The 72,089-nt window shown below is 31.8% G+C and overlaps 2 protein-coding genes across 3 annotated transcripts; both read left to right on the top strand.

The window, feature by feature from the left end:
* The first annotated feature begins 36,098 nt into the window (after positions 1-36,098).
* Positions 36,099-38,206, top strand: LOC108337594 (BAG family molecular chaperone regulator 4). 2 transcript variants are annotated; one of them, XM_052880317.1, is made up of 4 exons: positions 36,099-36,218; positions 37,149-37,405; positions 37,485-37,631; positions 37,838-38,206. In XM_052880317.1, exons 1-4 carry the CDS (start codon positions 36,143-36,145, stop codon positions 38,033-38,035), a joined length of 678 nt encoding a protein of 225 aa, XP_052736277.1. In that variant the 5' UTR covers positions 36,099-36,142; the 3' UTR covers positions 38,036-38,206. The 2 variants fall into 2 exon arrangements, with proteins under 2 accessions (XP_052736277.1, XP_017429641.2); XM_017574152.2 differs by having other exon boundaries at positions 36,137-36,691.
* Positions 38,207-56,371: 18,165 nt separating this feature from the next.
* On the top strand, positions 56,372-57,722 carry LOC108336685 (basic leucine zipper 34). Its single transcript, XM_017573151.1, has 4 exons — positions 56,372-56,616; positions 56,838-56,928; positions 57,352-57,478; positions 57,601-57,722. Exons 1-4 carry the CDS (start codon positions 56,372-56,374, stop codon positions 57,720-57,722), a joined length of 585 nt encoding a protein of 194 aa, XP_017428640.1.
* Positions 57,723-72,089: the final 14,367 nt, after the last annotated feature.

The raw sequence follows: 72,089 nt of genomic DNA, 5'->3' as shown, positions 1-72,089 counted from the left end.
CATCGCAGATCATGTCCTCTAATTTGTCTTATTTTGGTTGATCTTCCATGGTGCAATCAATAACATTTTCTGTTTGGGAGACAATCGGAAAGTGTATTTCTTCGCTGGCCATATCTATGTTGTATAACATCGTAGGAAACCATCACAGATAAAATGTTCCCTAATTTGGGTTGCGTTCAACTTTCTCTCATTCAAACAGTTGACACAAGAACATATAAACTTCACTTCGTCATCACTTCTACCCACATTATGTTGTGCAAATTATATAAATTTTTCTACATCTTTCTCGTACTCAGCAATAATGCGTGGTAAATTAATCTAATTTCAACCCATATGTAAATATTCTGAAATATTCTACAAAATTAAAATAAAAAAATAATTTTTTTATTGGTCATTTAACGAGATATTAAGATTAATTCAATTCAATCATACAATTAATAAGCATTGAAATAATCACATATTCAACATAAAATTTTTTAAAAATAACATTGCAAAATTAAAAAAGTAAATTTTAAAATCATAAATCATACAAAATTATACAATCATACAAAATTATACATATATTATATGATCATCCAATCACATATTCAATCATACAATCATATAAAATTATATGATCATCCAATCACATATTCAATCATACAATCATATAAAATTATATGATCATATTAAAAAGTAAACTTTAAACATTAATATAAGAACTTCATAGTGTGAAAAGCCAATAACAATGGACAACCCACAATCAAAATGGTACAAAATTCAACTATGAAAAATTCAAACATACACAAATATACAAACAAAATATTAGTTTTAGAAACAAAAACAAACACCAAAATGCAAAAAAAAAAACATAAAAAATTTACCTCTAAGGTGGAGAGTCGCAAAAACCAAACCAAGAAGAGGTTTGGAACGATTTTGATCAGTGATAATGCTTCCTAAACGTTAACGATGGCCACGACAACAACAAAAATCAACTTTGAACAGTGAAAAATGCAAAAGAAAGGCTGTAGAGAATCGCAAAACCCAAACCAAGAAAAGGTTTGGAACGATTTTTATCGGTGATTATGCTTCCTAAACGTTGACGATGGTCACGACAACAACAAAAACCAACTTTGAACGGTGAAAAATGAAAAAGAAAAGCTTATCGGAGGTGCGACAGAGAAATTGCAGAGGAAACAGTTTCTTTCTCGCGAAGAAGACGAAATTGTTCATCTCGTATTTTATTTTTTAACCTACCAAACGTTATTACCTCAATTCTTTATAAAATCGAAGAAATATAGGGGCTCTGGCCTCGGTTCTCCACCCAACTGAGGCCTAAAGTCGTCCAAAAAAATTCAAAATTAATTTAAAATGGCAATTTTGCAATTTTGAACAACTCTTTTGTCTCGCTTCCCCGCCAAACTTATGCATAAAAATCGTATTACCTCGGTTATCATACAATTGAGGCCAACAGTATTGGGCAGATGTCTGAAAAATTGACTTTTTAACTGACATGCTTTTTGATCAAAAGTCTATGGTCTCGGTTCTACAGGGAACCGAGACCATAGACCCTTTTCCAAAAAGTTTGTTAGTTGAACAATCAAAGTGCAGAGGGTATCTTAGTAGACGCAGGGGAACAACCGAGGCCATATGCCCTACATAGAGATTTGGTCAGATATAACATACTAGAATGTCAGTGGGCGTAAGGGGTATATGGCTTTGGTTCTGAAAACAACCAAGGTCATATCCCCTGCATAGATATTTTGGACAAATTGTAGAGGGGAATGTTAGTGGACGCAGAAGTCTATGGCAGCGGTTGTGCTAGGAACCGAGGTCATATACCATCTACGACTTCGGTTGGATGAGAACCGAGGCATATACTTTAGCGATAATTTCAAAGATGCCACCACGCCATTTTATGCTTTGATTTTTTGTAAACCAAGACATAAAAGGTGCAGTAGTATCCTCTTTTTTTACTAGTGCAATGACAAGGTCAACCCCACTAGCTTCCTAAGTATGATCCTTTTCGTATCATATTGTTTGTCATGTGAAGCCTCCTTCGACTCACACAATATGAGTATCATATCATACTCTATGTAAGTGTGATATTAATATAGTCAGGATAATCTCACTCACCCCTCAAAGTCCTCTTCAATTAACTTTCCCCTAAAAGTAGGTATTAGAATTACTTCAAACAAAGTTTTAAAATTAATCATTTACAAAAAGTTTAAATAAGAAAATGTCATCTAACGTAACATTCCCAAACAACAATAAAACACTTATACAAACTTTAATTATTATTTATTCTACAATGTTACATTCACTCTCATCAATCAACTCCAAATCATATTCACAACTACATCAATTCAAGACTTTCCTTTACTCTATATTTCCACAACAATTTTCTCATAAGAATTTAATTTCTATAAGACGGTATCAATTTCAAACCTTTCTTTACCAAAATTTCATCTCAAAACCCCACCCTCTCAATACCATATCTAATTTACGTTGATCGGTTACTCATGGTTCATAAAACACAATCTCTTATTTAAATTATTCACCAAAATCATGCAGAGTAATAAATTTAAACTTGTATTTACCATTCAACACAATCAACAAATAAAAACTTTGCTACATTTAAAATTTTAACAATGCATGAAACTCAAATATACATTTTTCATGCTTTTCCCCTAAATTTTCCATTTTCTTCAAGCAACATTAATACTAAAAAAAACTTAAACGGTTAGCTTTCGTTACCTTTTAGGAATTTGTCTAGCATCGTTCTCTTCCTCTAAACAACTTTACACTCAAAATCACCCTCTCTACAAAGCAAAAGATTTTAATCATCATTTCAAGACACAACTTTAGCATCTCCTTTAAAGGAGATTTCAACGAGTTAGAAGGAAGACCACATGCAATGAAAAGATAATTGTATGCAGAGAGAAATGAACTAGATTGTCTCTTAACAAAAAGGACAAAAATCAAAATTAATTAAAAGAGATTGATCGAGGATTTTCGTAGAATTCTTCATGCAAATCACCATTCTAGTATTGATTCTTCAAAATGGCAAGAGTTGCATTATGATTTAGGTTTTATAGAGAAGAAAAATGAGATTTCTAGGAAAAGGGTTAATTGGATTCTCATATCCTCTCCCATTAGAAAAAATTTTATCTCCAAAAATCGACTTACGATGAGAAAGATCAAGATAAAGTTCTCATACTTTATTAGTTATAAATTAAAAATTATTAATACTAAAATAATCTCTATTTTTAATAAAAAAAATTAAAAAATCTATATTTTAAATCAGTTATACAGAGGATTGAGATATATGGAAATTATGTTAGATGAAATGCAAAAACATCTTTAAAACAATAGTGTGATAAACACAACTCTCTTTTTTTCATTAATTGAAGACGTTTTTATATAAAATATTTTAAAAAATACAATTTTTGCATTTATTTCACCTGTCTAAAATTATAAAAATAAAAATAAAATATCTTCTCAACAAATGATTTTAGATATCCCTTGTAAGATTCATGAAAAAAAAAAAAAAGATATATATATATATATAGTAGTAAATTTTAGTATTTTATTATTAATAATAATTTTAATGGATAGAAAATTGTAAATTTTGGATATAAAATTATAGTAATTTTAGAAGGAGAGGTTCAAATTTTTGGTAACTTATTTAGTAAATTTTTTTAAATTGAATAGTAAAAAGTAAATAGTAAATAGTAAAAAGTAAATAGTAAAAATAAATTTTCAGCATTAAGATTTCTTAGCATGGAAGAAAGTAGTAGGTAGAAATTAGGATCAGATTTGGTGAGAAAATGATTGAAATATTATTTTTAAATAATATTAAAATAATAAATAATATTAAAATATTAATGAATAGTAAATTTTTTTTACTATAAATAGCCATGGGAGGGAAGGGTATTCTGCACCAAGAGAAGAGAAATCAAGTGAGAGAAAGTTAGAGAGAAATTTTTAGTTGCAAGAAGGGTAGAGGTTCTGAAAGGTTTCGGAGAAATAAATTCAGAGCAAGAGACGCCTGGAATAGAGGTAGGGGAGCTAACCTTTCTATGTTTTTTTTTATGATTTAATAGTTCTATGCTTTTATATTATGATTTAGTATTATTTTATTACTATTCATATATTGAAATTCTGTGTGAATATTGTTAATGTTTACTGTATGTTTATCTATGTTGAAATTCGGTATAAATATTATATGCTGTTGTTTTGAATCTGTAAATAAGAAATTTGTTAAAAACTAGTTGAGGAACACTTTGGCTAAGGAAAGACTTGGTACTTAAGTTGTCCATTGTGACGCACCTCTCTTTCCTGGAAGTCTACTCGACAAGTTTTTAACTTAAATCCTATTGAACAGATTGAGTACTGTTAAATTATTATGCAATATATTGAGTTTGTGTGATTATGTGATGATTGTATTTTATTATATTGCATTTGAATTTATGCATCTGAACATGTTATGAGTATTATGGGGAGATTTTGTAGGGGTATAATGTGAGTTGAGGAATATGAGTATGGCATGAGTCTCGTGGAGAGATTCAGTAATATTATGGTATTTGTGTATATGTTGATGTTGAGGGTCCCGTAGTTGGAGGTTATCCTGATACTCTAATAATCATCTAGTCTCAAGTAGAGAGGGATGAATTATGTGGTGAGAGGAGCAGGAGGTCCTGGTCTATGTGCCGGTTTTGGACATAGTGAGGGGACTAACCTTGTGAATGGTATGAAGTATTTTGGAAGTGTATTTGTAAGAAGAAGTAGAAGTCATTCCAAGTGCATAACCTCCCGTGACCGCTCATCAACGTATCATCCGGATGAGTGTCTATTGGGTATTGTGGCGTCTATTGGGTATTGTGAGACGAGTGTCTAATAGGAATTGTGGTATGAGGGTGTCGAACATAATTATTATATGATGTTTATATCAAGGTAATTATACATGTTTTAAATGATTTGTTGCATGTTAACTCACCCTACTTGTTTGTGTTTGTTTTGTGTTTGGGTATGTGCGATGATCGTATAATTCGTTATACGGGAGCAGATGAAGGATTGTCGTCTGATCCAATGCCAATGAAGAGAGAGACAGAAGAATAAGTTAGAAGAATTCGAATTATATTTATGAGTTTATAGTTGAAATCTGAGTTTAAAACATGTGTAGATATATATTAACTATGAATTTATAAGTGTGAGATTACGGGATATTACCGTAAATGTAATGTTACAATATATAAATTATGAATTATCCAACGTGAGATATTGGGATGTTACATTAATGGTATCAGAGCGGTTCGTCCTTAAGACGACCTAAGAGTTGTGGATTAATCCTACAAACTCATATTATAAATTATGATAACAATAATTCTCTGTATGAACAGAGAGAAATGGCTCGTAGACAACCCAATCGTGAAACCCCTGAGGTACCTAGCCTTGCAAGGGCTTTAGAATCTATCGCATCCGCTCTTCAACAACAGGGAGCTGCTTTAATGCAACAGCACACAACGGCCCTACAACAGTTAGAAGCGGCCAGACTAAATTCTGAAGCGAGCCAAAGACAACATGCGGAAACCTTAAGACAACTAGCCGAGAATGGCACCCATGTGGTAGCTCAACCTCAGAGAGTTCAGGAATGGACCTTAGAAAATTTTCTGCAACATCGTCCAGCTATTTTTAATGGGAAAACGAGTCCGGATGAAGCTGATCTCTGGATAAGGAACTTGGAAAAGATTTTTGAAGCAAAGAGGTGTCCACCCGAAACTAGGTTGGCATACTCTGAGTATCAGCTATCTGGGGAAGCAGCACACTGGTGGAACAACACAAAGCTGGTATTAGAGGAAAGTGGTGAGATTATAACTTGGGAAATTTTTAAGAGTAAATTTTATGCTGAGTACTTTCCGGACAGTGTGAGACATTTGAAAGAGGTGGAGTTCTTGCAGCTGGTGCAAGGCAACAAATCCGTAGCTGAATATGCAGACAGGTTCAAACACTTGGTTCGTTTCTACACCCAACCGTCAAATGAAGAATGGAGGTGCAGGAAATTCAAAAATGGATTGAGAGCAAACATTCAACTAGCTGTGAATCCTTTAGCTATTAAGGAGTTTGCTGCTTTAGTAGAACATGCCAAAGCTGTAGAAAGGTTAATAAGTGAGATTGAAGTTCAGAAGTTAACAAGGGTAGGAGGACCATCTGGATCACGAGTTGAACGACATGTAAAGAATCGACCTTATGACAGACCACAACCTCAGAGGAATCCTCATCAGCAACAACACCAACAGAGAATAATCCAATGTTTCGTCTGCGGAGGACCTCATCTGAAAAGCGTCTGTCCACAAGTTAATCTGCGCAACAAGTGTTTTCTTTGCGGAGCTGAAGGACATTTTGCTAGAGATTATCTCTCTAACAGAAGAGGAACAACTCAACCTCAACAACCGCCTCAACAGGGAAGGACTGACAATAAACCACAAGCGACTGGGAGAGTCTATGCCTTAACGGGAGCAGAAGCTGCCAAATCAGGTACTCTCATCATTGGATGTTGTAATATAGCTGGTAGAGACTTGAATGTATTGTTTGATTCTGGAGCGACACACTCCTTTTTGTCTGAAACTCTTATTCAAGAGTTGAACCTACCTGTAAAAGAGCTGCAGTATGATCTTATAGTATCTACACCGGCCTCTAAATTGATAAAAACATCAAGGATGTGTCCTCAATGTCCAATCATTGTAGAAGGACGTAGGTTCAAAGTACATCTTATATCTTTACCTCTACAAGGTTTAGATGTAATCCTAGGAATGGATTGGTTATCTACCAATCGTATCCTTATAGACTGTAACAAGAAGGAGTTAATTTTCCCTGATCCTGAAGAAGCGGAGTTGTTGTCATTACAACAAGTGTTGAAGGAAGTAAAAGATGGATCTCTGTGTTTCATTATCTTGACTCATGTGGAAATTGAGAAAGATAAACAAAATCTTGATATTCCCATAGTTAATGAGTTTAGTGATGTATTCCCAGAAGAAATACCAGGATTACCACCTCAACGAGAAGTAGAATTTTCTATCGATTTAATACCTGGAGCTGCACCCGTATCGATATCTCCATATCGAATGGCCCCCGCAGAGTTGGCAGAGCTGAAGAAGCAAATTGAAGAGTTATTGGAAAAACAATTCATCCGACCAAGCGTATCACCATGGGGAGCACCGGTACTGCTAGTGAAGAAGAAAGATGGTAGCTCTAGATTGTGTGTTGACTACAGGCAGTTGAACAAGCTAACCATTAAGAACAAGTATCATTTGCCTAGGATTGACGATTTGATGGATCAGTTGCATGGAGCTCAAGTATTTTCAAAGATAGATCTAAGGTCTGGATATCATCAACTTTTGGTTAAAGCTGAAGATGTACAGAAGACTGCTTTTAGATCAAGATACGGGCATTACGAGTATGTAGTTATGCCATTCGGGGTAACTAATGCTCCAGCTTTGTTCATGGATTACACGAACAGAATCTTTCAACCCTTTTTAGATAAGTTTGTCGTAGTCTTTATAGATGACATACTTATTTATTCCAAAAGTCGAGAAGAACATGAGAGGCACCTAAGAATTGTGCTTGAGATCTTGAGAGAAAAGAAACTATATGCAAAGTTGTCAAAGTGTGAATTCTGGATACACGAGGTACAATTCTTGGGACATGTTATATCAGCTCAAGGCATAGCAGTGGATCCAACCAAGGTGGAAGCAGTGCTACGGTGGGAGAAACCAAAGACTACGACGGAAATACGAAGCTTTGTGGGTTTAGCTGGATACTATAGAAAATTTATAGAAGGTTTTTCTAAAATAGTAGCGCCTTTAACCCAGCTAACTCGCAAAGATCAACCGTTTGTTTGGACGGATAAGTGTGAGAAAAGCTTCCTGGAATTAAAGCATAGGTTGACAAGTGCACCAATATTGATTATCCCGAATCCAAGTAAATCTTTTGAGATTTATTGTGATGCTTCACACCAGGGGTTAGGATGTGTGCTTATGCAAGAAAGGAAGGTGGTGGCTTATGCTTCAAGACAATTAAAGGTTCATGAGAAGAATTATCCTACTCATGATCTAGAATTGGCAGCAGTAGTATTTTCTCTGAAGATTTGGCGACACTATCTTTATGGTGTCCAATTTCAAGTATTCAGCGATCACAAAAGTTTGAAGTACCTATTTGACCAAAAAGAGCTAAATATGAGGCAAAGGCGGTGGATGGAGTTTTTAAAGGATTATGACTTCGAACTTTTGTACCATCCGGGAAAGGCGAATGTAGTAGCTGATGCTTTGAGTAGGAAGATGGTACATGTTTCTCATATGATGATCAAAGAATTGGAATTGGTGGAGAAATTCAGAGATCTCAAGCTACATATGGAATATGAAGTAGATTTCATTAGATGTAGTAATTTGACTATATCTAGCGACTTTCTAACTTTAATCAAAGAGAAACAATTGGTGGATCCTAACCTGAAAGAGATAGCAGAAATGATCAAAACAGAATCAATTAAAGAGTTTAGGTTAGGACCTGATGGAGTATTAAAATTTAGAAGTAGAATATGTGTACCAGACAATGCAGAAATAAAAAGATTAATCCTTGAAGAAGGACACAAGAGTCGTTTTAGCATGCATCCCGGCATGACTAAAATGTATCAAGATCTTAAGGAGTCCTTTTGGTGGCCAGGAATGAAGAAGGAAGTAGCACAGTTTGTAGCAGCTTGTTTGACTTGCCAAAAGGCAAAAGTGGAACACCAAAGGCCTGGAGGAATGCTACAACAATTAGACATACCAGAGTGGAAATGGGATAGCATTGCTATGGATTTTGTTACCCATTTACCACGAACAATAAAGGGTAATGATGCCATCTGGGTCATCATTGATCGATTGAAAAAAAGTGCTCACTTCTTGGCAATAAATCTGAGAATGTCAATGACTAAGCTGGCACAATTGTACATAAAGGAAATAGTGAGATTGCACGGTATACCTTCTAGCATTGTGTCAGACAGAGACCCAAGATTTACTTCTAGATTCTGGCAAACCTTACAGGAAGCTATGGGCAGTAAATTACGAATGAGTTCCGCATATCATCCCCAAACTGATGGACAATCTGAAAGGACTATCCAGTCATTAGAAGATCTGTTGAGAACTTGTGTATTAGATCATCTTGGTAGTTGGGATGAAATACTTCCTCTTGTGGAATTTACCTATAACAACAGTTTCCAAGCAAGTATAGGTATGGCACCTTATGAGGCTCTGTATGGCAGACGATGTCAAACTCCGTTATGCTGGTATCAAGATGGTGAATCAGTTTTAATAGGACCTGAGCTACTACAACAAACCACCAACAAAGTAAAATTGATACGGGAAAGAATGAAGGCTTCTCAGAGTAGACAAAAATCGTATGCAGATCAAAGGAGGAGACCATTAGAGTTTGCGGCTGGGGACCATGTTTTTCTGCGAGTAACTTCAACCACGGGTGTTGGAAGAGCACTTCGCTCCAGGAAACTTTCTCCTAAGTTCATTGGTCCATACCAAATTTTGAGACGAATTGGGCTAGTCGCTTACGAGATTGCGCTACCCCCTCAATTGGCCAATCTTCATTCAGTTTTTCATGTCTCCCAGCTAAGAAAGTATGTACCTGACCCTTCTCACATTATAGAAATAGAGGAGATTCAAATCCGAGAGGACCTCTCAGTAGAAGTACAACCTGTTTGCATAGAAGATACTAAAACAAAGGAACTTAGAGGAAAAACTATTAATTTAGTCAGGGTAGTTTGGGATAAGAGGACAGGTGACTCTACATGGGAACTAGAAGAAGAGATGAAGCAATTATATCCTCAACTATTTTCTTGAAGTATAGAATTTTCGGGGACGAAAATTTTTGTTGTTGGGGAGAATGTAAGATTCATGAAAAAAAAAAAAAAAGATATATATATATAGTAGTAAATTTTAGTATTTTATTATTAATAATAATTTTAATGGATAGAAAATTGTAAATTTTGGATATAAAATTATAGTAATTTTAGAAGGAGAGGTTCAAATTTTTGGTAACTTATTTAGTAAATTTTTTTAAATTGAATAGTAAAAAGTAAATAGTAAATAGTAAAAAGTAAATAGTAAAAATAAATTTTCAGCATTAAGATTTCTTAGCATGGAAGAAAGTAGTAGGTAGAAATTAGGATCAGATTTGGTGAGAAAATGATTGAAATATTATTTTTAAATAATATTAAAATAATAAATAATATTAAAATATTAATGAATAGTAAATTTTTTTTACTATAAATAGCCATGGGAGGGAAGGGTATTCTGCACCAAGAGAAGAGAAATCAAGTGAGAGAAAGTTAGAGAGAAATTTTTAGTTGCAAGAAGGGTAGAGGTTCTGAAAGGTTTCGGAGAAATAAATTCAGAGCAAGAGACGCCTGGAATAGAGGTAGGGGAGCTAACCTTTCTATGTTTTTTTTTATGATTTAATAGTTCTATGCTTTTATATTATGATTTAGTATTATTTTATTACTATTCATATATTGAAATTCTGTGTGAATATTGTTAATGTTTACTGTATGTTTATCTATGTTGAAATTCGGTATAAATATTATATGCTGTTGTTTTGAATCTGTAAATAAGAAATTTGTTAAAAACTAGTTGAGGAACACTTTGGCTAAGGAAAGACTTGGTACTTAAGTTGTCCATTGTGACGCACCTCTCTTTCCTGGAAGTCTACTCGACAAGTTTTTAACTTAAATCCTATTGAACAGATTGAGTACTGTTAAATTATTATGCAATATATTGAGTTTGTGTGATTATGTGATGATTGTATTTTATTATATTGCATTTGAATTTATGCATCTGAACATGTTATGAGTATTATGGGGAGATTTTGTAGGGGTATAATGTGAGTTGAGGAATATGAGTATGGCATGAGTCTCGTGGAGAGATTCAGTAATATTATGGTATTTGTGTATATGTTGATGTTGAGGGTCCCGTAGTTGGAGGTTATCCTGATACTCTAATAATCATCTAGTCTCAAGTAGAGAGGGATGAATTATGTGGTGAGAGGAGCAGGAGGTCCTGGTCTATGTGCCGGTTTTGGACATAGTGAGGGGACTAACCTTGTGAATGGTATGAAGTATTTTGGAAGTGTATTTGTAAGAAGAAGTAGAAGTCATTCCAAGTGCATAACCTCCCGTGACCGCTCATCAACGTATCATCCGGATGAGTGTCTATTGGGTATTGTGGCGTCTATTGGGTATTGTGAGACGAGTGTCTAATAGGAATTGTGGTATGAGGGTGTCGAACATAATTATTATATGATGTTTATATCAAGGTAATTATACATGTTTTAAATGATTTGTTGCATGTTAACTCACCCTACTTGTTTGTGTTTGTTTTGTGTTTGGGTATGTGCGATGATCGTATAATTCGTTATACGGGAGCAGATGAAGGATTGTCGTCTGATCCAATGCCAATGAAGAGAGAGACAGAAGAATAAGTTAGAAGAATTCGAATTATATTTATGAGTTTATAGTTGAAATCTGAGTTTAAAACATGTGTAGATATATATTAACTATGAATTTATAAGTGTGAGATTACAGGATATTACCGTAAATATAATGTTACAATATATAAATTATGAATTATCCAGCGTGAGATATTGGGATGTTACATCCCTTATAGAGAAAACTTAATCATGGACTAAAAACAGTGTAGTCAATTGTAAAAAATTAGTCAATCAAACTTGTAACGGATTAAATTTATATATAAAACTTGCTATCATTCATGGAAAAGTTGATAAAAAAAAACTGGCTACTAATCAATGCCAATGGATTATTTTTTCCTGCAGAAAAAAAATAATGAATTATTTAATGGGTGGGTTGATTTATGAGTCACAGTCCATTTGATGATTCTACAAGATGTTAAATCTATGTAATTATTTTATTTAAGATAAATTAACTAATTTAGAAAAGTGCCAAACTTCTCTCATTTTATAAATTAATCTTGTTAGATTCATGTTCCAAGTTCCACCACCTTTTATAGAGCAGTTAATTAGAGCATTATAAAATTAGAGCAGTTAATTAATCTTGTTAGATTCGTGTTCCAAGTTCCACCACCTTTTATTATCACTAAATTATGATAATCCTCATTATTGTTGAAAAGACATCCACCGCCAATAGTTACAAATGGAAAATGCACACGCGTGCTTAAAAGAAAAAAAGCATTGTAGTGGGTTTTCTCTTATACATTATAAATTTCTACTAATCAAACAATTAATATGTCTTTCTTTAGCATTATTCGTTATGTTGTTCTACTATGCATAGTAGCCTTTCAGATGGATACTTGTTACTTCCTTTGTTTATTTTGTTTCATACATAATATATCTTTTGTTATATAGTACACAAAAGTGGTATGTTAATTAATATATATTCTTTTTTCTATTAACACAAATATTTAAATTGAGTATGATTATTATAAGTAGTACAATAATGATGCTCTAAACTACTTTCTTCATTATTTTTTACTTATTCATTGTTTGTATCAAATTTAATTTAAAATTCACATTGTAACTTTCACTACTATTTCTCATAAGAATATGAAATATTTAAAAATTAAATAAGTATATGAGTATAATTAAAATTTCAGTGATTAGTCATATTGTAAAACTTCTCGAAAATTTTAATTCAAAAATAAATAAAAAAAGATTAACTAATAAAAAAGTTAGTAAGAAATTGGTTGTTTTGCTTTATACATAAAAGTGATTTTGAATGAATAAATAGAATCAGAATTTTTTAATTATCGATGGATTACTACAGTTATAAATTTGTTGTAAACTTATATTTGTCAATAATGAACTTTTTAATGGATTTCAAAGGAATATTTGATAACAAAATTGTTGTAACAATATGAGACAAGGTTCATTAATAATGTATAATTTGTATTATCAACAAGTATTATTTTTTATAACTTATTATTACAATTACTTTTGTTAATAAATCCGTCAAAAATTTGGACAATAAATTTTTCACCTAATTTGATAAATTTTCTTGTATATTATGGGGAGATAAGTGAGAAGAAGAACAAAAGAAGAAGAAAAGAAGGAGGAGGACGAGGAAATGGAAGAGGAGGATGAGGTGGTGGTTCTACAATGGGTTACCAGGGCCTCAATGATGACGTGACGATGGGCTGAGGGTGATGCGTTGGTGGCTCGACAATGACGCGGAGACACAATGGTAGTTGCCAGAGTTAGAGAAATAGAAAGAGGAGGTGGTGGGGTTGAAAGAGGAAGGGGAAGATAAATAAGAAAGGAGGAGAATGAGGAAGAAGATTAGTACGAGCTAGAGGTGGCAGTGGCAACGACATTGTGAGGAGGAGAGGAAAAGAAGATAAAGAAAAAAAGAAAAAAGAAGAACAAAAGGAGGAGGAGGAAGGAAACTTAATCGTATATTTTACCAATGAATGTTATTGACGATCAAAATTTATTGGTAATTACCAACATATATTTAATGACGAACACTTATTGACGAATTTATGGTTATCAATAATTACTAATAGATTTTGTCATTCGTTAATAAAGTTTATTGATTGATTTTTAATCGTCAATGGACCCTCGATTTACTGATAGATTATTTTTACTATCAATAGACTTAACTCGTAATAATATATGATTTTATTATACTAAATCAGTAAATATAAAAAATTAATTAATTTGTAATTCATAAATAAATTATATTTATGATAACGACTAAGAAACTGATCATTAATATTTTTCAATGTTCCTTGAATTGAACACACAAATAAAAAAGATAAAAAATTATTCAAATTTTGATAATAATATATAGTTAACACTAACTATAATTTAAAAGAATATAAAAACTCAATAGAATAAAAGAATATAAATTTATAAGTTAAACATAAACCTAAATATAAAAATCAAATTACTAATTAAATATGTTTTCTCAAATTCATACCATATAATATAAATATAATAATTAGATTGAAATTAAATTCAAATTCATTCTCTTATAAAAAATCATTTTAAATTTTGATATGTTAAAAATAAAAATAAATATTTTAAATTTCAAATTTAAATCCATGTTTTCTAAGATAAGATAGTTTGAATATTTATAAATCAATTTAATGCTAATTTTAAAATCAATTCTGAATCCAAAATCATTTAAAATTAATATCCATTCCATAAAAATACATTTTAGAATGAAATTTAGTTTGAGTTGTTCATATTTTATAAATATACAGTTAATTAATAATTTAAAAAATAAACTAGTTTTCATATTTGATAATATTATATATAGAATTATGTATGTATTTAGGGTGCGAGTGAATCTAACTCATTAAGAATTGACTTATCATAAGTTGAGTTAAAAATAAATCACTTTAATCATACTTACTATTTTGTAAAACATAATTTTTTTAATCCAACTCAACTCATCATAGGTTGATAGGTAAGTTAATGGGTTAACTCACTTAAGGATATTTTGTTATTCTGATTTATTTTACACATTTATTGCAATACAATCAAAGTAAATTAATTATTTTTTTTTTGGCTTAAATACTACTTTTGTTCATATAATTTTCGTCAATTTGGTCATTTTTTTTAAATGTTTTCAAATAGTTAACGCACGTGAATAATGTAAGTTAGGTGTCATTTTAATGATTTTATTTATTAATTTATTTTTTATTTTTATTTTTTATTTTAAAAAATTGTCCATGTGTTACATTAGAACCATGCCACGTGTCACTACCAGTGATACATTAGTTCATGTTTGTTGCATTGTTTCTTTTCAATTCAATTCTTATATTTGTTGTTTTAATTTAATTCAGTCTTAAATTATTTTAAATGAAAATGGAACAATTTTGTCATTCTCTATATTGAGATCAAATTTAATTTTTATATAAATATTATATTGATATTTTTATTAAATTAACATTTTTATTAAATATTTTTGGATTTTAATTATAAATTATTAGATTTAATTATAAATTGAATATAATTCTTAGATTCAATTATTATAGAGAATATCAATATAATTATTAAATATTTTATATTTAAATGTTAATTAGAATGAAAATATTAGGTTTATGGTTGATTTTTATTATATGTAAAAAATAGCATTGATTTAAAAATAATTCCAGAAATATTTATAATTAAATCTAATAATTTATAATTAAATTTAAAAAATATTTAATAAAAATGTCAACTTTAAGAAATATATTGGTATAAAATTGATATAAAAATTAACTTTGGAGAAGCACAAAATTGTTCCATTTAAAAAAATGTGACTGAATCAAAGGAAAATAACAAATATATGGACTGAATTGAACAAAAGACAATGAGACAACCATGAACTAACACATGGCACTAATATTGACATGTGGCATGATGCTTGTTATATATGCTGGAGCTTGAGGGGAATATTAGATTTAATTTATTTTCCTTTGATATATGTGCATTTATGTTCATATATTTATATTTTGTTTTTATATTTATATTCCGTTTTTATATTGTTTTAAACAGCTATATATATATATATATATATATATATATATATATCAATTGTACTCTCTCCTTATTATGGAATAAGATACACAATTTCCATCCTTTCTTTTCTTCTAACATGGTATTAGAGCAAATTAATTCTTGATCATGTTCTTCCGCAACCAATTCTGTTACTGTCAAGATCTTCATCTTCTACCTTTCGTTTTTGGCTTTCCTACAATTTCTTCTCCTTCTATGACTACTCCCTCTAGTACTTTCGCATCGTTATGTTTTATGTTTTGACTTTGCTTTCTAGGGTTTTCAATGAGAAACAATTGGGTGCTTTCATCACTCGTAACCCTGGATTGATTTTTGAGGCATCTGAAGGAGTTTTCGGAGATTCGGGTTCTGCCATTTTTGTCCAATTTGAGGTTGTAAAATTCAATGGCTTCTACAATTGTTCCTTCTTCTAATAATTCTCAGGCGCAATCACATTCCTCAACTCTAGGACTTTCTCAAGAGCAAATTCATGGTCTATTGGCACTTCTTCCTCAATCTAATCCCACAGTCACGCATTCTATTGGTCTAGTGAGTTCTCATAATGTTTCCAGTTCTTCTCAGGATCAAGGTAATATCTATTCCCAATGGATTCTAGACAGAGGTGCTACTGATCATATATCCAATTCTTTGTCTCATTTTATTTCTTATCATAGAATCTCACCAATTACAGTATCTCTACCCAATAAGAAGTCTTCATTTGCTCATTTTTCTGGCATAGTTTCTCTTGGCCCACACCTTACTTTACATAATGTCTTGTTTGTTCCTAGTTTTTCAGTCAATCTTATTTCGGTCACAAAGTTAACTAAATCTCTCTCTTGTAAAATTACCATTTCTGAATTTTCATGTGATATACAGGACAAGTCAACCTTGCAGATGATTGGGAAAGCTAAAGAAAGAGATGGCTTGTATGTCATGATAGTTCCTGCATCTGCACCCCTTGGTTCACCAACTACTATAACTCCTGAGAATTCTATTGCTTGTTCTACAATAAGACCTAACTCTATAGATATTTGGCACTCTAGACTAGGGCATCCTTCTTCTTCTTGTTATATCAAACTACATACCATGTATGCCACTTTACCTGATACAAAATACACTCATTATGATACTTGTCACTATTCTAAGCAAAGAAAATTGCCTTTTCAATTAAGTATTACTGTTTCAAAAGCTCTTTTTGATTCAATTCATGTTGATATTTGGGGGCCCTATTGTACTTCTTCTGTTGATGGTTTCAAATATTTTTTAACTATAGTGGATGATAGGTCTAGATTCACATGGATTAAATTGATGGCAAGTAAGTCAGATACAAGATCACAACTTATTGGCTTTGTTTCTTATATAAAAACACAATTTGGCATTGATGTAAAAGCTATTAGATCAGATAATGGTAATGAGTTTGCAATGACAAATTTTTATAGAAAAAAAAGGATACAACATCAATTATCTTGTGTTGAAACACCTCAACAAAATGGAGTTATTGAGAGAAAACAACAACACATGCTCAATGTTTCTAGATCTTTAATGTTTTAATCCCATTTGCCCATAATTTTCTGGTTTTTTGCTGTTCGTTATACTGTGCAACTCATTAATCATTTACCTTCCAAAGTTTTGGCATATTTTTCTCCATCTCAATTGTTACACAATGTTAAACCTGACATTACTTACTTACGAGTTTTTGGCTCACTTTGCTATGCTTCAACTCTTCAAGGTCATAGAACAAAATTTCAATCTCGTGCAAGAAAATGTGTTTTACTTGGTTTTAAAACCGGAGTGAAAGGCTACCTTTTGTTAGATTTCAACTCAAGGGAAATTTTTTACAAGGACTGTAGTATTTTATGAAAACATATTTCCTTTTCTTACTAGTGACAAACACTCACCTATTGATACACAAAAATCCTTGGATTTTGTCACCAAAATCATTTCCTCTCCATCACCTCTTTTCTCAGAAGTTACTAATCAACCCTCTTTACCACCTACATCTCCTCCTTCTCAACCTGTTTCTGTTGAACCTGCCACTGATACTCCACAAAGGAAATCAACCAGGCCAAAACATAAACCATCTTATCTGCAGGACTATCATTGCAACATGTTATCTACTTCTTCTGCCACTCAGTCATCCACAGGTACCTTATATCCTATCTCTCGTATGATGCATTATCATCTCTTCATAAATCATATGTCCTTAATCTTTTCCAAGTTAGTGAACCTAAAACCTATAACCAAGCCATCAAACATGATTGTTGCAGAAATGCCATGCATCAAAAAATTGTAGCTTTAGAAAATACCAAAACTTGGGTTCTAACTGATCTACCTTATGGAAAGCAACCTATCGGATGTAAATGGGTATACAAAATAAAGAGGCGTGCTGATGGAAGTATTGAACGATACAAGGCAAGGTTAGTAGCCAAAGGCTACACACATCAACAAGGTTTAGATTACTTTGAGACTTTTTCACCTGTTGTCAAACTCACAACAATAAGATTGGTTCTGGCTTTAGCAGCTTCTAAACATTGGTATTTACATCAACTAGATGTAAATAATGCTTTTTTACATGGGGATCTAGATAAAGAAGTATACATGTCTCTTCCTCTTGGCTACAAAACAGAAAAACCAGGACAAGTTTGCAAGTTGTTGAAGTCTTTATATGGACTCAAGCAGGCCTCTAGACAATGGAATTACAAGTTGACAACCACTACAAGAATAATTGATATTATTGACGGTCCTAATTCATCGGTAATGTATCAAATCCCTCGGTAATTGTCGTTTACCGACGGCTTACCGACGGTCAAATACCGTCGGCAAAAACGTTGTCGGTAACCTTTACCTACGGATATTTCAACCGTCAATAATTACCAAAGGCTTTTAACCTTCGGTAAAGCCGTCGGTAATTATCGAAGGTTTTTGGCCTTCGGTAAATCCGTCGGTAATTACCGCGATCTGGTTCATCTTCTTCTTCTTCTTCCTTCCTCCCTCTGTGTCATTTTTTTTTTCGTTTTTATGAACTCCGCCACCAAAAAAGCATCACGCCAGTAACAAACTAATTTCCAAAGAATCAAACAACCAATTTATTTTCAATAGTTAAAATCATAGGGAATCATAGAGTTTCTCTGCAATTCTCAATGGAGAGCAGCGGTGGATTGCAACAGAGCAGCGGTGGTGGAGAGCAGCGGTGATGGAGAGCAGCGGTGGTGGAGAGCAGCGGTGGTGGAGAGCAGCGGTGGTGGAGAGCAGCGGTGGTGGAGAGCAGCGGTGGTGGAGAGCAGCGGTGGTATAGAGCAGCGGCGGTGGAGAGCAGCGGCGGTGGAGAGCAGCGGCGGTGGAGAGCAACGATAGGAAGAAGTATTACATTGAGATGGAGAGAAATGAGAAGGAGAAATGAGTGTTTGCCACATATATTGGCACTGGATGCGAAACTGGGGCCGCAAATTTCTGTTTTTTTACCGACGGTCAGAAGTCTTTGGTAAATTTGTCGGTAATGTCGTCAAGCGAAATAATGGGCGGGAAAATTCCCGCTTTTTTTACCGACGGCCAAAAGCCTTCGGTAAATCCGTCGGTAATGTGCATGTCACTTACCGACGGCCTTATCGAAGGCTTTTGACCATCGGTAAAAAAGATAAAAAAATCGTCGGTAATTCCGTCGGAAATTAAAATATATCGATGGATATTTATCTGTCGGTAAAAATTCGTCGGTAATATTAATATTTTTTGTAGTGAACTACTTTACTTTCTTTGGGCAACATACAATCAAAAGTGATTCTGCTCATATCACCATCTTACTTGTTTATGTAGATGATATAGTCTTGGTAGGTGATGACATCCAGGAAATCCAAACTGTGAAGGCTCTATTGAATGCAAAGTTCAAGATTAAAGACCTAGGCCAACTCAAGTATTTTCTGGGCTTAGAAATTGCAAGATCTCAACACGGCATTAATTTGTCACAAAGGAAGTATGCTCTAGAGTTACTAGAAGATGCAGGATTGTTGGGATGTTAACCTGTTTCTACTCCCATACAGTCAGGCTCAAAATTCTCCAAGACAGAAGGGAAACCCTATTCAGATGTGCATGCCTATAGAAGACTTCTTGGCAGGTTATTATATCTAACCAACACGAGACCAAATTTATGTTTTGCTGTTAGTACTCTTAGTCAATTTCTTTCCAATCCTTTGGAAGAACACTATGCAGCAGCAATAAGGATCCTGAGATATATCAAGAACAATCCAGGACAAGGGTTATTCTTTCACTCCAACACAGAACATGCTCTCAAGGCTTTTAGTGATTCTGATTGGGTTGCTTGCCTTGACACTGGAAGGTCTGTGACTGGTTTTAATGTGTTTTATGGTGCATCCTTAATCAGTTGGAAATCCAAGAAGCAAGGTACTATATCTAGATCATCAACGGAAGCAAAATATAGAGCCTTAGCTTCCACAACATGTGAAATTCAATGGCTTCTGTATTTGCTCCATGATTTGAAACAACCTCTACCACAACCAGTTCCTCTGTTTTGTGACAATCAATCTGTTATACAAATTGCACAGAATCCAACCATGCATGAAAGGACAAAGCATAATGAAATTGATTGTCATCTCATAAGGGATAAAGTTCAAGCTGGTGTAATTAAGCTCCTGCCCATTTCTACTTCAGCCCAACTTGCAGACATTCATACTAAAGCTTTGCATCCAGCACAATTTCAATCTTTGTTGTCCAAGCTGAGCATTAAGGATATATATGCTGCAGGTTGAGGGAGATATTGGATTTAATTTATTTTCCTTTCATAGATGTGCATTTATGTTCATATATTTATATTCTGTTTTTATATTTATATTCCGTTTTTATATTGTTTTAAACAGCTATATATATATATATATTTTAATTGGAATAAGATACACAATTTTCATCCTTTCTTTTCTTCTAACAATGCTAACTTGATACGTGAACAATTTTTTAAAATTAAAAAATAAATAAATAAGATTTTAAAGATTTTAAAAAATGTCAAAGAATTGACACGTGACATACATTGTTCACATGTTATTAACTATTTATTACAAAAAAAAGGATTAAATTAATCAAAATTGACTGGAACTGGAACCTTATTGAACACGAAAAGAAAAGAGAACTACATTGAACAAATGTCACGAAAATAGGGACCAAAATAATATTTAAGTCCTTTTTTTCACATCACTAATCAAATTATTCACCCATTTCACCAAACATTATTATAAAAAGTAGTTAAAAATTAAAATATCAACTTACTTGACAAAGAAAATTGAACATTCAAACTATTCAAATATTATTGAACAATATTCTAGTATTTAAAAAGATCAAATTGTAGAAATAATAAATATTTAAACACTTATGAAAAAATTGTAAAAAATCTAGTAAATAATTGTTATTGGTGGGTTAGGGTCAATTGATCATCAACCTAACTCAACCCATTTAACCTGTAAGTTAAATAAGTTGAGTTCAGTTTAATCCACATTAAAAAAAAACTTTTTTCTTTTTCTACCTAAAAGTCACTTCGTAAAAGCAAATAATATATTATTTAAAAGTTTGTGTTGGAAATGTGAGAATTAGGAGATACAAATTACTATTTTAGTAAAATAAGTAATAAAAAAATATAAATAACATCTATGTTTATTAAACAAGATAATTTAGTTAGGTTTGTGTAATAACTTTTGCGTGTGTTTTTCTTTTAAGAAAAGAAAAATGTTATACATTTATTATGAGTTGAAAAACGAAAACATAATATTAGAATAATTTTTTATTTATTTTATTCTTTTTCATATTCTCCCACCAAATCAAAGAAATTTAACACATAACAATACTATTTAAAAAGTGCCTACACTACTCGAGTGATATACATATACCTTTGTTGGTATATATTGTTAATTTTCATATTATTAATAATTATGAAATTGAATTAGATGAAATACACGTGAAAATATATTCTATCAAAATAATATTTTTTATATTTTAATCAAATTTTACCTACACAAATATAATATTGTTAATCTATACATATAAGTTTTATATAAAGATACTTCACGCTACATATAACTACTTTTTAAATATTTTTTATCATATCATAATAGTACATATTATTACATTTAATAAAGTTAACTAAACATAGTTGTTACTCTTGAGTTAGATGATTCTAGATGTATAATAATTTATTTTTTTAAATATAATTTTAAAATCGACCCAAACCATTTTATAAACATACAACACACTTTTTATAAGAAAAAAATATATGAATTTAAATTATAAAAATTCAAACTAATGTCATATTTACTATGAACTTAATATAATATTTTTACAAAACATTCAGTAATTTAAAATAAAATGAAAATATTACCAAATATATCAATATACATTTTTCTAAAAAGATAATATAAATTATTCTTTTAGTATATACTCTTTCAGTATTTGCACTACATTTATTTATATACATAATACCTTTATAATATTTTATATGTATATAAAAAAATTATGATAGTAAAACAATTGAACCTGCTTTTATTTATATACATAATACCTTTATAATATTTTATATGTATATATAAAAAATTATGATAGTAAAACAATTGAAGATCATGAATAGTTTTTATTTAGACCGACAACTAAAGATTTAAATTTTGATGGAAGAAATATAAAAATTATTTACTAAAAAACCTTCGGTAATCATATACTAGTGTGATAGAGGTCACCTTAAAATTTCATCAATGGTTAAAAAGTGTTACAATGTCGTCGTCTCAAATGATGGTCTAAATCGTCGTTTATATTTTTTAATAAACAATAGTTGTTGGAAAGAACGGTTGATATTGTAGGAAGGAACAACACACATACATATATACATAAATCTCCACACTGATAAGACATTGTCCGCTTTGGGTCAAGTCCTCACAGATCTCCAAAAGGCCTCTTACCAATGGAGGTATCTTATGTGTATATAAACTCATGTTCATCTCTTATTTTATCCGATGTGGGACTTTGTTTGTACTCAACAGATATATGTACTCACATAATAATTCTCATTCTCATTGTCGCCTATGTGTATTATGTTAAACTACGGTTTTGTGTGAAACTATCGTCTATGATTATATATAATTTGTACTTAAACATCGTCTATTTTGTTATTTTTTTAATATTTATTTATTTATTTTTAGTTTTCTCCTCTACTTAAGTAATTTATATATCTCATCTCATTATTATAGTCAAAATCAAAAAATAATATAATTGAAATGGTCAAAGATTCAAATATTTAAAGTCATTGGGCTTAAAATAAAATAAAAAAAAGAACAACTTTACAATGTTGTAGAACTCTATAAAATAAGTAGTCCAAGTATTTCTAATCTAATTAATTGATTCAAAATAGAATGATTGAGTATTGGTGAAATATTGCAAATATTAATAACTTCAATTACTACATAAAATACATAAATATTCTTAAATCATTAATTAGTTATACCCAAACTTTAGTCAATATCAGCTTGAATAATTATTGTCATCTATTGCATTACATAATATCCACATTTATAGCATTCGGTTTGTTTATTACACTACAATTTAGTACCAACACAATTAACATTTTTAATTGGTTGAACAAGTGTGAGTATGATGATGTTAGGTTTTTTGGTGGATGTTGTATGTTATTGTATTCATGTTTGCCAATGTATATGTGACTATGTATGTGAGGTATGGTTATGTGAATGATGTGTTTTGTGTGGACTTTGATGAAGAGTTATGAGTATGATACTCTTTGGCATTTTTATGAGTGTTGTTTATGCTTAGTTCATAATGGACTCTTCGAGTAGTTATCCTTGAGAGAATTCCTCTTGATAGATAACTCGACTAAGTAGAGGGATTTTAGAGTGTCGAAGTCAAAGGATGATTGAATCTCTTTGTGCAGAAAACTCTTTGAATTCTATGTTTAGGTGTGTTTGAGTGTGAATGTTAGGTTCTTAGAGTGGTTAGTTTGGAGTAGGGTTGAATCCCTCTAGATAGGTAGCTTTTTGAACTGGTGTTGATGTATGAAGGCTTAGGCTCTAAAGTAGTTAGTTTAGATGATGACTAAATCTCTTTGGGAAGGTAAATCTATGAGCCAATGTATTATTACGGTGTGTTTTGTGGTTTGAAAATTTCTTGGAATGCAATTGATTTTAAACACAATATGAGTTATTTTAGAAATTGAGATTTTGCTTGTTTTATGTTAGTTCATCATTATGTTATGTGGTTATGGTTTTACCTATTATGATCATGACTTATCACGAAAATAAATAATCGTATGGATGTTGAGGAAGATGCATAACACTAGGGAGAATGATCAATATTGGAAGATGTTTAAGTCAAAAAAGTTTATAGTTGTAAAACAATGATTATTTAATTGAGATTTCCAATAAAACAAAAATAAAGTTGTATTTTGATTATGTAATTTGTGTTAATTAAATTTTAGGATGAAAAATTTAGGATGTTATACCTTTGGGAAAGTAATATTTGTATTATTCTTTTGAAAAATTTTGAAATACTTTTTAGAGGTAGGTAAATTTATTATACACATGTGTATTTCATGATGCTACTTACGGTTAATGATGATCAAATTGGTAGTATGATATTTGTTAATTTGAATTGTTATAATAAAAGTTACACACATAAAATTATCATTAGTTAATACATTTAATTATATACTTTATATATATATATATATATATATATATATATATATATATATATATATATATATATATATATATATATATATATATATATATATATATTTATATAAAACTATCATTTTTTTAAAATATAGAGTTCTGTATGTTTATAAGATAATTTATAATTTAGTGATAGTATGATATAATATTTAAACAATTCAATTTTTTTTTTAAAAAAAAACTTTTTTATTTTATATATTTTAAAACTTTAATCTTTAATTTTATGATTTCATATTTAAAATTTATGCTATATGGTAGTTTTAGATAATAAAAAAAAAAGTATCGCTTATCATTTTATTAAACTCATTAGAAAAGTGTGTATTTTAAAAAGTGGGTTTGCCATTGAATAAAAATTGTACGGGAATTAAGAAAAAATTTCCCTTTATTTTTATAAACAAGTTAAAATAATAAAGTTTAGTATACCTTTAGAATAATTTAGTGTGGAAATTTTAATTCAATGTAAAACAAAACTAATTTTTTTTTATCTAAAATTACATATACCAATATTTCAACATGAATAGGTTTGAGCAACATTAAATCAAACACGCCCACTTTAGCCAAATATGCACTTTTACCTAAACTTGTACGGACAGATTACCAGATTAACCTTCTATTCTGTCAAAATAACTTTGCATCTTTTTATTAAGTTTTAATTTCATGAATGAGCAATTATGGGATGGAGTTGGTGTCATTTTCATATAAAAGCAACCTTCCTCTCAGAAAATATTCATCTTTCTTCTTAGTCAACCTTTTTGTCATATAGTGGTCTTTAGTTGATGATAGCTAGTTGTTCAAATAATCATATCACATGGGATATTTACAAACCATATACAATGAAATTGAAGATTGAAGATAAGAATAAAAATACTAAAAGATTGTTGGTAGGCTAATATCTCCAAAAACTAGATTTATTTTTGCTAGATTCACATACTAAATGTGTTTAGACTTATATAGTTTAATTACTCTTAGATTAGATTGTTATATAAAATTATTACGGTAAAATCAAATAAGTGACTAAATATATATTAAATACATAGTAATAATATTTATCATATAGAAGAAGAACATATTGATAAAGTTAAGTGATCTAATCTAAATAATTTTATCTTAACCATATGACGAGACAACTTAGTTTTATAGATAAAAATAGTCTAGATAACATAATTTCGATCATAACAAAGTCTAATTTTAATGAAGTAATGTTTTAGGTGTGTTCATAAGAAAAAATTACAAGACCTTTGAGTAATAAGAAACTTAGACTATGTCAAATCATCAAATTATTTTTCCATACAACTCCTATGTTATTTAAAAATTAATAAAGTAAAAAACATGACTCAAGATGGAGTTTTATACATAGTTTGAATCATATCATTTTAACAAGTCAAAAAACATGTTGATTCACTAATACTAATAAAAACTATAATACAACAAACTAACTTTCTACAATTGTATGTTAAATATCATGTTATTAGTATAAGAAAAAAAATATTCAAAAATAAAGGTACTATTAAAAATTAACAAATTAAGTGTTGTATCCTTGTAAGTTAAAAGCCTATCAATTCTTGATAACTTTGACATTCGGCTGAAGATCAGTACACAAGTAAGAACAATTTTACTAAAAACATACAAATAAAATTTGTCATGTAAAACAAACTAACAATCTTACATAAAATACCAACATGATTTACTAGTATTATATTTTTCAAACCTTCGCTTTGAGAAACCATTTCTCAACAAGGAACATTTCTTTATATATTATTTTTTTTAAGAGTTATCCTTATATCTTAAACAATGTTTTTTTTAATAAAAATAACAAATAAAAAATATTTAGAAAATTTAAAACTGACTTAATGAAAAAATATATATGCTTAATTCTTTTATGTTAAGGAAGATAATTGAGATAATCATTGATGACTTTGTATATTTGTTGTAAATAAAAAATGACATAGAAAATACTTATAATCATAACGAAACCATTTCCAATTTGTGAAATAGAATTAGACGTAAAGAAATATTGAAGTAAACTAATATAAAATTAAAGTATTCCTTAATTATTTCTATTACACCTAGTTTTAATTATCCTTTTCAAGTTATTAGGAAAAATCTTTTTATAGGCATTTTTTAACTAGTAGACACTCACTCCCAAATGTTTGTTGTTAATCATCATAAAAAAATATTAAAAAATTAATATTTATTTAAATATTTTCTTCTTTAGTTAACTTGTTTATTGTCAAATGAAAATAATTTTTATTACTGCCCAGTTTTTTTGTTTTTAAATTATAACATTTTAAACAAAAAACATTAAATAAAGTTTAAGAATAAAAAAAATATAATTTTCAATAAATTTTAACTAATAATAAATTATAAGTTTAATGTTATGTTTAACATAAATAGATGAAAAAATTAGTTAATAATTAAAATCTCTTAGTTAATAGTTGAAACTATTAGGGTGGCGTATTAATATATAATGCATTATATATTGGAATAATTAATACATATAAAATGATGAAATATAAATTTAATAGGATGGTTTCTTCTAAATTTTAGTTCTATTGATAAAAATATATTTTTGAAATATTTATGATTTAGTTTTTAAGAACTTTAAATTTATATCTATAAACGAATCGTTTTACTTGTATATTTCACTTTAAATTATTATATTTTCCTTTTATATTGGGTAATGTATTATTATTTATCTGATATTATATCTTTAAATATTTAAAAACACAAAACATATCATACTTTTAAGAAAACATTATACTTTGATTATATAAATCAATTCATATAGTGATTAAAAGAAATTTGTAGCATAAAAATATCATAAAACTAATAAAAAACTGTTCATACATAATTATCAATATCTTATCCAATAAAAGTTATACAATAAGACTATTTTATTTTATGTAAAACTATAATCATATTCTACCATAGGGATAGAAGAAGAGAAGCACAAAAGATATAAATGATTTTGTAAAGCTTTGTGACAATTGCCTAATTCACTTTGTTTGGGGACCGTGCTAGAATTTGATAGCGAAGTGTTAACAAAACAAGGACATTCGTCATTCCCATCTTGGAATCTTTCCTAACATTGAGAAAGCAGAATTGCAAATGATTTTGTAAAGCTTTGGTTTGTTGTCAATTATTCTTAGCGTGCCTTAACTTTTTTTTTTCTTTTCATGTAAAGATTTTGCCACCTTTATTCATTATTGGAAAACATCTCTTTGATTAAACATCTTTGATTAAACACCTGTTATTTTGTTCATCAACAACATCTTTAAGAAATCTAGAATATAAGCATGTGTTTATGATGTTTAAATTTACTAAGAATGTGTGCTTGTTTGTGAAAGTATTATTTTTACTATTGTTTATACATTGAATTATCATATGACTTATTATGGATGGAGTTGTTTTTAATTAAGGAGAAATTATAAAAGTAGGATTTCAATTTAGTTTGTATAAAGAATTAATTTCACTTTTAATAAAAAAAATTTGAACATTAGATGTATAGAAGTTTTTTTCTTATATGATGTTTAACTTTATTATTTGTTAATTATATAGTAATTTTACTTTTTTTTATTGTTGTTTCTAATAGAAATGAAGAATCTCTTATGAAAACAAAGAACACGTCAAAGCTTCTTTTAGATTGATTATATAGGTGCTTTCAAGGAAGTCTCACCTATCAAGGAAGTCTGATTAAGAAAGTTTGTTCCTACAAGAAGCATTACCATCCCTAGTTCAGTAGGCATAGATTTAAAGTCTATCTCTATTTACTTATATATAATTTTTAATTTGAAAGAAATATTTATTATATTAAATCATAATTAATTATTTTATTTTATACAAAAAAAAATTCTATATAATTGATTATTTTGTTTGTGTAAATAATTAGTAGAATTTACTAGGGAAGAGCTTGTAAATTGGATGTTATTTGATAAACTTAGGTAATTTTATTTGTTCGTGGTTTCTTTTATTATATTCACATTAAAAGTAATATATTTCTTTTCTTTTATTTATTAAAATATGTAGAATTTTGTAGCTATAGAGTATATTTTTATATATGTATTTTATTTTTGAATTAATTCTATTTTTAGTCCTAAACTTTTAAGTGAAATTAGATTTGGTTCCTATAAAAAATTTTTTACCAATTTTATTTCAGATTTTATAAATATTTTATAAATAAATGTATGATATATTTGACAGCAATTACATTAAACAAGATATGACGTGACTAATTATGAACTAAAATGGAACAATGTTTGTTTTAGAAATAGAAAAACTGAATAGTAAATAATATACATATAGTTCGTCACATAATAATTTTTTTAACATTCACGATAGTCATATATTCATTCATAAAATAATGAGATAAAATTAGTACAAAATTTATGATAAAAATAAAAATCAATTTTACTTAAAAAATTTAAAGATTAAAAAAATAAGAAATAGTTTTTTTTTTCTAGATTTTCAAGCCGTGTACATTTCTTTTATGTATTGTATAATGCATTTGAAATGTATATCTGAAATTAAGATAATCTATTACATTGTATTTAAGTTCAATAATAACAATAAAATCCATTAACTACTACAAAACTCTCCACAAATCAACTTAAAAAACATTAATATTTTTAGCTATAACTTGATATTAAACTGAGGGAAACAATATTTTAAATGAGAAAATATTTAATTTATCTTTTGTTATTTGATCTATTTTAGAATTTTTAAGGATGGTTGATTTTTATTCATTTAAATCTATGTATAATAACATATATAATTTTAAGGTGTTAAAATTTGTTGGTATTCCGTTTCGATCTTATATCCTTTCTTAATTTCATTGATTTGAGAATTGTCAAAAATATATTGGATCAAAGTGAATAATAATGATCTTACAAAATGTTCTTCAAGTTTGGTTGCTTGTGGTGGTAGGGATAGTAAAGAAGAATATTTTGATAGTTTTTATGTTTGTTGGGCCTGCAAAATTATCTTTATATGAAACTTATTAGAACTATTTATGCATAGTTTTTTAGACTCTTAAAAGAAGATGGAAGAAATGTTTAATTCTTTGTAAAGATATTGAATTTAAAGTTTTGCATATTTTTAAGGGAAAAAATTATTATTGATAAGTTAACTAATATGAGTTTGATAAATAAAGAAAATTTGAAATAGAATTCTGTTTAACCTTTTAGTATTAATTTGAATTTTTTGATAAATAATAGATTTGTTTTGAAATATCAATGTAGGAGGATGTGAAATAACATAATGATATCTAACATTAGGTTTTGGTAAAAAAAGGAAAGTATGAAAAAATATGATCTTAAAGCATTTGATATTGAATAATTGATCTAAAAGATAATATCTTACCAACTAAGAAAAGTTGTGACTGTACATCCTTAGCCTCGTGTCGTATTCATTCTCCACCACCACATATGTGGTTGACACAACCCACCCTCACAACAAATGTGTCCATGGATAAATATGTAAAAATGGGAATTTATCTTAAAAACTAAATAAAAATAAAATAGCTGATGGAACTCATCTCAGCCCTTGAATAATCTTAAATCTACTTCTTCCAATCGGAAAAGGAATGTGATTTTCATAACCAAACGAGAGTTGCTCCTTCCACCATCCCAATAACTCCCTACACCTTTCCAAAAAAAAATTAATTAGAAAACTATCCATTTTACTTTAATCTTTTACTTTTTTACCTTTTTATCAAAACCCTAAATGTTTACCTTATTTTCACTCAAAGTGGCGCAGCCCCACCTCCCCAAACTCTCACTTTCAAACTTTTCTCCTTCTCTAGACCCGTTCCAAACCCCTTTTCTTCTCCAGATCCATTTCTTCCCAACCATTTTTCTCCATAGCAGTTTCCATTTCATTCGTTCTTTCTTTTCCATTTTGGTCTCCTAGTTATGCGATGATGGTGTTTCATGTGTGCGTCTACTGTGTACATTTTTTTTGGTCCACGAGAGAGGTTGGTCATGATAGATATTTCATTTTAATTTTAATGTATTGGAATCTGTTGTGTGATGTATGTTTGGTAGTTGCCTGTGCATTTTCTATGTTTGGTCGCTGTGTGTTTTCTGTGTATGTAGAGGAAGAAGATAATCGATCAGGCCTCAACGGATGTAGCATATCCATTTGGCCTTGAACGGATGTCGATATCCGTCTATGGATGTTGATATCCGTCTATGGATGTTGATATCCGTCTACGGATGTTGACATCTGTTTAAGACTCTAGCGAATACCCACATCTGTTATGGTGATAGGCTTATATATTCAAAAAACTTGTGAAGAACGCGGACCGCCTTCAACAACCAGACGAAGCTCTCCCACCCCTGCACCTTCTTTTTCTTGCACCACTCCAAAGCTTTTTTGCTACTGTATCTAATCACTGGAGAACCTTCTTGCACTGCAACGAATCAATGCTATCTCCAACCTAACACACCACAATATCCCCATGCTACACCACCACAGTTTCAGCAAACAAAAATTAGAGGGAGAAAAAGATCCAAAGAAATTTCATTCAACGAAATCAGTGAACTGTTGTGGAGGTGCATTGATACAGTGGTGGAACCATTAACGAAAGGGATTGGTTGTTGGGTAGAAAAAAAAATAGAAATTAAATATTATTGAGGACAAAAAAGGAATGGAGAGGTGGAGGAAGTGATGCGTGGTGATGGAGGGAGCAACTCTCTAACCAAATCCATGTCTATGATTTTCTTTCTACACCCTTTGACTTCCAGAATTTATTTTTTGGAACGTAATAAACAATTTAGGAAATTTTTTTCCAGAAATCAATCACCCCTCTTTTCACGGAAAGCATTTTGCGAAAGATTTTATATGGGGGTGCAGGAAGCATTTGCCCAAATCCATTCCGTGATCGCCTATTGGGTATTTGGGCCCACATTTCAACATATGGAAAATTTGGGATTAGCCCAATTCATTCCTGTGTGAAAAGTAAAGTTCAAGTAATAATTGGTTCTATTTACTAAAGTTAAAATTACTAGATGGATAATTAAAATGTAGATAAACTTTCATATTATCATCATCTCCTTGTGTAGAAACATTATTTACTTTTAACGGCAACCAAATGAGACACAGGTATTTGTTATAAAACTAATACGTTGTTTAACACTGCAATAAAATACTGAGACAAAATGTTAAAACAATACATTCTTTACTGTTAAAAGTTATTAAGGTTATGAATCAATGATTATCCATCTATGCTATAATTATTTATATAATTGATTGATTTGATAATAATTATTACTTATGATAGTGAATTCAGTTTCAACTGTTAATGTCAATTGAAATTATAGAGTTAAAAGTATTTTCTAAAATTTTCTTTCACTTTATAAACTACTTAGTACTTTATAAGAGATTATAGTTAAAGTTGGATTTTTGCAAAAGTAAAGTCAAAACATGATTAAAATAATATTTATAGAGGTATTTTGTTGACCATGAACCTTCACTTGGATGGGTCTCAATTATGGATTCATTAGTACCTAGTCTTCGGTTTGGGGAGCATAGTACTCGGTATTCGATCATAGGTGTTCACTATGTAACATTGAGCTTACTCCTTTGAGAATACAGTCCTTGGTATCTGGTAGATAGCTTATCCTTTAAAGAGTATGTAGTATTAGATATGTGAACTCTACTAACCACAAGGCACCTGGTATTAAACCCTTGATAACGTGTTGGTGTTTGGTTAGACAATCATCTTAGGGTTGTAGTTTATTTAGCCAAAGGGTTTTTTTACCACATATAATACAATATGGATTTTCATCTTAATAATAACAAAAAAAATTATTGTTGTATCGCTAAACAAGAGTCTGAGAAACGTTCTAAGTGAACTTCTAGTACTTACCGATTAGCGAGGAACTTTTTTCATGAACTATCGTATCGCCAAGTCAGAGTTTAGGAAACGTTCTAAGTGAACTCTCAATGCCTACCGATTGGCTAGGAACACTCTTTGTGAACTCTCGTTGTATCCCCAAGTATGAGTTTGGGGAACATTTTAAGTGAACCCACATTACTAACTGATCGACAGGGAACGTTTTCCGTGAACTCTCATCGTATCGTCAAGTAAGAGTCTAAGGAACATTCTAAGTGAACTCCCAGTGCCCACCAATCGACGAGGAACGTTCTCCATGAACTCTCGTTGTATCGCCAAGCTGGAGTCTGGGGAATGTTCTAAGTAAACTCCTAGTACCCACCGATTACCTTAGATAAAAGGAAGAATAGGACTTAGGTTATAGAAGGAATGTAGATGACAATGGTGAAAATGACATTGACCTCATCCCTTATTTATAGCCAAAATGGGCGCTTAGATAAACGAAACGCGACCGTTGAAATAAACAAGATCTGACAATCCACACAGTTCACGACCTTTTGATTCAACATACTCACGAATTCTGAAAAGTCATGTGTTCTACTCCCATCAGTTATAACTTCCATCAACTGGCACGATTAGGAAGAAACTCCTAACATAATTAAGTTTAGTAGACTGATAAGTTACACAAAAATCCCTCTTTCTCTCCAAAACACGCGAAACCTTCTCCAACTAAAAACCCTTTTGCATACTAAGACATGCTTAGGTTTGAGGGCTTGTCTATAGTATGACCGACCAGTCAGCTCAAGACCAGACAGTTTTGCCAGTCTAGAACACCCAAAGAATCGAGCGATTGACCTTAAGCGAAGGTTAATGCTAAGGATAATTTCACTAAACCTATTCTTTGGGTTGTAATTAAGTTGGTGTTAATTTGAAACTCGTTCTAAAATCTATAAACATAAGAAGTTTGAAGTATTAGGATAAGTTGATTATATTTAATATACATTAGTATTATCCAATTCTTATTTACTTTTGACGTCTTCGGTTCAATGCATAGTAAAATAACAACTTTAACCAAACTTGGAGTTAGAAGAAGGATCAAGAAAAAAGTTGACTTGGATCCCACAATCGTAGCTTGACTAAGTCGTCGAGTTCGGTTCCATAAACTAGGTTAATTACCTCTCCTTCTATCGTTCTCGTTCACCTTCTTGCGTTTCATCGAAGCGAAGGAGTGATTGATTAATCTATTGGTTTTTTTGTTGTTGATGTTTGGTAAATCGTGAATGAGACGATTCCGGCGCTGGTGAATTCCTGTATGTGAATGGAGCAGGCGGTGCTGTTGCGTTTCATCGAAGCGAAGGAGGCGGTGTTGTCTCCATTACTATTTGAAGGGCACCAGATTGGGGGATTATTTCATCCATATTTTTGGTACTTCTCCAACTTCACCGTCAGTGGCTTTAATAAGGCTGTCTTAGACCATTTACTGGGCTTTCACTGTCATATTCATCCTTTGAGAATTATATATGATATGCTCTGCTGTGACTTATGAAACAACAATAACTATATTTAAAAAATGGAACTATCATTCTGTAGAGACCATAAAAGATCCTGTATACTGAGTATGATGCTCCACCTTCCATTTTAGGTTCATAGACCTTGGCAGTTATAGCATATTCCTCATCATGAATTCAACCTAGTATTTATGACAATCTTATGGTTGACATCACACTGGATCTTCATCATGTTCACATTATTTTTAGTAATTGCCTCTTTATAAAAAATCAAATGGGTGAGGTAGCTACCATCAAACTCACTTTTGTTGAACAGAGTCTCTCAAATAATCAAAACCTTTCCTTTAATGCACCCAAAAACTTGTTAATAAATATTCTTAAAAGCATTTATAAACATTATGATCGTCTTTTATATATAAATCGTGTCCATTTTGAAACAATAATATTAGGCAAAATCACTATCAGTACGCAAACTCTCACTTTGAATATATTTATAGTTCTGTAAGAATTTTAAAAGCAATTGCTCTGCTCTCACACAACAATAATTCTTATTATTTCTTTGCATGCTTTTAGTAACAGTAACTCTAATTGTTGAAGAATTGGGTGTCCAAGAATTGTTAAATTGTCTTTTCTAATAAACTATACACTCTGCTGCTTCTGTTGATCTGGATCTATGTGCCTGATTGTTGTTGACATGTTTGCTCATACATGATTCTTGCTAACAAAATTGGTTTAAGTGCTCGATTATACAATGTTAGCTTCTCTTTGTATTGTGAGTAAGGTCCTAGATTATGTGACATCAACGACATTCATCTTGATACCTTCCTCCACAAAGTTCAATTGGATAAGTTAAGAATTGAAGTGACTACTTCATCCTTATCAATTAGGAATCAATGAGGTGTTTGGGAATATGAGTTTGTTTTTTGTTTGTGATAAATCTTTACTTCACTTATCAGTGACATCTTCTTTCCTAATTTATTCCACATTATTCTGTATATTTTTTTAATTTATTTTTGTTGCGTCCATTGATAATTCAAGTTTAGAAGTCATTCTATTCTTTTCTCGAACAAGATTTTAGTTTGAGTATTCTCTATTACTTTTATTTTTCTATCAATGTTTTGATTCACTACCATTACTTGATTGATTACTCTTTATTATATTTAACTATTTGTAACTTTTGAGTTTTATTCTTTTGGCTACATTTTGAAAATTAGTTTACACTCTCTCTTATTCTCTCTTCTACCTTTTTCTTCTTCTCTCATGTTTATATTTTCTAACAATTAATATCTTTTTGAATAAGAATGTTCTATTCAATAAGACATACATGAATAAGAGAACGCGTATGTTTCAATCAATTAATTGTAAAATAGGATCGTACATATATGTTGGTTAGTTAATTATAAAATAAGTTTTTTATATTAATATTAATATTGTATACAATTAAATGTAGTAAAAATATTTAAATTATATTATGATATAAAAAAAAGTAAAAAAATAAGTTAAAAAACATATGAAATTACAAGAAATAAAATAAAATTTTAAATACTTATATTTTTATTTTTATTCTATGTTCTTATAAACAATAAATTATTTGTTACAAATTTTTAATATATATATTTTAAAATTTTAAAGGATTAAATTGTTTTTAATTTTTTAATTTTTGTGAAATTGGATTTCATTCCTGATTTCAATCATTTTTATTTCCAAACTTTATTAATGATATTTTTAATTATCGAAACAAAACAACATTACATATTTATTGACGTTGTAAATGCCGTTGTCACGTATCAACACACAGACATAGATATATAGGTGACAAAATTGTTTAATACATTAAAAAATCTGTAACATTATATTAAGATAACTAAATCCATTTATTAATAAAGTTTAAAAATAAAAATAATTAAAAAACGTAGATCAAATTCAATTTTTGTACAAGTTAAAGAATTTTATAATTAACCCCATATTATATCTTAATATTATATATCTTTAAATTTTTATTAACTTTTAAAATTATTAAGAGTCTTTCGGGTAAACTCATTACTACAATACGACTGTTGGATTCTTGAGAATTCATGCTTCCTCCTAAAAGTAGAGAATTCATATTTATATAAAAGAAACTGTCTGCATTGATGTATCTTTCGTTCGAGTTCAATCCAATCATTTAAATTAAATAATTTTGTCTTTATTACGTAACGTATTTATAAAATATTGTTTACTATTCTTTTCATCACTGTTTTGATTATATCATAACAGTTATGAAGAGAACTCAGTGAGAATGTGTGATAAGAATGACATAATTAAAATTAAAAATGTTGGGTGACGTTAATTCCTCTACGAGTACATCTCTGCATGTGCATGACGTGGTTCCATAGTATGGGTCAACCCGCACAGGCAAATTGGCGTGTAGCAATAATGTTTGCACAGTGGTTGAATTGAACAGAACATTGGTCTTAAACAGGCTTAGTAAAAAAAGTTTGGCATGTTATCGTACTAAAACTTACAGTTTTCATAAGTGTTGAGTTGGAAGCATGTCTTGTTCATTCAATGTCTCTGTCAGGTCCTATGTGAACACCCCCAAAGCTATGATTCAAAGAGAAAAAAAGGGTAATGATTCTAATCAATATGCTACATACGTTGAAATGATTTTGCATGTGTTAACAGTCTGTGTACGGTATAGTTTTGTACCAAGTCTACTTTCTTGTAACTGAGCAAGTGTTGTTTTTGCAAAAGACAGTTGAGGGGTCCCTGTCCAAAACCCCTTTTGTTTGCTTACTCCAGTGACTTCTTTTCTTCTTCTGATTCTTCTCTTGCTTCTCTCAGTTAGCTCCACCTTCTTCTCTCTTTATCATCCTATTGCTATATTTTACCAATTTTACTGTTTCCAATGAAAAGATCATCTTCAAAAGGTGAAGCTAATGATGGGGTTAAGGGAAGCATAGATTGGGAGCTCAGACCTGGTGGCATGCTTGTTCAGAAGAGACAATCCCTTGACTCCTCTTCTAGTCCCATGATCAAAATCAAGGTCTCTCATGGTTCCTATCACCATGAGCTCACTGTTCCTGCACAATCCACTTTTGGTAAGCATAGGATTGTTTTCATTTGGGGGAACTTATTTCCTACTGTTTCCTAATTTACACACCTTCGATCCTGGCATCAAAAGGATAACGTTCATTACAATTCATAATTTATAACCTGTTTTGAAATCATCCAAAAGATCACTTTTTTTTTTGTTTTTTACATGAGTTTTATTTTATCTCATAAGAAGTACCTAGTGGGAAATTTCTCTTAGGCTTTAGGAGATGTTGGAATCAGTACTTCAGGTCCTGACAATATTAACCCATCAATCCCCTTCTTCCCTTTTATGTTTAATCTTTGTTTGACATTGACTTTGCTGAAAGCATACGTTTTGGCGAGAGTAACTTTATCGTTATGTTGAAAAAGGTTGTTAGAATTCAGAGCAGGCATGTTGTTAGAATTATAAGTAGCTAGATTCTGAGATTGATGAGTGAGTGTTCTGTTTTGTCCGAATGGAAGGGCATCTAAAAGGGGTGCTTGCAACCGAGACTGGTCTTGAGCCTAAGGAGCAAAGGCTACTATTTAGAGGGAAAGAGAAGGAGGATGAGGAATGCTTGCATATGGTGGGGCTGAAAGACATGTCTAAGGTTGTATTGCTTGAGGATCCAGCCAGCAAAGAGAAGAAGCTCGAGGAGATGCAGAAGAGTGAAGATATTTTGAAGGCATGGGAAGCCATCTCCACTGTCAGAACAGAAGTTGACAAGCTACATAAGAAGGTGCTTTTCCTTGTCATGAAAACAGAATAACTTCATTGGAATTTTGAAAATAATGGTAGCAATGTTTGATGGTTTTTAGGTGGTTGCTTTGGAGACAACTGTTTTTGGTGGTACTAAGATTGAAGACAAAGAATTCTCAATCTTGACAGAACTGCTAATGCTCCAATTGCTTAAACTGGATTCCATTGCTGCCAATGGAGAAGCCAAAGTACAGAGAAGATTTGAGGTTAATACTTTATTTGGAGCAATTCTAGTATTAAATTATTATCATTATCGTCATATGAGCTTAATTTATATATGTTGTGTCCTTTGATACGAGAATTAGACTATGTTAACTAGGTGAGTTTTTGGATAGTTCCCATCACTTTCTCACTTTATGCAGACTCCAAGTTGATAGTGAAATCTGACACATAAGTCTTTGTTTGAACACAGGTTCGTCGTGTACAACGTTATGTGGACACAGTTGACAACCTGAAGGCAAGAAATTGTGGTGCATTTAGCAATGGTGGTAACATGAATGCAGTACCAGTAATTTGGGAGGAATTTGAATCAGGAGTTGGAAGCTTGAAGTCACCAACTTCATTTCCAACATCAACTGTGATAACTAAAAACTGGGAGCACTTTGAATAAATGCAAATTCCTTCCACTGAGTTTTCTTATTTGTAGAAGAGGCTTCAGTGAAACTTGGTCTGTGCAATGACAAAGATGTTTTCAGAAGTGAAGAAGGGTTGTACAAATTAATAAATTGATAACTGTACATGTTACTTCTCCATGTCAGAATAAACACATGATTTTGCCTTCTGTGCCATCAGTCATATATCTAACATAATATGATAATAACAAATAATTCATTTTTGGTTTAATTCCTATTTTGGTCCCACTTTTCGTAGGGTCTGTTCAAATTGGTCCTACTTTTTTTCAAAAGTTCACTAAGATCCCACATTTCACAAAAACGGTGCAAGTTAGTCCTTTTTGGTTACGGCGTTAAAAAACTAACGGCACAGCTGCCCAGCTGGAAGAAAACTGATGAGGTGTACATTTTTTTGTTGACGTGGCACTGTGAATTGGTGATTCATCCTGAGAGCAGAGGATTCATGGCTGTTTTACCCAAATTGAAAAGCAAAGTTAGGGTTCTGAAATCTAAAAGCAGGAGGTTTCAGCAAAGTTAGGGTTCTGAAATTTAAAAGCAGAGGTTTAGGGTTAGGGATGAATTCATCACAGAGTTGTTCTTCCTGTTCGAAGGCAACCTCCAAAGGATTTTCGCAATCCTCACACGGTGTTGTTTCTAGGGGAGTTGGGATAACCCCTATTTGCCACTGTGGTGATATTGCTGTAATGAAAGTTGCTAGAACTTCAAGGAATGCTGGGAGGAAATTTTGGGGATGTCGCCATTACAAGGTGTTTTGAATAGCGTACTGTCCACTTCCATGTGTTTTGGATTTTATTTGTTACTGTAATACATATTAAGGATACCTGGCAAAAAACAGATATAATTACATAATATCACTACTTCCAAATATCACAACATAATATCAGTACAACTATAATAAGATATTTAATTAAAGTGCTTAATAAGAATTCAACATAGACAATGAAAGTGCTTAATAAGAATTCAACACACACAATTAAAGTACTTAATAAGAGTACAAAATACATCCAAATACATCCAAATTAATGGGAAGGAGTTGATCAAATTCTGAGTGGGGAGATGAGTGTTGGTCATTGATGTAAACGCAAGAAGTGTGGAGTGACCCGTGATGAGTAGAGGGACGAAGTAGTGCAAGGGATGAGTTAGAGTGTTGAAAAAATGGTTTGGTAATCGTTTACAGAATCCTGGTAAACGATTACCCGAGAGAAAATTGGATTTTGTACATAAAGTCCAACATAGGTAGTCAGCCAGGTGAACAGGGGTCACCATTGGAAAAAAAGCTTAGTTTTAGGCAGTTGTGCACCTGTCTGAGGCTGGTCCAGGTGTTTCAGTGGTGGGAGAGGGTGGTTGGTGATGTGATGTGAGTCCAATGAGTGTGGGGTGACCCCTCATTAGTTGGAGGAGCAAGCTCTGCAAGGGATGACTAAGAGTGTTCAAAAAAGGGCTTGGTAATCGTTTACAGCATCCGTGTAAACGATTACCCGAGAGAAAACTGGATTTTGTACAGAAAGTCCAACACAGGTACTCAGTCAGGTGAACTGGGGTCACCATTGGCCAAAAAGGTGAGTTTTAAGCACTTTTGCACTTTTCTTAGGGTGGTCCTGGTGTTTCAATGGTGGGAAGTGATGTTTTGGCACCCCATGATGGAGGAAAAAAACAATGTTTATGAGATGAGCAACTTGGGTGAGATAACATGCTGTCAACTTTGACCTTTGCTGGCTATTTTACTGATAACTTTTCCCACCGACCTCCAAATGATGTGATTCTTTTTTTATTAGAAACTAGACTCAAAAATCTTTCCAATGACTACTAATTTGTATTTTTTGGACATCTGAGTTGGTACAGTTTATTCTTTCAAGTTAGCGTTTCATATATTTTTGCCAACTCTCACCTTTGCTTGTTCTTTTGCTCATAACTTTCTCCACCGAACTCCAAATGAGTTGATTCTTGTTTTGTTGGAATCTATACTCAAAGACCTTTCGAATTATGCCTTAGAAATCAAGTTTACACCTTTTTTGACACTGTAATCGATTACAAGGACACTGCAAACGATTACCCGAGAGAAAACTGGATTTTGTACAGAAAGTCCAACACAGGTACTCAGTCAGGTGAACTGGGGTCACCATTGGCCAAAAAGTTGAGTTTTAAGCACTTTTGCACTTTTCTTAGGCTGGTCCTGGTGTTTCAATGGTGGGAAGTGATGTTTTGGCACCCCATGATGGAGGAAAAAAACAATGTTTATGAGATGAGCAACTTGGGTGAGATAACATGCTGTCAACTTTGACCTTTGCTGGCTATTTTACTGATAACTTTTCCCACCGACCTCCAAATGATGTGATTCTTTTTTTATTAGAAACTAGACTCAAAAATCTTTCCAATGACTACTAATTTGTATTTTTTGGACATCTGAGTTGGTACAGTTTATTCTTTCAAGTTAGCGTTTCATATATTTTTGCCAACTCTGACCTTTGCTTGTTCTTTTGCTCATAACTTTCTCCACCGAACTCCAAATGAGTTGATTCTTGTTTTGTTGGAATCTATACTCAAAGACCTTTCGAATTATGCCTTAGAAATCAAGTTTTCACCTTTTTTGACACTGTAATCGATTACAAGGACACTGTAAACGATTACCCGAGAGAAAACTGGATTTTGTACAGAAAGTCCAACACAGGTACTCAGTCAGGTGAACTAGGGTCACCATTGGCCAAAAAGGTGAGTTTTAAGCACTTTTTGCACTTTTCTTAGGCTGGTCCTGGTGTTTCAATGGTGGGAAGTGATGTTTTGGCACCCCATGATGAAGGAAACAATAAGGGTTATGGATGTAATATGAGTGAACAATCTGAGTTCGTGTAATGAAGTTCGTTTTAGTCCCCCCTTTGATTTAAAAATGTTAATTGTGGTCCCCCTTTGCTTTTGAATTTGTTCACGATGGTCCCTTTTTCCTTTAAAAATTGTTCAAATTGGTCCCTTACTATATTACTATAATACATATTAAGGATACCTGGCAAAAAACATATATAATGACATAATATCACTACTTCCAAATATCACAACATAATATCAGTGCAACATATTTAATTAAAGTGCTTAATAAGAATTCAACATACAGAATGAAAGTGTTTGATAAGAATTCAACACAGACAATGAAAGTGCTTAATACATCCACAATTAAAGTAGTTAAGAAGAGTACATATTAATACATCCAAATTTTCAACTAAATCTATGGATCTTTTCTTCTAATGTTTAACTTCTGCCTTTGTATTGGCTCACTTAAATCTCGGATGGAATCTTGACTTGGTTGTGGTGGTTGAGGAGATTGGGGACTTGATGGCTGTGAAGGTGCAATGGGTTGTGAACTTTGTGCCTGTGTTGATTGTGTTGGTTGGATGATGGCTGGATTTAAAGGGCACATTTTTTTGTTGTGCCCCAGTTCACGGCAGATACTACATCTCTTTCGCTGCCCACCAACACTCATCTTGTAATGGCGACATCCCCAAAATTTCCTCCCAGCATTCCTTGAAGTTCTAGCAACTTTCATTACAGCAATATCACCACAGTGGCAAATAGGGGTTATCCCAACTCCCCTGGAAACAACACCGTGTGAGGATTGCGAAAATCCTTTGGAGGTTGCCTTCGAACAGGAAGAATAACTCTGTGATGAATTCATCCCTAACCCTAAACCTCTGCTTTTAAATTTCAGAACCCTAACTTTGCTGAAACCTCCTGCTTTTAGATTTCAGAACCCTAACTTTGCTTTTCAATTTGGGTAAAACAGCCATGAATCCTTTGCTCTCAGGATGAATCACCAATTCACAGTGCCACGTTAACAAAAAAATGTACACCTCATCAGTTTTCTTCCAGCTGGGCAGCTGTGCCGTTAGTTTTTTAACGCCGTAACCAAAAAGGACTAACTTGCACCGTTTTTGCGAAAAGTGGGATCTTAGTGAACTTTTGAAAAAAAGTAGGACCAATTTGAACAGACCCTACGAAAAGTGGGACCAAAATAGGAATTAAACCTTCATTTTTCTATTATAAATTTGAGCCTTTCTAAAATAAAAATATTTTAAGAATTATTTGATCCTCTGTTTCTACTTTTTTTTCTTATATCTTTTTTTATTTATTTTTTGGTTAAGAATTTTAAGTTCTCTTTTTAAGATGACAAGATATTGATTTTTTTTAACTCTTTCAACTCTTTTTCTTTCAAAATAGATTATTGTTTTTGTCAAATTTTAAGTGATTTTAGAATTTTGGCCAAATATTCAATTTGGTAAGAAGTTACCTTAGATATTCTTAAGCTTTTTTGGAAAAAAAAATATACAATGCAAAAACAAACTTGTATTTTAAAAAAAAATTCTTAAAAGATTTAAGGAGGCGAAAAGATTTCAAGTTCACTCCCAAGATATGGATGATGAGAATCAGTAAGAATTACTTAAAATCTAAACATTTTCTAGTCAAAGTTTATTTCAAACCATGCATCAAATTTCTTAAATGAAATTAGGTTTGATGCAAAAGTGGACACACACTAAACTATAAACAATTAAACTAGACTATGCGGCCTAAGGGTAAAATTAGAAGGCCTTTTGGAACCTTTATATCTTTACCAACTAAAAATGTTTTCAAATATGGTTTACAGGTTCTTGTTAGGAGATGAGATTGAGCACCAAAGACTTCCCTGAGACACCTAACAAGGCCGTGAGTTACAAGTCCAAAAACAAGACAATTTTACAACTTAAAAAATGTAAATAAATGATGCTTGTTCCTCTCTAAAGTGTTTCACTCCTCTTCTTGTCTCCTCCTTAAGGCTTCATGGTCCAAAGAGGTCTCCATTCTTCTAAGATGTTATCTCTAGGTTGGTTTTCTTCAAAGAAGTTCCTACACCAAAAATCAAACCAAATTCGAGAGCTAGAAATCTAAGTAGAACAGAAATAAAGGTCAAAATGAACAAAAACTCTTCAAAATGAGCTATGGTGAGACAAAATTGAGAGTGTTGAATAAGACAATCAAGAAAATAAAGCTTAAGAGTAAAGGTTAGGCATATAAAAGAAATACCTAAAGATAATGATGGAAGCTCCTTCAACAAAGTTGATGAAAATCCCTTAATGAAGTTGATGATGGCGTGGAAGCATGAAGAAGATGAGATGAAGTGTCTTGATGAATGGGTAATTGATGCATCCTAGAAGGAGGTTAGGCTAACCTTGAAGGAAAAAGGTAGAAAAAGTCTAGAAAAGAATTAACTCCAAGAGAACTTAGAAAAATGAGTCTTGCAATTTTGGCAAAATTTCACTAATATAATTCAAGTTCTAAGAAAATACAAGAGGAGAAGCTTCTCCTTTTATAGTTAAAGTAGAGAGCTCTAGAAAGACAAAGGACGTTCACTTGAAAAACATTCTAGAAGCTTCCTTGGTCAAGGGGGATGGATGAGAGCCTAGAAATGCCTCAACCCATGTCTTAAGCTTAGGGTTTGCTTCCATGTTCAAAAAACTCTTTTTCTTCAACTCTCGACATTTAAACCATTCACTAAAAAGTGCTTTCTCGTTGGGCTAGAATCCTCTCGTTGAGCAAGGGGTAGCTTTTCTAACACATTGGTTTGTTCTACTCATTGGGCTTCTTGGTTACACTAGTGTTGCCAAAGTCTCGCTAGGCAAGTGTTGATGACTCGCTGGGCGAGTGGCTTTTGACAACATCTCTTTAATCTTCTCCAATCTTCCATTTTTCTACAAAATAAACCAAAAACAAATAATTATCTCTATCTATAAAAACTATGTACAAGTATTGCATCTTTTCATGGAAATCAACATAAAAAGTATGATATAAACACAAATGAGGAATTCTAATAAGTGTGAATAATAGGTAATTATTACACTTATCATCTCCTCCAAACTTAAACTTTTTCACGTCCCCATGAAAAGCAAAACTGCCAAAAACAACAAGGAAAGATAAGGCTAGCCTGGAAAAACAAAACACAGGAGCAAAAGACATTCAAACGCACTATCATGGTCATAAAATCGAGAATTGCACTTGCATTTCCAAGAGTTCAGATATGGCATGGTACTTCTATCAAACAATTCCTTAAACCCAGAATAAAATGTGACTACCAAAGAAAAGAATCATTAAAGCTCACATAAAGTCAGTGTTTCCCTCAACACAAAATTGTTTATCAAATACATTTCAAACTCAACATGTCTTAAACTACTCCATCAACTTTTGCATATCATCTCATTCATACACTTCACACATCTTGATTTAGATCAAAAGGTCTTTCAAAGGTTGTAACTTGGCTTGGCTAGAAGAAACATGGTTTTTCATGGAATCAAAGATACCACTTGAGAAGAGGAGAATACGAATATGGATAAGCCATTCATCATCATCTTTTACCATATGTACATATAACTTAACCCCATATTCCTCTTATAACTTAACCCCTTTTTCAATTCATGGAACCTTTTTATCTTGTTTTTCTCTCTCTTTTTTTATATGAATGATTCCCAATTAAATCACTTTTATTCTCTCAAACATTTTTGTTTTCCCCCAAACTTAGTTCCAACTAGGGATGACAACGGATTAGGTCAGACACAGATAGTGCCTACCTATTACTCGACTCGCATGAAAAATTGTACCTATTATCTGTCTCATTACCCACTAGATACTTGAATAAAAAAAACCTAGCGAATTTTTTTCAACTTGCGGATACTCGTTAGATACCAGCAAGTATTTTAAAAAAATATTTTGAGTTTTTAAGTGAGGCCCAAATTAAATTGTAAGAAATGAAGATAATAGAAAAGAGCAAAACTATAATTAAGTCTTGAAATAATTATTTAAGTGACAATAATCTCAAAAAAAAAAACAAGTTTTAGGGACGAAAGGGTAGAATTTTAAAGGAGAAAATAAATATGAAAACATAATGCAAATGTCACAATTATATGTAGGCAGGAGATATATGAACATATGACTTTTTCAATTCCTATATCATTTAATGAAAGAGTTTGATGTGGAAGCACAATGATCTATTCCATCTCTCTAGTTTCTATATCATATAATGAATGAGTTTGATGGAGAAGCACAAGGGTCTATATGAATCTCATAAGTAACTATGACATTTATATATAAATATTAAAATAATGTAATTTTTTATTTCTATTTTTTGAAATAACTTTAATCGATTCAGTGTGTTTTCTAAAATATTACTAGCAAAAAATACATCTTTGGATAAAACTTCAACTACAACTTAAACCTAATAAGGATAAAAATGTAATTTCATTTCCTTAATAGGTAGTTGATACCCGTAGGTACGGATAGTATGATACCTGAACCTGACTCATTAATGAGCGAGTACTAAATTATCTAGGTTTAATGTCTTTATAGGTCCCTATTTTATTTCGAAATCTTAAATAGGTTCCTTTTCTTTTCGGCGTATCAATTGGGTCCCTTTTATTGTAAAATTGATTCAATTAGAGGCCTGTCGTTTAATTCAACAAATGGTCGTTTAAGTTTTGGTAACGTGGCATGGTCAGTTGAATGAGTAATCAAACGTGGCATTAAAATTGACTTTTTTTATTAAAAAATTGTATGGGGAGAGGTGAAATTAGATTGAGGGAAAGGCAAAGGGGGGAAAATGAAAAAATTTAGAGGCAGCCCCCTTTAATTGAGATATGCAACTGAGATTAGGGAAAAATATTGGGGGTTCTTATTATTAGGGTTCGTTTGAAGGGGAAAATCGCGTTCTTTGTTCGATTGAATCTTCATCCTGTTGCAGTACCTGAATGATACAAACGAGGGGGAACTTCGGCTTAAGTGGAGAGATCTGAAAATCTGACCTCAAGCCCAATTTCAATTACGGGAACCCATTTTCATCATCTCTGGTCTTTCTTTCTCAAACATCTTATATTATCATCCATTACAAACATAAATCATAGAGCTCGCACCTCTCCCATCATCAGTTCGTTCTCATCATCATGTTCCCTTCCCCATATTTCTAGATTCATCATTCTCAAAATTCCACCACAAATCAATTTTACTCTCACCGTTTTTATAGCAGATTCTAAATAAAAATTCCCAAATTTTACATCGTAGGAAGAGAACAACAAAGAAGACTTCAAGGGGATCAGGGAGTTCGTTCATCATATAGTGATTATCGGTTTTGAGGAAGGGGTGGCTGGACTCCTCTATCACACACAAAGGGGAATGCGAAAAGACTAAACCGCCGCGAATGGCAGTGGTGCTTCCGATTTGGATGATGGTGGCCGACGGCTCTGACGGACCGTGAAACACACAACGGTGTGACCCAAGGCTAGAAGAAGAGAAGAGGGAGCGTGTAGTGGTCGACGAGGTTCGACAACAACCGGCATCACCGGCGACACCTCTGGCCAGGTGGAAAGGCTGCCACGATGTGGGGAAGGTACTCATGTCCGAAAGCATATTTGACTCCCTAGGTTTTGCCTTGGCATAGAAGAAAAAGACTTAATGAGTCAACAGCTCACCTGTAAATTTTTTTCTTTTTAAAAAAAAAACGAATAAAAATAAACAGGTTTAATGCCACGTCTCATTAATGTCAACTCTGACCATGCCACGTAACCAACACTTAAACGGTCGTTTGTCCAATTTGACGGCATACCTTTAATTGTGACAATTTTACAAAAAAAAAGGGCCCAATTGAGATGAAAAAAAGAAAAGGGATCTATTTAAGATTTCGGACCAAAATAGGGACATTTGAAGACATTAAACCAATTATCAACTACCCACGGGTACTAGTTAATTGTAGTTACCAACTATCTGCAACGGATTTTACCTACAGACGTGGGTATTTTTTCCATCTCTAGTCCCAACTCACACCCTCCTTAACATATTTCTTATTCTCTTCTTCTAGGATGTGGGGCAAGGTAAATTTTTATTTTACAAGCTTAAGGGTCACAAGACAATTTACAAAGCTCAAAAGGTTTACAAAAGATTCAATGTTGGGCATTAGGGGTAGTCATTTGGTCAAGAAGCTTCATTTCACAAAACACTAATTGTCTTTCTCATTTCCAATCAAGTGTATGTATGCATTTAAAAGAATCCAACAAAAATCAAATGCATAACAACAACTTTCTCACTTGCTCTATACATGCATTTTCATCACACTCAAATATTCAATCCTCTAGGTCATAATAAAAAAGGATAAAGAATGAATCATATTGCAACCACATCCATAAATCTTAGCACTTAAATTTGCCAGGATTTTCTCAAGATCACACAAGTTATCATGCAAGGAAATCAAAGCTTTAAATCCCAAAAGCAAAAAGAAAGACATCCAAAAACAAGGTTGACCACAAAAAATCAATTTAAAACACCACATGAAATTATTTTAATATAAACTAAAATACTGATATAAAAAACTAAAACAGACTAAGAGAAACTAAAACGACAAAAACAACAAGGTAAACATCCTCAAATAGAATTATTGCGATGACTATGGTCTTCAAGTTGTGTCAGGATCCTCTTGACCTCCCTGGCCTTTTTTAGCATCAGCTCATTCTGCTCCTTCATCATGGGCAACATTGAAGCTTCCCCCACTGAGAGTAAGGCCTACCCTTAGGCCAAGAAGCATGTGCCTCGAATTGGGTTCCTGTCATAAGAGTATCATCAGGAAAGTCTAGACACCATGAGACAACTAGTACATGTTGTCCATGACGACAATTTGTCCTTGTCGGATTGTCTGGTAGCCTATCATCATATCTTCCTGCCAAGCAAACATCTTGGGCATGGTTGCTTGGAAGGTAGCCTCAAATGCAACAAGAGCTTCACATGTAGTATGAGAGGGGTCAACGACTCTGGGTGCATGGGCAAGGGTAGGATAATCGAAAGTAGAGAGCTTCGCTCTATTAATGTAGTTCTTTTTTATGAACTTCTTATCAATGGTGGGCTGGAGGGAGAGAAGCACATGGGTGTCAGAATAAACTCCCTTCTCCCTACAAAGAGCGGTGATTCAAGGAAGCCTAAATTTACATTGGGCATGTTTGCGGTGTAGGCTATGTCTTGATACATATGGGAACCGACATCCATATTCATCCCCTTCACTATCCCATTAATGAGATACGAGATCTCCATATTACAATCAAAAGTATGCATGTTGGGCCTAAGGTTGGTGAAGGGGAAGGCACTACACATTTGTGCCAAAGAGTTCAAGTGCTCTGAAGAATATGAACTAACATATGCCATTAACACCTAGCATGTAAGTGTAGCCAAGGATGCATAAAGTTGAAGATATCTCCTCATAGTCTTTATGGCCACTCAAGAATCCATTAAAGGGTGTCACTTGGCCAAAAGGAGTTGCAGTTATCCTTAGGAAGGTATTTAAGGTCCTCCTGTCATATTTGATAAGCTTCACCCACACCTTGCATTGTCTTGGCCCATTTCCTTTTGGTTGATATGCATTTGCATATAACTATTTCACCATCACTTCATCTTTTTCGTTAAGGAGGTCCTCTAACACCATGTCCCAGTGTCTTCTCTCCAGCTCTAGGTGAAACTCATCATACTCTCCTGAAATTAATCACACCTTTCTCTCAACAAACCAATTAATGGTAATCTCAGATGAGAGTTTATGTTGATAAAAATTTGATAGTTGTTAAACCAATGACAAGTGCACCGACCGTAATGTAACAAGTGATAAATATCGTTTTCTCCCAAGGTACTTTTGCAACACTCAATAACTCTTGCAATCTAACTTAATTGGATCTGAAAGTTCAAAAAACATAAGAAAACCTTTTTGATATTTTTATCAAACAGATGGTTTGGAAGGAAATGTAACATAGAGTATTTACAATTTGTTGAGACTAGAGTTCAAACATTTCATTCTCATGCATTGACAAACATCTTAATTCCTATTCATGCCAAAATCAACTCATAAGCATACTCAAATCCTATCTCTAATCACTTTAAGCCTATGATAACTTATCAAGTTTGAATCCCTTGAATCCTTAATAAGCAACCATGCATAAAGTTCAAGAGTTTAAGATTACTAATAAAGCAAGTTCTATTCAAAGATACAAACATCCATTAGGCATTCAATTTTAGGTCTAGATTCTAAAGATATTTCCCAACACCTCACAAATCACAAATGAAGCATGAGAACAATCCACATCAAGCATTAAGTATGGACATTGAATACTAAAATGAACTGGAAAGGCATATATCATTAATAACAATAAATTACACAAGAGTTCCAAGTTTTACAACTAATCTCAACAAATAGGATTAGTCTTCGATGGTGAAGAACTTAGGGTTCAATAAATTGAAGAGGTAGAGAAGAAATTGAAACCATAAAGAAGATGAAGGTCTTTTCTCAAGGCACATAGCAGCTACTACAAGCTTCAATGGCGCCTTTCCTTCACATTTCCACCTCCAATCTGCAACCCATCTTCCTCCTCAACCCCAAAAGGGAAAACCACCATGGATGAAGGAGGAAACCTAAGGAGGAGAGGGAGAGCTTCCTAATACTCCAAATAGCCTCTAAAAGCCTCTCCCAAGCACCCTAGGTGATTATGTTCGTGTAGAAATGAGGAATATCCAAAATCCTCGTGAAAACATGATTAAATACCCACTTTTGTGTATCAAGGCTGATAGACTTGCCACACAGTTTCATTCTTGCACAGGCCTAAAACTCGATGCTCCCTGACTTGTAACTTGCTGGCTGAACCATTTTTTGCTTAAGGACTCCAATATTGCAGGTTTAGGTTGTCAAACTTGTCAGCGAGCAGTTAGCTCGCCCAACGAGTCAGCTTAGCGCAATGGTGATTTTCTGGTCATTCGAGGGTGGTCCATGCCAATATATACCTACATGTGATTCTTCTCTTCATGTTTGCAGCCCTAGGTTATTTCTAGAACCGTTAAAGTGCGTATTTGTCTTAAAATCATTTTTTTTTCTCCAATCATGCTTCATTGAGTTCTATAATTACTACCTATTTCCTTATTTCACACACTCAAAGAGAGATTAGAGGTAAAATAAGCATATATTAACTAAAACACAAGAAATCATAAAAACTCATTAAACTTGGGGACAAAACAAGGTAAAAGTTATGAAAGAGTTCATTTATTCATGAAAACATAAAAACATGTAAAATCAATCGTTATCACAATCCTACATTACCCGACCCTTAATAGAAGGTCTAGAAATACTCCATGATGACCTAAGAGAAATAATTTTGCTTCACCTTGCATAAATCACTTTAGCTCTTCTTGAATGTGCTTGGGTCATGGCTAAAGGTATGTCATCATTTGCATTTCTTTTTAGAAAGAGGTTAGTGTTGCTCATCATTTTTTTGTGTAATGACTTTGTTGATATGTGTGGTGAGGTTTAGCCTGGTTGATTTGGTGTTGGTAATGGATTCCCCTTGAGTATTGATGAAATTATTTTCATTTTTCCTATTGCGTGACTCCTAACAACAACACATGCAAGGGTAAGTTATTGAAATAACGTTTTACTTTAAAAAATATGTATAAGGAAACACTGAAATTAGATAACAAAAACTAATTCAATTCTATCAAAACACCGATATTCAAAAATCATAAGACAACACATGGATTTTTTTTCATCAAAGATTTCAACAAGCGAAATATTGACTCACTCTTTTCGAAACTACATCCTACCAAAAACTAACTTTTGACCCAATCCAAGATGTGGATTTACAAGCAAATCCACATGAAATAAGGATAAGTTCATCACAACCTAGGTCAAACATTTACACATGTTATGATGTGATAGAACTTCTCCCTAAACATCTCACCACCTGAAATCTTAGTTAATGTGTCTTAAGACCATTAGTAAAGCTAGGAAATCTCTACTATAACATATGTGTAAGTACATAATCAACAACTCAAATAATAGTTCACACACCATCCCAAATGTATGACCTTAAATCCATACAATTCTCATTGATCTTAATAATCATTTTTGTATAAGATACAAATTTCATCAACCTCAATAAATTTTTTTATATGATATAACTTATTTAAATAAAATTATAAATCAATCATAATTTACCCAAGTATAATTCTTTAGTCATTTCAAATCAACCTTGATTAGTTAAAGATTAGTTAAGTTTAAAGTATGCATGTTTAAACTTATATATCAATTTTATAAGCTATCATAAGGAAAGATATAAAAATTTATTCTACTTTTCTAAATCATTTTCAAAACTCAATTCAGAAATGTTATAATTCACATACATAATTTAGTTGTGAGATCAACATATCAATAAGAGTATTTAATTCAAAACGTGTTAAATAATAATTTGTTATACAAAATACAATAACATTCAAATTGACGTTGACACGTGACATTGCCACTATCACTTGACAGTACCATGTACTATAAAGCACAAACTCGAACATGACATGTATACATGAATATGATTAAAATGGAAAAATATAGGACATAAACATTACAATATATAAGACAAATTGCATTGAATTATATTATTTCCACCCTCTAAGAGATTATTTTTTACTTTGAAACATCTCTTCTCCTATAAGAAAATAAAGTAAACCTAAAAAATTTAATATTTAATAGACAAATAAAATAAATTAATTTTTTTAAATTATTTGAATATGAAAAATAAAAATATCACAAATTAAAAATTAATTATAGCATAATATATTATATTTTAAAAAAGTAATATTAAATTATCAAATTTTATTATTTTTTAATTTGAGTATGATTATTATAAAAAAATTTATTTTTAAAATTAGTAATTTTTTTTATATTTCTTAATATTTTAATTTTTTTATTTTAAAAAATATATTAAAAGAAGTATATTTGATATTTGTAATTTTAAAATAAAATAAAATAAAAATATATTATTCAAATAAAAAATTATAATATAACAATAATTATATAATTACATAAAAAATTATATTTAAATTTAAATTAAAAAAATAAAAGATAATAAAACATTATTTAAATATTCATTTATATAAATATTAATAATTTCATTGAAAAAAAATCCTAAATTTTCTAATACTTTATTTATTTAAAATAAAAAAAAATTAAATATGATTTTGGTATCTTAATTTTGAATAAAAATTGGAATTACTCGTTGTCAAGACCATTAAAAATTCACTCAGGATTCGCTTTAGTGGGTTTCACGTGTCAAAAGGGGGGCTCGACACTCAACTGGTGGAAGGCAGGTGTTGGCAGATGAGCGGACGCTCGTTTTGACGTGGGAAAGAAAACTTGATTTTCAGAAATTCACGTCACACTCTCTGCATGCACCCTTCTTCCCCAGATTCTGAAAATCTCATTTTCTCCTCCTTCTCTCTAAATCTCCTTCATCTTCTTTCTAGGAAATCTCACACTTTCTCTTCTCCGATCTCCATTCAGACACCGTAGAAGCACTTCCGGCGTCAAGAGCTTCAATTTGAACCGATCGGTTTCGGGTTCTAAACTGGTAAGTTCTTCTTCTCCTTTAGCCGTTCGTTTTCTGGCACATGTAAACCAATATTCTGGTTGCCTGAGTTCATCTCGTTCTGAGCCATTGTTGGTCTTTTGTGTGGTTTAGTTTTGGAGAATTGTTGAGCGTTGAGGGTAGAAGGACTTATAGTAGGGTGAACCGTATTTCTGCCTCAGTGAACGTTCAGTCACGCTAGAGGTAAGGGAAGCTTATTAATTTAATTTGTATGTTACTTGTATTGCATGAATGTTCGTTGAATTGACTGAATTAATATGATATATGATGGTTGCTATATTTGGATTGTATGAAGTATGGAAATTGACTATGAGATGAGTGTATGAAATTATGAAGATATATGTTGAGAAATGACTTGAATATAAATAATTCTAGTATGAAATTTCCCCTATGAAAGTGTACGTTCGTCACTGAGCGGTCCTTAACCGTTCGGTTTTTCTAGTGAACTTGGTTGGAATCGGATTCTTTCATTTGGGAAGAATCCTAGTTGAGGACGAACGTCTTCGTTTCGAAATACTATGCATGAGCGTTCGGCCAAACATAGTTGCTTCTTGGTATTCGGTTATAAACTTAAGTATATATATATGTATTTGTATATTTTCGTTTGTTCTTAAACACTACTCTTAGTGGTATCTTATTATATTTATCAAGCCTTCTACTATAAGTTTAGTAGTGCTCGGTCTTACACCAAACGCTCGTACTGAGTAGTGCTCGGTCTTACACCAAGCGCTCATTCTCTTTTCTTTCTATAATCTATCTTGATGAAAATAGCGTTCGTCCAACTTCAATAGAGTTCTCTCTCTACCGTGCTCGGTTATTGACTGACATTCGATTTTCTTGATGTAAATTCAAATAAGCTAAGTATTTATAAGCGTATGGTTTCATCATGTGAAAAAAGTGTTTAAAAGATGTTTTAAAAAAATGGTTTAATTAAAATACATTGAAAAGGCATTTAAAAGTTGAAATTGAAATGTAGTTTGGTTAGAGGTTCTGCGTTTCCAGAATGTACTTTCTCCTCCTTTGATCGGATGTTTAATATTGAAATGTGCTACTTTCTTCTCTTCCTTTCTTCTCGCGTTCCCATTAGCATCTTCTCCGACGTGTCCCAACGTGTCATGTAACAGAGTTGCAAGTTTCGTTTCCGACGTGTCCAGAAACAACTAGTCATATGACATGACGTGGATAAAAAAACTAATAAGAAACAAATAAAAAATTTAGAAATATATTAAATAAATAAAAAACCTACCAATTGACACATAATATACCGTACTTGTCATAGTATCAAGAGAAAATCCTAATTATATTGATTTTTTAAAAGTTAAGACTTAAATTATTTTTACGTAAATCCTGACCAAATAATTAATTAAATTTAAATATTAATAAATTCTCTTGAAAGATAGTTTAGTAAAATAAATTACTTTTGCTACATTATTAATATGCATGTTACAATCCATATTTTATATATATTTCAAGACAAAATTTATGTTAATTGCAATTTATATTAATATTTAAGTACATAAATGTAATTAATTTTACATTACACTTTGATTTTGTGGCCAACGAAAATTAATACAAACGTTATAAATGTTTTATGAAATATAAGATATTTATTACAATTTACGTTAAAATAAAAAAAGTTTTTTTTACTTATGTATTTCTGACTTTTTATGTAAATTTAGATCCAACTTTATAGTATCGGACAATAGGTTTAGGTTGAACTTTTTTTATGTTAAAAAAAATTAAAATAATTGGTTTTGACTTTAAAGTTAAACATGAAAAAACAATAATAATTATAATGATTTTGTTCTATATACATTAAACACAAACGACAATAATAGACAAAAAAAGATAAATATAATGGAGATATTTATACATTTTCGTTATTAAGATTCTAAAAATAATCAATAAGATATAAAATACATATCTTAATGACACACTTAATCTACAAAAACTTCAATGCAATCAAAGTAATCACCACAAAACAATCACCATGAGAAACTCATCAACAACAAACAGAGACATTGTTGATTTTCTCCAAAACAATCAAAAATTTAATATAAGCAAAGTAAAAGTTTAGTCAATTAACCTCAGTGCACAACACGAAAAAATCACATATAAAAGATAAAAAAAAATAGTCTTTTTGATCATCAATGAAGTCTCCCACAAACTCATGGTCATCATTAAAGAAAAGATTTGAAAAAGAAGAAATGGAAAATAAAATTTGCACTTAATATATTATGTTAGATCATTTGTAATCAAGATATAAATTTACATATTAGCTCTTATGATCAAACATAAATGAGATTTTTTTTTGTATACGATCTTTCGTTATTAGATGTAAAAAAGTCTCATTTACGTCTGACCAGGAGGGATGCAATATATATTTATTTTTATCTCAAAAGATTTGATAAAAATGAGATTTTTTTACAGTGATTATTAAAAAGAGACAAACTTAAAAAGGCTTCTCTTATTTACAAAATTTTCACTGCACTTTTATAATATTTAATTCGTTGTAGTAGGATATAAGTTATGCGAATTGATGTATTTTCCATTAATATTACAAAATCATTAAAAAAACCTTTAATGAAAGAGGATTAGACGTTTAATATAAAAGTAAAATGTATACGTATGATACCAAAACTTAATTCGAATGAACGCGCATTTAAGAAAAATATAAATAAAAACTGAATTAATTTGACATGCTCACCGAATAATTACAAAGTAAAGAATGCGAAACTCAACAATTTTCAAAAGTAAGCATAATACACTGGTGACAATTTTTTATAAAGTTAATTAATTAATAGCTGGTTGAATTATTTCTTTATTTACCTTTATACATTTCCTTATTTTTTAAACTATAACAATATTTGTTTGAAAATAAACAACATACTATCAAACTAAAGTGTAAATATATAATTTTTATAAATTGATATACTTCTTTCCATGCACACTCCTTCTCTTTCTCTCTCTATGCAAAAATATAATTGTGATTTTTTTTCAAACAAAATAAAAATATAAAAGCAAAATAGAACACACTATATTAGTTTAAATGCTCGGTTAAAATTTACGTAAGTTTTGATTAGATTTATTTTAATACACCAGCCTTCCATTTTTGTTTAAAAATTAATACCATTTTTGTTTTAACTACACGTCTTAATTAGTTGTAGTTTAGAGATGAATAAAAGAACGATACTAATCAAGAACTAAATGCAAACATACATTTATCATCTTAATTTTTGAACATCGAAATCAAAAGTTAATGTTAGACACTGTAGTTTGCTGAAACACATCAGGGGCAAATGATCTATTCATATCTTATTAAAATATATTCATTTTTTCCCAAAAATGTTTTGGAATCTTAATTAATCGCCAAGTTACCTGGTTCATGTGACAACAATACACCAATCATTACATGAATTAGCAAAACTATACTAATCCAACAACTAAACATACCATGTTCTTCCCACGTATTTAAGGAAGAAAGCCTCTTTCTAGAAGGTATATTTGGTAAATACACGTGTATCTTCTTTGTGTTGAAAAAGAGATAAAAAAAACATTCATTTTACCAGATCATTAAATCCTATATTCATAAGCTTTATGTTTTGTCATTAACATTTTTCACACTATTCCTTTTACATGCATGTAGTTTTCCTCTTTACCTTCTCTCAATTTGACATATTATTAATGCAACAAAAAATATATTCTGTCCATACAAAAATAATAATAAAATGCTATATGTGGGTTTTCTACTTTCTCTAATATGATGATGCACATATTTATAACATATTTTCTAGCAAAGATATTTGTGTTTTATGCAAATCTATGCTTAAATTTGATAACTCCTTGTTTTGCAGAGAGACAAAAGAACAGAGGAAAATGGGAGAAGTTAAGATTAGAGGGAACCCAGTAGAAGAAAAGACATGGTCAAAGATACCCACTTTAATTAAGCCTATTCCTCTAAGAGCTCAACCATGGCAAAAACCTTCCAATCCACTCCATAAGCTTGCCACCATTCCAGAAAATGATCACATTCTTACAGAGGAAAACCCTAATGGAGATCACAACACTTCCAATGAAGTCCAAGCAAACATTGAGCAAGAAATGACAAATAAGTTTAAAAGGTATGTATATGCTGTTTTTACATGCTTGCATATATAATGATGAAATGTTTATGTATAATTAAAGAAAAAAATCATTAAACCTTTGTGATTTAAATCCTCTTTATGGAAAAATATATTTTGATCTCTAACTTTAGTCTTAATTCTTTGATTTTTGTATAGTTATAATAAAGATATGAAAATATGTTTTTAGTTTTGTATAATTTTTCTTTTGTGGTGATTAGAATCGTCTCAAACCGACATGCTGCACGAAGATCGAGATTGAAGAAACTTGCATACATCGATGAGTTAGAAAACGAATTGAAAGCGTACGAGGTGATTAAGACCGTTCATTGAAACAATCAATTTTATATATTTACCCTGTTCATGCAAAAACAATCAATGTTTATTTGCGTAGTTGTTGGATATAAAATGATTTTCCTTTCCTCAAAACGAATATCTAACCAAGAACAAATATCGATAATGAAAAATTAGGGCACTAAATTTACATAATCTGTTGTCCTTTGTACCAAGTCATGTTTGTCGACGAAATTCTATAAACCCTTTTGAGAATAGACATCGGAGAATATCAGTTTTGGAGTAGTTTGTAATTTTTTTTAATTATAAAAATGTCATGTTATTTTTAATATATATATATATATATATATATATATATATTCCAAAAAAGCTTACTTGAGAGGAATAAAATGTTGTACTATAGCCATAGTAAAAGCTTAGAATAGAGTGTTGGGTGTGCAGAGGAAGAAAGAAGTTCTCCACGGACAAATTGCAGAGCAACGAAAGAAGCATCTGTCGTTGGAAATTGAGCATCATACTTTGAAATTTCATTTGGCTGCTCGTGAAAAGCAAAGAATTCTTCAAGAAGGTAACAATGTCATAAACATATTAGAATCAGAATATAATCTAAAATTTGAACATTTAATTAAGTAGAGGGTTATTTTTGTATTTGTGACAGCTTTTGTAAAAGTTGAATTCCTTTTTTGATAGTTGAGATTGAAAAGAACAGAGCAGAAGTTGATAAAATGTTGGAAGTGCAAAGGAGAATGGTTAATTTCAGATCGTTGCAGCTTATGACCAATTCCAACTTTAACCCTTCAGCCTTGGCCTGATTGATTCGCAGAAACTCAGATTACTTCAAAATTTCTTTTCTTAATTTGTTTTACAAATTAGAACAGTTACTTTCTTACAACCTTTGATTTTTGGAGTCCTTTGTTACTAAATTACTATTATTATTATTATTATTATTATTATTATTATTATTATTATTATTATTATTTGATAGGCATGATGGAAATGCAATGCTTTCTTCTTTGGTTGATACTGAGATGCTCAAGGGAACCCAAATTTCTCCAAAAGTTAATCCAATAAAAGCCCATTTATTTTGGCCCAACAAAGTTTGCATAGCACATTTTGACCCTAGTATATTCACTCTTAAATTATTTAACAGAAACCAATTCCTACCATACGAAACTTTTTTTATATAGTAATACGCCAAAATTATTATTCTTTTCTATTGATAAAAAATTAAAATACATATAAACCGAAATGATATAAAATAGACATGTTTTTCATTTATTTTGATATTTGATAATAAGGTGATATAAATATATCAACTTACAAAGTCATTTTTCATAGAAGATAATATAATGCTTACAATACTAATGAAGGACATGAGCAAAAACATAAAGTCATTTTTCTTAGAAGATAATATAAAAGGTTGGAATGCTAATGAAGGACATGAGCAAAAATATTAATAAAGTTACAATGAAAGTGGAGATGGAGTAGAATAAGAAAGGAAAAGAGCACTTATCCTTTAATAGATTTCCAAAATATAAGTCGATTTGTTTGAAGACGCTCTATGAGATAAAAATAAATAAAATTTAATATATTTTTTTTATTCTTGAACTATTTTAAAATAGTTGTTGTCCTTAAACTAAATTTATATCTATTTTATCCTTATATTTTATAAAAGTTGTATAAAATATTTTTCCTAATGCAGAAGGTTATATTATAGTCTATTCTAAAATTTCATTTGTTACCTGAAAAACACTCCACGTATCGTTTGCTGATAATAATGTTTTATATTATTTTCATAAATGAAGAGACGAAATATATAAAAATTTAATTTAGTGAACAAAATTTTTAAAATTAGTTTGAGGAGAAAACGAAATAAATATAAAAGTTTCACATTTGAAGAAGATAACATATCAATTGTATTTCATTCATTTACGTGGAAGTTTTATAAGAGAAATTGACTTTGTTTATAAGTGTATAATTTCAATCTAAACTTTATAAAATGGGTTTCAAGGAATGTGAAGACAAGGAAAGGTATCCTACGTGTAAACACAAAAATAATTATTACATGTAATGCGAATACAAAGATGCTTAAGCTAATGATTTATCACATAGAAAAGCTTGAAAGGTGAAGAAACAAAAGAGAGAAACATATTGGGTGTCATCGAAAATATGAAAAATATATGAAATAATATAAGCAATTTAAAAATGACATTGCAAGTAGTATCAACTTGTCACGTGATCTCGAAAGTCACATGTTACTGAAAGTAGATAGTAATACAATGTTCTGATTTCTCATTGGATACTCTTTTATTTTGTTTCTTCTCTCCTTCTGTGCAAGAATATCTTATTTCTTTTTCGAATTTGAAGGTTAGAATGCTTTGTATGGAAAATAATGGGTAACATCTGACTATTTTCTGTTTTTCATTGTTAACGTTTAAAATTGTTAAAACTTTGTTGTTGATTAGTAATAAGATCTCAATTCGAATGGTTAAGATAATTTGTCTTTGAAATAGGTTATTTTTTTGTCAATGGATTCTTTCGTCACCGTTAATTTCCATATAATGGATAAGATCTGAGTGTGTGGTTTCCATTATTCCTGTGTTAAATATTTTTTAGTTTTGGCTTTTTGTGTAAAATATGAATGATTACGGTTTCTTATTTTTTGTATTTGTTTCCTGTTTTTCTGTTAGATCTAAATGTTAGTTTCTTTCCTCTTTCAAAAATGTTATGGAGTTTTTTTTTTCAAAATATTTATTGTATATTTTTCATTATTTATTTTCTAACTTTAAATTATTAATTATATTATTTAGAAGACCGAAAAATCTTTACAAATATTAAATGTCATATTTGTTGGGAGTTCGACTACAATAAGGTTAATTTATAGTATATAAGTGGGTGCAGACTTCAATTTACAAACTGGGTTTGTGAGGTTGAGTTAAACTTAAAGTTCACTTCTTAACATGGTAGGAGAGTCAAGTTACAGTCTATCCTAGCGAGATTTGTGTAGACAATATTGTTTTATCCGCTATCGGGCCACTATCGGACCACTCATTAATGTCTAGTCTCATACTCAAGATGTATATACCTCAGCGTGAGGGGTGTGTGTTGGAAGTCCTACATTGACTAAAGATAAGACCAACTTATAGTATATAAGTGGATGCAAACCTCACTTTACAAGCCAATTTTGTGGAGTTGAATTAGGCTTAAAGTCTACTTCTTAACAATATTCAATCTACATATCGCTAACATCGTTTTAAATAAAATACACTCTATTCATTTTGTGTTTTCTTCCATTTATTAATTTATTATCTATTATTTATACAATTTCGTACTGCAAAACTATTTTTTACTTATTTCTTTAATTATAATGCTATAGTGTATATGATTGAAAATCTCTTGATTCTACAACTATCATCTTTAAATAAGTTATTTAAGACAATAACATGGTATTGTTTTTTGGGATATCTAGTACTAGATAATTTGAAGCCAATAACGGACATGATGACCATCAGATACTCTGTGGAGGATGAATTACCAGACCGAATACCGAGAAGTCCAACGATCACTATTGGCTACCAAATAACTAACATCGAGTATTAAGTTTCCCTCACATTCATCCTTTGATAATCATGTTTCTTACTGAGCCAGAATACCGCCTAAATAACCATGTTATTATATCCTTTAAATAACCATTAAATGACTTTTAATAATACATCTTTAACCATTATATTTGTTATTGAAATCACATAAATGACATAAGTTCCAAGATCTTATAAATATACATGTATTTCATGATGAAAGATACCATGAAACTCACTTGCTATCTTACACATTAAAGATCTAATTTTCTTATTAATTTGAACGTTATAGAATCTTTTATAAACCGATCTTTCTCCATTCTTTTTACTTTCAGGAAGGCTTAATACCTATTTGGGTTATGTTATTTGGGGTTTCTTCTCTACAGGTTTTGATCTTGTGATTTGGGCTAGGGTTTTGATTTGGGTTATGTTAGTTGGGGTTTTTGTTCTTGATTCTTGTCTACAAGTTTTGATCTCGCGATTTGGGACTAGGGGTATTGATTTGAGTTTTGCTATTTGGGGTTTGTGTTCTGTTATTTGGGGTTTGTGTTCTTGATTCTTCTCTACAGGTTTTGATCTCACGATTTGGGGTTAAGGTTTTGATTTGAGTTCTTTTATTTGGTGTTTCTGTTCTTAATTCTTTTCTACAAGTTTTGATTTCGAGATTTGGAATTAGTGTTTTGATTTGGGTTATGTTATTTGGAATTTTTGTTCTTAATTCTTCTCTACATGTTTTGAATTCGTAATTTGGGACTAGGGTTTTGATTTGAGATTTTGTAATTTTTTTGGTTTGGAGGGTGATGATTGCGGTTTGTGGTTTTCTGGTGGTGGTATTGTTTGGAGTTTTCAGTGGTAGTTTGGGAGCAAGCAACTTCTGGGTTTAATAAGAAAAAAATGATAATCTATTAAGAATAACTTTCCACCCCATTAACTTTTATTTTTAAAATTCACACATCATTTGACCTTAGCATGCCACATAATGAAGAAGTTGACAACTCATTTAGTTTTGGTCAGCAGGAAGTTACACTATTAGAGTTTTTAACGCCGTAGCAAAAATAACTAACTTGAACCATTTTTACACCATATGAGATAATTTTAAACTTTTTAAAGAAGATAGGACCACTTTGAACAAACGTTACTGTTTCGGTAGGGTTGAGATCCCTAACCCAAAGCATTCAAAGTTGTCTGCTCCATCATCTAGTTGCGTTATTCTCTCTCTTCTCCTTGTCCTAGCCGCGAGGGAGGGTGTCTGCAAAAGACACTATGACGCTCAAGTCAGTGACTTTGCGTAATAATCTTGTAATAAAGATTAGTAATTAAAGTTAAATTACTTGCCATATATTTATAAATATTACTAATGAGCTTACCATTATGTCTGACTCATTAATTACCAATAAATGACTTTATTCCTGTTAATTGTCAATCAATGACTATTATTCTAATTAACTATCCATTAATGGCTATTATTGCTCAGAATAATTTCCAAACCGGTTAGTCATTTTTTCACTGGATGGTCAGCCGCCTGATCCTTTGACTGACCGGGTGGTCCTACAGTACACAAGCCCCCCAAGCCCGAGCACGATATAATGTGCAAAGGGGTTTTAGGTAGTATGCTTCCGATGCGAATTAATTTTACCTTTGACACGTGTCTTTGTTTGTTGTTGTACATTTGACCAAGATTCTGAACCTCCTTGACCACTCGTTGCAAGTAAGGTAGGAGTTGAAAAAGTTCATTGACCACTTTTGAATAGTTGAACAGGAGTTGAAAAACGTTCATTGTCAATTGGTTGAAGGTAAGTCAGGAGTTGAAAAATGTTCCCTAACCACCTGTGAAGGGCTAAAAAACGTTCCCTGTCGGCTAGTTGAAGGTAAGTCAGGAGTTGAAAAACGTTCCCTACCAGCCAGTTGCTCAAAGTTGGCCAAGTGGTTTGTATGCAGGATCTTGGCATCTACACTGAAGAAAAATAACAACTTGAATTTTGAACAGTGAGAAAAATGTAACCAATCAAATTAATATTAAAATAATTTATGGTTACGAAGCTGAATGCTGGTCGGACGAGACCGTTCGGTCTTCGGTTGAACATTTAAAGACCAATATAAAGAATCCATATTAGGATGTTCATGGCCGAGATATTAGTGCTTAATGCCTTGTGACTTGTGTTGTAACCTCCACTTGACCGTGCCCACTTTGATTGTCGCGAACACGGTGAAGATAGATTTGAGATAGAAAGCGTTTTTTGAGCTTGATTGCTTCCATTTATAGTAATTGTTTAAGAAGCAGATTCATACATCAAGGAAGGTAGTGTGTGCTACCAAACAATAAAAGGTCAAATAGTTGTGCTCCGTGGTTTGCGCTACTGAAAGCAAGAAAAGAAATCGCTTTTTCGTTTCTAGAATTCACTTGACAATGCAGTTGTCCTTGTGGAAAAACCGTAACATCTCTTGGTTTTAGTGCCTTCCTATAAAGAGCAAATGGTGTCATAAAACCAGCAAGTGATTTGACCTTCCTCCAGTGTCAAAAGTTCAGTAGCTCCAAGGTGTGTGCATTGGGATTGATCCACCTTTTGCTATGGCTAACCGTGTGGTGGAAACACCAAGACCATTCACACCTGAAAAATCAGTGACAAATGCAAAGGTTAATGCGGCATTGAAAGTGTTTGTGGTGTTCCCCGCTACCAAACCAGAGAACACAAAGTCATCCACCGTCACTGTGTTAGGTGGTTTACAATGATAGCTTGAAGGGCCATCTGGACCCTTTAGTGTCTACTACACAAAAATCATTGACAATAGCATAGGAATCGGATGAGAGAAGAGTGAAGAGGAAAAGAATGAGTTATCTTTTTCACTCGTTCAACTTTGACGAATGAATTTGGTGTTTTTCGTTGGTGTCTCGCGATATTAAGCTCATCATTTCACCCAATGTTGTGTTGGTTCAGATTTCACTAGCATCTGAGCATATCCATCGACCAGTTTTACACTAGATAACAAGAAGGGGCTTCTTGAAGGCTCAATTTCTACATGATCGCTCTCACCTGTCAAACTGGATTCATCCACTAGAAAAGAATGGCTACTCAGGAACAATCCATCATTTGCTACACCATGCTCGCGCTGACACTGCCTTCTTATAACTCGATCTTCTTCTTCTTCTACTACTACCTTATTCTTTTTGGCTATGTTGCAGCAATCACGTTAATTAACAAATAGAGAAACATACTAATTTCATTCATTAGATTCTTGAATAATTGGTAGATTGTATAGAGAATTTATGTCTGAAAAATATAACATGTACTCCAAGTTGATGCCACCGCGTCTGTGTTTTGTTGTATGACTCACAACCTCTAACTCAAAAAGATTCGATTTGTGCTTTTGACTATGAAGTCTTGTTAGGACTTTGATTGCTGTGACTTGTCATTTATTAGTTTAAAAATAATGTCATAAAATAAGATTTGTAAAATATAAAATGAGAATTGTTTCATTTTCACGAAACTCGTTTGATTACGCTCCAAAAACTATTTTTATTACTTCAAAAGCTTTTGGAAGTTATTATTGATTTTTTTTGCTTTTGATGTAAAACCTGATATTTATCCGAAGTAGCGATGTCGAGATTGAGCACACGTCTAGTTCCTTGTGCTTCCATGGGGATGTTGCTCGGCCCCACGGTGGGCACCAAAATGTTTCGGTAGGGATGAGATCCCTAACCTAAAGCATTAAAAGTTGTCTACTACATCATCCTTGCGCTATTCTCTCTCTTCTCCTTGTCCTAACTGCGTGGAAATGTGCTTGCAGAAGACACTCCGACGCTTAAGTCAGTGACTTTGCGTAATAATCTTGTAATAAATATTAGTAATTAGAGTTAAATTACTTGTCTTTTCTGTTAGACATATATCTATAAAAATTACTAATGAGCTTATCATTAGGTGTGGTTCATTAATTACCAATAAATGACTTTATTCCTGGTAATTGTCAATTAATAGCTATTATTCTAATTAACTGTTCATTAATGGTTATTATTGTTCAGAATAATTTCTAGACCGGTAAGTCGTTTTCTAGATGGTCAGCTTTTTATCAAATATTTTTTTATGTGATCTAAGTTCCTATTTTTTAGCATTAGAATTCCTAAAAATATTCAACTTTATGTTTTCGTACAAAAGTATTGGTGTATTTATCTATACTATAAATTTATTTATATATTTAAGGGTTTCTATATTTATATAAATTGATATATTTACACATCTTATATTTATCTTTTTTTCAAATCTAACTTTTTTAACTCGATATATGTTTATTGCTTGAAATGCAAGTTTATGAACTTTGATAAGTGTAAAGAGATTTTGTCCGAATAAATATAAAATATTTTTTTTAAAATAAGAATATATATATATATATATATATAGTTTTTTTAAAAAATATAATAACAATAAATAAATAAAAAGAGAAAAAATAAAATTTGAAAAAAGAAAAATGTAAGGAGAATAAAAAGTATAATAATTAAGTTAAAAAATAGTAATAAAATATTAAGACACAATTTCACATTTCAAAGTTGATATAAAAAAAAGGAATTTAAGACACAATTTGACTTTTCATTATATTCTAGTTTCACTCGTGAAACTCCCTGATTACGTGCATCAGTTTTAAATAAACATTCTCTCCATTCTTATTATACCAGGAGGCAAACTATAAAAACAGCTTTGCAGAATCTGTTAGCGAGCTGTTAGTAAGGGCAGGTTCAAGAGCGGAAGGTTTGGATATGATATATATATATATATATATATATATATATATATATATATATATATATATATATATATATATATATATATATATATATATATATATATATATATATATATATATATATATATATAAAAGTGTGATCAGTGTAGCATTGGGTGTGAATTCGAAAAAATAGGAGAAGAGAAAGTTAGAGAGTTTCTAGAATTTCAAAAAGAAAGTAAGAGGAAGAGGAGAAAGTTAGGGAGTTTATGGAATGTGAAGAGAGAAAGTAAGAGAAATCCGAAAGGAATAGAGAAGAGAACTCACGTAACGCAAGTTCAATCTATGGCATTTATCACTTTTCTATTACGGTTTTGTTGTGCATTGTGAAGTTCTGATATATGTTCTTGATTATATGATGGGTGTTGCTCCCTACACCACCACCCTTACTCTCTCCACCTCTCCATTACTGTTTTATCCTTCAGTAAAATTTTATTTTTAGGATTAATATTTTTGAATTTTTACCCATTCCCAACCCATTTCGGTGACATATACCTGGTATCCTACATGCATTGGCAAACACACAATCTCTTCTTTCTCTTTTAACGTTGAACTTCTTCCTCTCATTCGTTGTGCTGTGTGAGACTGCGGTAGAATTTCATTACGTGGTGTGCGTGGGAGGTTGCAAAGGTTGGTAGTGGTGGAAGGAATTGATCCAGTGCCAGGAGCCGGTCTTGGTGTGGCTCGAAGGTTGCAGTGGTGTTTCGTCCAGGTGCGTAATCAAATAAATCCTAAAATAAAGATTTAAACTTTAAATGGATGTCATCCTTCAGCAGATGTCAACATTCGTTTAAGGTGAAACGGATGTCGACATCCGTTTAACCTTAAACAGATGTTGACATCCGCTGAAGGATGACATCCGTCGACGGATGTCGGACACCCGTTGAAGGCCAAACGGATATCTCACATCCGTTTTGGCCTTCGCGGCTCTGAGAGACAACCAAGCACAACAACAACACATAATAAAAACCAAGCACAACAACAACACATAATAAACAGATATACAGATTTAAACTAACTTGGGATGAAGATGAAAAACCAGATCCACCGCTAGATCTACACTCCTCCTCTACGCTTCTCCACACCAGGAATCAACACCAGCAATGGAAGGAAGCAAAGGGGCAGGGAAGTGGAGAAGAGAAGGTTGAAAGAAAAAGAAAGAGAAGGAAGAAGAAAACCTTGAACAGAGATGGGAAGAGAAGAAGAGTGAAAGATGTAGTGTGGTGGTGGGGTGCAGTTGTCACGGGAGTGAAAGTGAGAGGTAAATTAGGGTTTTAAAATATGTTAAAAAATCCCAAAAGGTAAAAAGTAGAATAGTTAAGACATAAGGATAGTTTTGGAAATATGATAAATTGGAGAGGTGGAGGGAGTAAGGAGTGGTGGTCGAGAGAGCATCACCCTTATATGCTTTCTTTTAAAACATAAAAACTATTATTTTTTAAAATATATTATTAGACCTTCAATTTAGGTTGGCTCGTCTATACCTTCAGTCTAAATAGGCCAGTCTAGATCTTGAGCCAAATCGATTATGGACAACCTTTAGTCGAGCTAGCCCATCTCAACCTTTCTGGATCATCCGTTCATCTTGATTTTTGGCATGTCTCGACCTTCAGCCCATCTTGATTTTTGGTCTGTCTCAGTCCATCTTGATTTTTGGCATGTCTCGACCTTCAGTCTATCTTGATTTTTGGTTTGTCTCAACCTTCACTCTATCTTGATTTTGAGGGTTACTTCCTCCACCACCACGTCCTGCTCCTTATACCTCCTCATTCTTTTTTTATCCTTCAGTAATATTTAATTTCTGTTTTTATTTTATTACCCAACAACCAATACTTTCATTAATGATCCTACCACTGTGTCAATGCACCTCTCCAAACAGTCCACTACTTTCGCTTCAGTCATGGAAGAAGTTACAAAGAGTGGTAGTGCAACACCCATGTGAAACGAAAGAGCAGCAGTCCACTTGTGTGAAACGAAAGAGCAACAGTCCACCTATGTGAAACGAAGGAGTAGCAATGGCGCACATCTGAAACCATTCAGTAGCATCAATGAGAAGAAGACTCTAGTCTGTGTGATCCAACCTGAGAGAGTGAAACCTTGATCTTCTTTCTTTTCTTATTTTCCCAGTGGTACTCAACCCAAGTGTTTTTTCTTTTAAAAGAGTGAGTTGGGGTTCAAACAAAACATCACAACAAAATATTGACCCAAACCACCCTACCCATATTGAACCAACAGTCTCCGTTGACCCCTGTCGCTGATGTCATTGTTGCTGCTTCCGCTCAATCTTCTTCTCCCTTTAATTTTTGTTTGCTGAGAGAGCTCTGTCTGGTGGTGGTGGTTGAAGGTGGTCCGCGAGCTTCACATGTTTTTTAATATATATAAGGCTAAGACTGTAACGGATGTGGGTATACGCTGAAATATTAAATAGATGTCAATATCCGTAGACGGATATCGACCTCCGTTGAAGGAGAAACAGATGTGCCATATTTGTTGAGCTTGGGCGGTCATCTTCTTCCTCTGCACACATAGAAAATACAGAAAACGCAGCCACCACAAAACAAAGGCCAAACATACAACACACAGATTATATTCCAGTAAATTCAAATGAAATAAATTTAGTTTGAACCAACCTCTCCTAGAGGAAACTACACAGTAGACACCGAAGCACCACCAAAGCACCATTAACGAACCATCACTGCACCACCGGACCAACACCGCACCACCACCGCACAAGGAACACACAACCAAGGCACAAAATGGAGAAGAAAAAATTAAAAAAGTGAAAACGGATTTGAAGAATGGGTTGAGGAAAACGGATCTTGAGAGAAAGAGAGAAAGTGAGAGTTTGGTGGTGTGGGGCTGCCCAACCGTGAGAGTGAAAATGAGAGGTAAAGATTAGGGTTTTCATAAAAAAAGTAAAAAGATAAAAGGTTAAAGTAAAAAGGGTAGTTTTGTAATTAAAATTGTTTTGGGGAGGTGCAAGGAGCACTTGGGGTGGTGGAGGGAGCAACTTCCCTTGATTTTTGGTTTGTCTCAACTAGAGCTATCAAAATGGGTCATAACCCGCGAGCCAACCCGGCCCACTACGGGTTTGAGCCGGGTTGGGTTAGAAAAAATTGTATTTTTTTTTTATGCGGGTCAGATTTCAACCCGGCTCATGCGGGTTGAACCCGTGGTGGGCCGGGTTGGCCCACCAACCCACCTACCTAATTTTATTTTATTAAAATTTAATTTTAATTTTATAAAAAAATATTTATTATTTTTTTGCTTGAAAAAATTATTTAAGTTCCTTATTTTCAAAATTAATTAAACACCCATGTTGGAAGTGAAATTTAGGACTGAAATTTGTTTAAATTTGTATTATAGAAGTTTGTAAATTTTTTATTTAAAAAAAAATTGTAATTAAGTGAGTTGGTGAGCCGGGTTGGGTTGACTCACTAAGTGACCAACCCGTGGTGGGCCGGGTGACCCGTTTTGACAGCTCTAGTCTCAACCTTCAATCCATCTTAATTTTTGATCTATCTCAAACTTCAACCCATCTCGAATTTTGGCTTGTCTCAGCCCTCAACCATCTCGATTTTTGGTCACTCTTAACCTTTAGCTTGACTCATCCCATTTTAATCCTCAATTTAAGAGAGTTTATTTCAAATTTTCATTTAAAACGACTTTATCTTATGTCTTGATTTTTGTCTTATGTCGACCTGTTTTGGCTTCGTCCCAAGACGACCCAGCTCAGTTAATTCATCTTAATTTATTAAAAATTCTCAAATATTCTTTCTTCTTATTATATAATATTAAGTTCAAATCAAATAATACGTATTTAGCATTTATATTTGAATAATTTCTATGCATTTACTTTCAAATGCTCAATTATTTATTATATAAAAATGTTTAATTATTTATTACAAATAATATATAATATGTCTTTTCTTACACGTCACTTATTTTGTTAAACATCTTCGACTGGAAACATTCTACACAAATATCCGATTGTAATATAGTACATGTGAATGAAAATATATACAGTAAAAGAAATCATCCAACTTCTTTTAGCACTATTAAATTGATGATTATTTGACTATCAAATTTAATTTCTAAATCCACCATTTAACCAATCAAGCAGTTAAATAATCGAGAATTGAATTTAAGTTAAAATTTATTAAAATAAGAATATATTTGAGAGAATCTCAAAAGTGGATAGTTACACACGTCACACAAAGTCACGTTTATTTTTGTACATGATGAAATCAGAAACACGAAGTGCATAAGCAGGAAGCATCCACATTTGCATGGACTTGAGGAATCGCTTTCCAAAAGCTAGTTGGAGAAGTATGTGTATGAATGGTGTGACAGCACAACACGGAGAAGAAACAAGGTTGAGTGGTGTCACATGGTGATTGTAGGGTCATTTTCCTATCTCCATATGCCTTTAGTATATATTCACCATTAATTCATTTCATTGTTTCTCTCACATGAACTCGATTCAACTTCTGTTCATGCCAACAAATCATTCTTTTGTGTCTACGTCTAATTATTTTCCCAATTATACATGCTTCACCATGGTTTAAAAGAATAATCAAATTTATAAAAAAGAATTCCTAGATCTAATAGCTTTCTGGCTCCACAATAATTAACTTCATCCATGTCCACATTTTTTTTTTGTTTTTATCACTTTATTTGCAGATGGACATGCATATCCAGGCATACTCACGTGTTTGTGGAGATTTAGTGGATTATATATATATATATATATATATATATATATATATATATATATATATATATATATATATATATATGGGTTTGTTAAATTGCGTACGTTCTTTTTTCAGTTAGTACATTTTAGTAATGTATGTCGGGTTTTAGTAGACAAAAATACCCTCATATAGTATGGATTTTAAGTTTTAAGATCAAGGGTATTTGAATAATTTTCATTCTCAAAACTAAAAAAAAAATAGGAAACCCCCTAATCCTTACTCACCTCCCTCATTCCTCTCAATCATTTCTCTTTCATCTCTCTCATTCCAATATTTTCTCTGTCATTCCTACGGTAACCCCAACTAAAAAATCAGAAAGATTCGCCTAACCCTAATCTACCTTCCTCACTTATCCAATTTGTTTCTCCCTCATCTTCATACTCTCTCTCACCCACATACAACAACCCCGCAATTTGTTGCTCTTGCTTTGTTCGTTAATTTGATTTCCACTTTAATAACAAAATAATTGATGATGTTGATTTTTTATTGGAGAGTTGTGTTATATTTTTTCCCTTCTGAATTTTATTAAATTTTGTTTTTAAATTTTAGAATTAGTAGTTTATCTCCAGGGAAATTTGATATTTTGACTATTAAGTTGTCAAAAAATATTTTTCAAAAGAGAAAAACCATTATGTGGAAAGGGGATTCCGGGAGGGGTAAGTCATTGTCCAGAAAATGAATTTCTGAAGTGAACTCTTAAAAATAATTCTAAAAACATTCTATTGAAGAAAGTTACGAACAGAGCAAATTGTTGTTGTTAACTATGTCCCCTTGTTCAGAAAATAGACCACCACTCGTTCCCTTTCGAATGTTTCATATTAATAAGCATATTTTCATTTTATTTTTGTAAAAAGAACAAAAATATTCTAACAAATTACACATCTTCTACATTTTACCAGATTGCAGAATATTGAGTACTTTCGAAGAAGAATTGCATTGATATGCCAACTAATTAAAAATCAACCAGAAATTAGTAAACTAGTCATAATGAACCTGTTAGCTTTTAGTTGGACCAGAAAATTACTTTCCAATGTAAATCACATCATGTAAGTTTATTTTAAACAATTCACATTTCCAACTTGTTTGATCAATATAAACATGATGTTGTCATTCTGATTTATCATTTGTTGCATAAGTGAAATTAAGAAAAACAAAACGCACTAAATTTCAAATTGGAATTTAAGCTTAATAAATTTATTACCATCAAGCTCATAGTTTAAATTATACTCCTTTCATTTCTATGATTTTATCAAAATTGTAAACATGATGTTGTTATTCTGATTTCTTATTTGTTGTAGAAGTGAAATTAAGAAAAACAAAACACACTGAATTTCAAATTGAAATTTAAACTTAATAAATTTGTTTCCAACCACTACAAAAAAAACATTTATTACCGACGGTCAAAATCCGTCGGAAACGTCAAAAATCCGTCGATAATGGTATTTTTTTGACGGATTACCGACGGACCTAATTCCGTCGGTAATAACGTTGTCGGTAACCTTTACCGACGGCTTTTTATGGCCGTCGGTAATTACCGAAGGATAAATCCGTCGGTAATGGCAAAAAATCCGTCGGTAAGTCCGTCGGTAAATATCTCGATCTGGTTTATCTTCTTCCTATTTCCCCTTCGTCTGTTTCCTCAAATTTTATTTTTTTTATCAAAATTTCTTCATTCCTAAACCAAAACAACAATCCAATTCATTCCAAAACCAAAATCAAAGACTAAACTTAGGTTGTCCAATTGTTTTAGAAACCCTAAAATTTGGAAAATTCCTAAATTATTTTTTGAGCATCCATGGCAGCAGTGACGTTCTCCTAGTGGCGCTCTCCCATGGCAGCGGTGACTCTTTCCAACGACAGCAGTGGCGCTCTCCAAAGGCAACAGTGGCGCTCTCCAACGACAGCGGTGGCGCTCTCCCACAGCAGCGGTGACGTTCCGCGTGGTTCTCCCACGACAATGGTAGAGTTCTCCTATGGCAGTGGTGACGCTCCAACGACAGCGGTGGCGCTCAGTGGTGGCTCTCCAACGGCAACAATGGTGCCCTCCAACGGTAGCAGTGACACTAAGGGA

This window comes from Vigna angularis, chromosome 7 (genome assembly GCF_016808095.1).
Source record: "Vigna angularis cultivar LongXiaoDou No.4 chromosome 7, ASM1680809v1, whole genome shotgun sequence".
NCBI classification, from domain to species: Eukaryota; Viridiplantae; Streptophyta; class Magnoliopsida; order Fabales; family Fabaceae; genus Vigna; species Vigna angularis.
The sequence above is the reverse complement of the archived record's forward strand: the minus strand, read 5'-3'. Positions and strand labels throughout refer to the sequence as shown.

Bases quoted from the DNA above. Each gene is read 5' to 3' on its own strand.
- LOC108336685 (XM_017573151.1), top strand. From the start codon at position 56,372: ATGGGAGAAGTTAAGATTAGAGGGAACCCAGTAGAAGAAAAGACATGG. The intron at 56,617-56,837 runs GTATGTATATGC...TGTGGTGATTAG, and splicing joins ATGACAAATAAGTTTAAAAG to AATCGTCTCAAACCGACATG. The intron at 56,929-57,351 runs GTGATTAAGACC...TTGGGTGTGCAG, and splicing joins ACGAATTGAAAGCGTACGAG to AGGAAGAAAGAAGTTCTCCA.
- LOC108337594 (XM_017574152.2), top strand. From the start codon at position 36,499: ATGAAAAGATCATCTTCAAAAGGTGAAGCTAATGATGGGGTTAAGGGA. The intron at 37,406-37,484 runs GTGCTTTTCCTT...GATGGTTTTTAG, and splicing joins TTGACAAGCTACATAAGAAG to GTGGTTGCTTTGGAGACAAC. The intron at 37,632-37,837 runs GTTAATACTTTA...GTTTGAACACAG, and splicing joins AAGTACAGAGAAGATTTGAG to GTTCGTCGTGTACAACGTTA.